Source organism: Danio rerio, chromosome 19 (genome assembly GCF_052040795.2).
Source record: "Danio rerio strain M-AB ecotype USA chromosome 19, GRCz13ab, whole genome shotgun sequence".
Taxonomy (NCBI): domain Eukaryota; kingdom Metazoa; phylum Chordata; class Actinopteri; order Cypriniformes; family Danionidae; genus Danio; species Danio rerio.
Window position 1 is genome coordinate 35,240,558 of NC_141039.2, and position 72,089 is coordinate 35,312,646.

Consider the following 72,089-nt stretch of genomic DNA (forward strand, 5'->3'; position numbering starts at 1 on the left):
AGTGGTGGTTCTAGTTTAAATGACACCCTGGGCGAACCACCCTATACACCCCCACCTCTCTTGAATTGTTAGATTTGTTATTCAATAAATATAACAATTTATTTATATTTATTCTAAATAAATACAATTAATATTAATATACAATTATTATTCTAAATAAATAACAGAAATCAGTCCTAAACATTACTGGAAAACAACAACTGGAGTGATATGCCAACATCACTTAAGAAACCTTTTGCATGAAAATTAATTATGACAATTCTAAAGAATACAAAAAATGTTTTATAGAATTATCTGTGGTCTTAGACCAGATCATGGCTGAGAAATCATGTTATGAAGTCTTACCTCCCTGAATCATTATCCCTCCTTTCTGCTTTAAAGGCATGCTTAGTGAAAGTAACATCATCATCATCATCATCATCATATTATATAAACTTTAAACGACTTTCAAAACTCGCTGCGTGCCGACACTTCTGCACAAAAGGCTGTTACTCCGGTTTCACGGCGCATGAGCGGTGCCTATTATGTCGGCGTGCATGCAAACAACCAACCGGGATTCACACAGGAGTGCGTGAGGCGCGCGGGAATGGTTTTCCGCGCGCATGCGTCAGTTTGCTTTCACCAGCATTGAACCAGAGGGGGAGAGCTACGTCAGTAACACCAACAATAATTTAGTGACTGCATTTTATTTATTAATTTATGTATTTATTTATTTATCTAAATATTGGGAATTTATAAGTTCATTTAAATCAATAATGTCAACCGCAAAATTATACTGGGGTGGCCACAGGGGTGGCCAGAGTTTACCGAGGGGTGGCCGTGGCCACCCCTGGCCACCCCTTGGAGGCGCCCCTGCGCCAGCGTGTCTATTTATTCTGCAGCGATGCCTGATTTGTAAAGGAATCATTCGTTTTATTCGGATCTTTTTCATGACTCAGTTCTGAAGACTGTGAGCCGAATCATGACTGCAATGAATGAACTGATAGTGTACACGCGAAATAAGGGAACCCCGCTATCATTGATACAACATAACAGGAAAACCATCTTTTTCTCTCGAACAAGTTCATTAAATAGAACCGCTCGAAAGAGTCGATACTCAAAAATGAGTCAGATTTCTCATCACTCCTGTCTTGCGCTTCATAATCTTCTTTCGTCACGCGCTCAAAGGAAGTGACGTACATAGCCAGAAGCGTGACGAAGGCTCGCTTAAAAATACAACAAGGAAGTGGACGTTCACTGTCAAGGCTAAAATAACATTCAGAGAGGAGATATTTAATAACCCAACGGTGTCTTATCACTGAATAAGTACCGGGAGGGTATAGTCATCTCGGACTTACCCGACAACCCCGTGAGTTTCTGTTTGAATAACCGTGGAGCTCGAGTCCAGCAATGAACACGGACGTTGAATTTCACATCAGGCAGAATTATCCGTGGAACAAGCTGCCAGCAAATGTCAAACAGGTACAGTAACACGCACACATACACACAGCACACATGTCTTTAGCACAGACAATCAACATCTCACATGACCCAGCACTGACAAAACTGCCAAACAATGCACTGCATCAGCTTGATTTAAAGAGATTCTGCCATTCATATAATTCATTTAATTATTCATCCGCACACACACACACACACACACACACACACACACACACACACACACACACACACACACACACACACACACACACACACCATCATCATCATCATCATCATCATCATCATCATCATCATCGTTATCATTTCCCTTTCTGTCATTAGATTATTCTGCATGATACCAGTGTGTGTGTTGCAGATCAATCGATACAAGAAAGGTTTACTTTTACAGTTGAAACACCTCTTTTTAATTAATTAATTATTGCATAAGCTGTGTGTGTATCAGATGTAAAAATTCTGAGCATACAGTAACACAGTAACAGTCACATAGTGATAAGAGATCTTTTTTTGTTAAACATAATGTACCAAACATTTTTGAGTTGATTTAAATGACAACTCTATTTTGCATATCGTTTTGAGCAGTGTCAGAGTTTATTTCTTACATACTAAATGTATTTTGAAGCATGATTCTTTTTGCAGTGGGCAAACTATGTAATTTTTCTATAGGGCATGGGACGATAACCGTTTTCAAGGTATACCGTGGAAAAATCAACCATTTGGAAAAATCAAGGTTTTAAAACAAATAAAACTTTTCTGCTGTACCGTTCTTAAGGTATAAGTAAGAGTTTATTTAGGATAAAAGCATCTCAGGCAGAAAAGATATCCAAAGATGCAAGTTAAATTGTAAAAAGAAAGCAATAAAAAAATGTGTTTTTGAAAACAGCAGAGGTCAATATTCATTTGGATTATTTAGCCTGACATGTTTACTGCTCCAAAATATCTTAAAAGTTTCTTAAACTAAAATATCTTGTATTAAAAAGGGAAAAAAGTTTTAGTTTTTACCCAGACATTTAAAAAGAATACATTAAGTGCAGTAATAACAATGCCATGAAACTGTGAAAACGTGATATTTACATCCAAGGTTATTATACCGTCAGAGTATTACACCGGCCCATGCCTGTAAGTTATAAATATACATTTTTTTTCTTACATATTATTATTTTTTTCTTTTTTGGTAACTAAAGGGAAGAATTTAAAAAAAGAGAAAAAAAGGAAAGGAAGGGGTAAAAATAAAAAAATAAGGAAAAGATAAAAATGGAACCAAGAGTAATAAAAGTGTACAGAAAATGTACTTACAACCAACTGAATGCAGTCATTCAACAACCACAATCAAATGTTCAAATACATTGTCAATGTTAAAAGTAGTTATTTGCTTTTCAAGGTTTCTATAATTGGTCAGTTTAGAATGATAAGGTTCTATCTGACATTTTTGTCAAAATTGAGTTATTGACATATTCTTATTAAATGACATCTTATTTACATTATAGGATGTTTTTTATGAGTTGTTTACATTTTAAGACTTTATTTAAAAACAAATGTTACACACGTACTGTTTGCTATATGGAATGCAAAAACTTTGAAGCTCAATATCTAAAAATCCTTCAGAACGCAGATACAACCTTATAATTCCAAGGTGACGAATTTTTTTTAATTTAATGTTTTACTAATATGTTAATGATTTTTTCATGTATCAAAATGACATGTTTTAAACATTAAACATCCACTACTGTATGAAACAGAAAAATAATAATAATGCAAAATAAACATCCTTCAAGAGTTAAATGAAAACAAGTGACACATTTTCACAAAGTAAGAAAAGCATTTTTTGTATTGCGTTTATTCAATTTCTGTACCCGAATGCTGTTAGGCTCCCCAGAAAACCAAATAGATCTATTAAAACTCATCTTGTGAAACTATTTATATCGCAGAAAAAAAAAATATCACAATATCAGATTTTTTTAATATCCAGCTATGCAGCTCTAATGTAAACGATTTTGACTTGCCAGATGATTTTTCTTTCACATTTATTTAATATTCACATTCTCATAAATAGTACCAGTCATTATTATTGTATATATTTGCCAATCATACATATGTAAGATGTTGAGATCACATGCTTTTGCATGTTTTTTTTATATCTGTATAAAAGCATTTTGCAGTCTTTTAATTGTCTTCTTCATTAACAGAGTCTTGGAAACTCACAGCGTGAATATGACAAGCAGGTCCTTTTGTACAGTATCCGAAACCAGCTACGCTTCCGCAATAACCTAGGTAAGCTTTCGATGAACTTAGAAAATTAATTCTCTTCCAGATCTCATTTTCACTTTCTGGCACTGCGCCAAGCCATTCGTGTTCCCCATTGTGTTTCCCATTGTAGCTTTTGTTAGCTGATGTAATTATGCTGAAATAATGACCAGTGTTTGCCTTCTTTAGTAACCTGCTGTCTTCTCTAACAGTCAGGCATGTGAAGAAGGACGAGCGCAAGTATTATGAGGAGCTGTTGAAGTACAGCCGAGAGCATCTGATGCTCTATCCCTACCACCTGTCTGACATCATGGTCAAGGGTCTGCGGGTCACCCCCTTCTCCTACTACATCAGCATCATGGAGGTTTGTGCAAGTATTCTAATATTTGGATCAGGGCTGCGCAATATAGAGTTTCAGCATCGATATAGCAATGTGCGCACCTGCAATAGTCACATTGAAAGATATGCAATGCTGAGTTTGATTAATAATTGAACATGAGCCACAGAATTGTATTTAATTATTGTAATACTGTATTACTAGATCATATGGAAAATATATATTATTTATGCAAAAAACATTCTTAGAATTTATGTCTTGTTTTTGGTTAAAATATCTACATTTCAAATGATTATTTTACTTACCCCACTGGCAGATAATTTTAAAAGCTCTTAATTTCTTTTCAAGTTGAAAACAAGATAGTATTTTTGCTTGATCTAAGAATTGTTCAATATTTGGACTAGAAACAAGACAAAACAAAGTAAGAAAAACCTTTATTTTATTGTGCTTATTCAATTTCCATACCTGAATACTTAGGGCTGGGCGAATATTCAAAAAGTAATCGATATAGACATTCAGGACCTGTAATCTGTCTAATTTTTCCAGATTTTTTTTTATTACTTTCCTTACTGCATGTGGAGTCACGTGACCCCGCTCTATTAGGCGTTGATTTATACTGCTGCGGCCACTTTGCAGCCACATCTGATCTCTGGTCAAGTAGAATGATGGACCCATTCTAGAGCCTTACTTTACACTACATTGACGATAATGGGAAGCTGCGCCAGAGATGCCTTGAGATGGCATACTTTCCACTACATTAAAATGTATTATTTACATTAAAATATTCATTTACAAAAGATGCATTGTTTAAAATAATAAAATCTATAAAAATTATATCTAAAATAATATCTAAAATGCTTAAATCAAGTAATGCACCTTTCATTTAAAAATCTCTTGTAGTAACATGTGAGCAAATTTACTGTACAAAACCTGTCAGTGAACTATGAGGGCAAAAAAATCAAATAAATAAATAAAATAATTGTTTATTATTCACAGTCGAGTTAAAGTAATCGAGATTTTGATTTTAGGTCAAATTGCCTAGCCCTATGAATACTGTTAGGCTCCCCAGAAAACGGTCAAATAGAACTATTCAAACTGTCTTGTGAAACTGAATTTGCAATATTTATTTTTTTTTCAATATCTTTTAGTCTTAATTTGGTTAGAGTTTTCCTTTCCCTTTTTGTTTCGTAATTACTTTTGTCTACTTTTAGTTTTTTGTAGGTCATGAAATTTCTTTATATCATGCAATTGTAAATGGTCTATTCCAGACATTAAAAGCAAGACAATTTCTTATATTTTTGATTCAGTCATGGAATATTGTTGACTCTTGTTTGTTGCTTTAAATTTTTGTTTGCATTTATTAATTTTGTTAAATACTACATTGTTTTTTTTATCATATTGGTTCACACAATTTTATTCCATTCCCATTCATTAAATGCAGTCACCAAACTGTACCTATTATTAAAGGTGCAGTAGGTGATTTGCCTAAATGCTAACTGGTTAGCATAGTCTTTCAAATACGATCCCTCCCCTGTTGTCCAAAGCCACGTTTCCTGGAATAATAAGGGTTGCACATTAAAGATCACAGAGACCCACAAGATCATGTCATTCGCCAGTTAAAAAAACTTTATAGTATATTATACTACTACAATTCTGAACGAAAAACTGAATTATATCTTGCACATTATTAGTTATGTAGTTAGAAAGCAAAGTAGCATGGTAAACAATATTGGGAGCACGTCACAGGTTGTCATTGTTCGAAAATGAAACAATGTGAATATAAAACCAACTTCACCTCAGTAAAGCAGACTAGGCAGAATAGCACTATTTACTGATGTTTTGTTGTTAAACTAACATTATCAATGCTGTACAAGGTCCTTTATGAAGCTGAAAATAGTCACATCAACAGAAGATTTCAGTGGCTGAACAACACTTCTGTGCATATAAACCATTTGTAATAACTACATCTATATCAGCTTTGCATGACTAAAATAGTTTTAAAAATAACATGACCTGACTAAAAAGAAATACTTCAGCCATGATGGCATCCTTCCTCCAACATGCAAAACTAACTCAAATATTGATTCAGGATGTTAAAAAGTTTTCATTGAGCATTTGTTTTTAGCACTATCACTTTTGTTTTTCTACATTTGCTGACAGACAGTTTGGGCTACTTATCAGAATTATGGGAATTATTAGCCCGACAATATTTAATTTGATGAACATTTTTTAGTCTTATGCCTTACCCGGAATGTAAAAATACATAAAAATACATTTAGATCACTTACTTTAACCAATACTATTGGAATGTAAAGAGACTTTCAACCAGCACAACTAAAAATGTTTCTGAAGACAATCACCTACTGCACCTTTAACTAATGCAAACAAGAGTTTTGACTACAAAATGAACACTTCAAACACTGGTTGCTCTTGTCCTCATGAAACGGACATTGCTGCAGACGTTTAAGTATGAGGATGTATTTTCAACTGAAGTGGAATATTAAGTAGGGGGTGGGGTTTTATTTTTGTGCTGCTCCTCTCATCTTTCACTCTAATGGTCACTTTCAAACTAATGATTAAAGGAGTGTGGCTGTGGCTAAGCATATTTTACTCATCCCATCAAACTGACATCATCAGAGAGCGACTAATTTTTCACTTGAAGACTAACAATGTGCACTAGCAAAATAAACACTGTACATTTTGATTTCATGCATACTTTAATATAATTCCAGTTGTTAGAGCAAAAAAATAATAACTTGACTTTTAGTTGATCATTTGGAAAAGTGGCAGAAGGTAGATTTTTCTGATGAATCATCTGTTGAACTGCATCCCAAACATCACAAATACTGCAGAAGACCTATTGGAACTGGCATAACCTCAAGATTCTTATATAAATCAGTCAAGTTTGGTGAAGGAAAAATCATGGTTTGGGGTTGCATTCAGTATGGAGGCATAAGAGAGATCTGCAGAGTGGATGGCAACATCAACAGCCTGAGGTTTCAAGACATTTGTGTGCTTCAGGATTGGCCAGCCCGGTTACCAGTCATTATTGAGCATGTCTGGGGTAAGATAAAGGAGGAGGCATTGAAGATGAATCCAAAGAATCTTGATGAACTCTGGGAGTCCTGCAAGAACGCTTTCTTTGTCATTCCAGATTTATTAATAAGTTATTAGAGTCATTGCAGAGATGTGCGGATGCAGTCATCCAAGTTCATGGGAGTCAGACACAATATTAATTATTTTTTTACTGCACCATGACTTTATATTCTATACTGTACATTATTTCTGTTAAGTGACAAGACTTTTGTCTAAACAAAGTCAGACCTCACTGTCTTAATTAAATAATTAAAAATTAAGGCACGACCATATTTTATTTAGGTAAAATAAGCATATCTAGAGGCCTTTAATATAAGCCACTTCTGATACCAAATGATCAACTAGAAGTCAAGTTATTATTTGATTTTCCTAAAACTAGGTCTTTTCGTAGAGTACAGACGAAAGATAAAAACAGAAGTACCGTCTGCACATTTCTGGATTTGCCCTCAGATATTCATGCAAACTCTTTACCAGTGCTGGTCCTTATTTTAAACTTTGAAACTCTCAAGTGACATTGAATGTAAATGCATGTAAACCTTTTATAACAGACAAATGGAAAAGAAAATTACAATTGCATTGCTGCACTGCTTAATTTTAGGCCCCGTCTTTATAAAATGTACTTAATTTAATTTTGTTAAACAGCTCTTCCAAATTATTTTGCCTACAGTCACCACTGATGCTGTGAAAACATTTGCAACATATGGTAGACACGGGGCTGGGATCCAAGCGTTTAGTGCTTTGCTGATCTTCGCTTGCTATTGTTTTTCTTCCTCTAGTGATAGATGTGATATAGAGAAGTAAAGGTTTGCTCTTTTATTGCCACTGTTGTTAATGCTCATGTGCGTTCTGACAGATGCTTCAGACAGGTATGTTTGCTAGTTGGGTAATGCTTTTTTTGAGCTTATGAGGATTAATGTATGATTCATGCAGTGTGTCAGCTTACCATATTTTATGAAGTAAAACAATAATGTTTGCTTTCTATCTGTGTGACTTTTGGTGTCACTTAAACAAAATCATATACCGGCATACCTACAAAGTTTTATCAAATCCATTCTTATGTTCTGAGAGCATTTAATGAATTTTTGAGAACTTTCTAAAAACAAAAAAGTAAAGGATTTAATGTCATTCTTTCAAATGTTGATGAGAACCAGGCTTTCAATCTCGAAAAAAGGAAAAAATCAATGTATTTACACTCTATTTTAAGTTTTCTGAAGATCTAAAGTCAATTATGAGCCCTCTTGTGAATTATTTTTCTTTTTAAATATTTGCCAAATGATGTTTAAAAAGCAAGGAATTTTTCACAGTATTTCCTATAATATTTCTTTCTCTTGAAAAATTCTTATTTGTTTTGTTTCTGCTAGAATAAAAGCAGATTAAATTTATTTTTAAGACCATTTTAGGGTTTTATATATTAATAGCCCCCTTAATAATATAATGGTATTAGCCCAATTAAGCAATATTTGTTTTAGTTTGTTTCACTACAGAAAAAAACCCTGTTATACAATGACTTGCCTAATTAAGTCTTTAAATTGCAATTTAACCTGAATGCGGCTATCTTGACAAATATCTAGCAAAATATTAAGTACTGTCATCTTAACAAAGATAAAAGAAATCAATTAAAAATTTGTTATAAAACTAATATGTTTTGAAAATCCCATTCGCGTCTATGGGATTTTATGGAAAATGTTCTGTTGTAAACCTTACTTTTTGTTTTCAATGGAGGGAAGAAAGCCATTTGTGTTTTGAAGGGCAGGAGGAAGAGTAAACGACAACAGAATCATAACTCTCAGTTAAACTATTGTTTTGTTCTTCATTGACTTCATTTAATTTGAAGTACCTGACCCAATCTCCTTTCCCCTGCATTCAGGACATCATGAACTGTGAGAAGAGTTATGATTCCCTGCCCAACTTCACTGCTGCTGACTGTAAGTCGTTCTCTCTCTCTCTCTCTCTCTCTCTCTATTTCTGTGTCTGAGCTGGAAATCATTATTTGTTACCGTTGCTGACTGTTCATGCACAATAATGGGGCCACAAGCCACTAGAGACGGCTGAACATTGCCCACTCAGAATCAAGTGGAGCAAAATTATTCTGAGTAATGATGGAAATAAGTATTTAAACCTTTGGTTATTTGCTCTAAATGTGTAAGATGTTTATATCAATTCAGATTGATTATTGATTCAGACTCTTTATACTGTAAAGATGCCTTATTAACCACAAAAAATGTCTTTAATGGTGCTCAGAGCAGAGGTAGCATAAATGCATATACACAGAAATTCTGATTAGCAAAATTGGATGATTATAAAAACAAAAATTAATTTCAGGTTTCATTTGTTAAGATTGTAGGATTTAGGTATCACACATTTTGATAATCTACAGGGTTTGTACACATTTTTACTACTAAAATTCCAGGACTTTTCCAGGACTTTTTCGAAACTTACAGGTAAATATTTATGACTTAATCATGGTTCAATGCTAAAGATTTTTTTCTATTGGCCCAATTGGGTTAGAGTTAGTGCAAGTTGACCTATAGTAAGTTTCTTATAGTCAGTTAAATGTCTGTTGAAGGAGCAGTATCAACAAATATTAAGCAGACAGTCTACTAATACTCAAATGAACCATCAAAGTAAAGTGTTACCTTTTTATAAGTGTGTAATGAGCAAAATTCAAAGTGTTATGCAAACAAAAGAGCGGTATGGAAAATGTGCAGGTATTTCATTGCAAACTGTGCAAAACATTACTTCATTTATTTTTTTGTCGTCCCTTTTTTTTTTTGTCTACATCCAAGATTTTACAAACGGACATCTTTTTTTAGCCTCATAATTTGATGATATCACCTCTTCGCTGTATTGGTTGTTACCAGGTAATGAAAAAAAATAACGTGCTCAAAACATCAAATCAGATAAGAGAAACGGAAAAGCAATATGGTGTTTACAATGTCACAGAGAAGGTAGCATTCAAAGGCTTAAAAGCACAAACTGTTTCTCAATTCTAAGACAACTGACCAGTAGTCGCAGGAAAATTTACCTTTATTGACAAGCCAGCACTGGACCGATCAGGCAAGTAATGATCCTGTCTACTGTCTCTGAGTCCTTATTGTTGAGCCCTGCATAATGTTTCATGTAATGTCTATGTACATGTGGTAAATAAGAAAAAATGTATATATTTATATGATTTATATGATGTATATGATGTATATATTTATATGATTTTTATGTCTTTATTGTTAATATTATTATTTAAGACACAAAAGTGTGAGACACTTTACACCATTTAAAGAGCTGACCACCAGAAAGTTATCTTGTATAGATGCACGATGTGCAGTGTAGTTATCATCGTGAAACAAAAATACGTACAGTATTATATTGAATACTTTTTACTTAAGTACATATTTCAGGCCGTACTTCTTTACTTTTACTTGAGTACAAAAGTGTAGCCAGTACTTTTACCAGAATCATTTTAAACATGAGTATCTGTATTTGAGTAAAGGATGTGTGTACTTTTGCCATCTCTGGTATTTACTATAAATCACTCTAGTATATTTTCATATGGGTGTCTGTCAACTGAACCATACATCTGGTTGCAGATATTGCAGTTGTTGCCTCACTTGTTTCACATTCTGATTCCAATGCCTAATTACTAATTTATTAAAATAACTATAATTAAATATTCTTAAGAATAAAATATTATGTTTTTTAAAAGAGTGTACTTGCATTTTGATGACATTATATTGTCATTCTGGCATTACATAATGGGTGGCATAAAATTACAATAATATCATTTAACGCAATATATTTTGGTGAAAAATAACAAAAATGGATATTGTGACAGGCCTAGATTGAATTAAAAAAAAAAATCCTATAATTACTTTATTACTCAATCTGCGTAATCAAAGTAGTAAATATCCAGTAAGATCTTTTAAACTGGATGTTAAATGTAGTTTAGTAGCTCATCAATCCTAGTATTAAACTCTGAAATCAATAGTGCAAGTCTAAAATACTGTGTAAACAGCCAGTCACTGAAATAAAATGTGTTTAGACTTTGGACTGTGGTATTTCCTACGGCTAACTGGATTATGCATTTATGCATATGAGTTTTGCTATCCCCACTGAGGAGCAGTATAAAACACCAGACCGCAAAATTAACCACATATTATTTTGTGGAACAGGAAAGCAGGGAATTAGAAAGTACCATTACATGCCCCTTACATTTACCCATATCTAGACTTATTATACTGGGGTATCCTATGGGAATTAATGTCACCACTTATGTGAATTGCAGGTGCATATTAAAGTGAATTGCTTGGAAGGCATTACTGTGCTCTCCAAAGCATCCGAGTACAAAACAAGCGGCGTAATAGCTCCACTCTAAACTATGTTATGAAACAGATAATTGTAATTGGCCCACTATAGATGCTTAGAGATCTCAGAGAACATGGTCTTTGGTTGGGTTGACAGAAGGTAGTCAGCAGAAGGCTTTGCATGCTCTAATCTCTTTGTCTGAAGAGAGACCGCTCTCCTGCCCTTCACAGCTCACTCCACAGCCACTGGCTTCATGCCTGGCATGTCACGGTCAGGCCTGGCTTTCTCTAATGACCTCAGACCTGTGTGCCTTTTACATGGTGAGGGACAGGCTGCCGAAAACCATAGGAAGGCAAAATCTGGGGCAGAGAGGAATATGCCAAAGTCACTGATGTTTCTCCTCCCAGCACTAAAGGGCATCCATAATGTCCTCGCTGTTCTATGCACAAGTGATCAACACTTAATAGTGTCGTAAAGCAGCTCTGAAATGTTTTGGTGGTCCTCAAACTGCAATCCTGAACATGAGTTTGCCTGATGTCAAAAACAAAGGTCTTGTGAAGTTCATATGATGATTATGTTTCATTTTAATGGTAAGATTTATTAGATGTGGAATGTTTTCCAACATGGAGAACAAGACAGAAATGGTCTGTAAACCAGGATCACAAATGAACTCTTCCATTAATATTCATTTATTCATTCATTCATTTAGTCATTCATTTTCTTTTCGGCTTAGTCCTTTTATTAATCAGGGGTTGCCACAGTGGAATGAACCGCCAAATTATGAACACCCATACACTCGTGCATTCAAACACATTCACTACGCCCAATTTAGCTTTTTCAATTCTATACCACAAGTCTTAGGACTGTGGGGGAAACCGGAGCACCCGGGGGAAACCCAAACAAACACAGGGAGAACATGCAAACTCCACACAGAAATGGTAACTGACCCAACCGGGGCTCGAACCAGCGACCTTTTTGCTGTGAGGCGATCACGCTATCCACTGCGCTACCATGACGCCGTTCCATTAATAATTATATATATCATAATAATCTGTAAATCTTTTATGTTTAATATTTGAACGTAACAAATTACTTGTTTCCTAGTGTTAAGTTGTGGCTGGAATGGCATCTGCTCTGTAAAACATGCAAAATAGTTGTCGGTTCATTCCAATGTGGTAACTGAGGATACATGACGTGACTTCATGTATTTACACAGTTGCATGTAAATAACCTAATTTTCATATTATGTAAAGTATAAGGTTAAGAACAAGAATGTATTAATGTTGGAATGCAATGGGATAATGGAAAACATACTTGTAGATTGTTGCTTTTAATGTTGTAATACCGATTATTTATTTTGATGAATAAAATGCATAAAGAAATGTTTTTGTTTTTGGGGAAGCAGAGTGCCATATTCTCACTATACAGACAAAACAAGCAAAGAAGCTTATTTATGATTGAATAATTGCTTGTATGCATTAGTAAATTAAGACTTCACATTGGTTCAGCAGAGCGAAAAACAAAACTGTGAATGATTATGTAAAGCGGGCGAATTACTGAAGTTACATGACTTCAGTGGAGCGCGAGTTATGCACTCTTGCACACATACCTATTATAAACACGCAAGATGTCTGTAGTGTGAAACATATAATTTTGTATCTGTGCTTTGTTAATAATGTGCATAATTCTAGTACTTAATGTTACAAAAACACAAAAATAAAATACATTTAATCTTTTTTTTTTATTTAAATTTATTGATAATTTATTTATCTAACCACAATTGTATCTGGATTTTATCAATACTTTTCCTGTAATCTCCTCCAAAAGCTCCTGCAATTTTTCCCCAGAACAGAAGATATTAGTATTTGCCGCTAAAGTACAAATTTTAAGAGGTTTGTCACCCTACATATATTATTTATATGCAATAAAAATAATTTGGGACCCGGAAATGACCCCTTTGGCACTCCACAAGCAGTATTCAAACACTCTGATTTATATTCCCTATTTGTACAAGTCTGTTGTTTGTTTCACTTTTCATCCAATCAAGAACATCCCCTCTGATACCATACTTTTGCAATAATTAATGATTGGTGATCAGTTCTATCAGAAGCTTTTTTAAATGCACCCACTACATATTTCATCATTATAGTTATGTCTTCAATAATTATTAATATAATATTTAGATAAAACATACAATATTTTTCTTAACATACCTAATATACAGCATTTGAACACTCATACATACTTATCATTGATATTTATTAACATGCAATTTTAGAGAATTTAAATACCATCAGGAATGTTTCATATGCTTACCAGTATCAGTTTCATCAACTGGTAAATGTGCACTTTAGCATTATATTAATTCTGCAGGACATTAATTAATGAATGTCCAGACCTGGTGTTAATAAGGTCATAGATAATTGCAGATTAGGTGTCCATACATGAAGTATTTATTAGTTAGCACACATTAGCACAGCTATTGATCTCTCTGTTGACCTTTCAGGTCTGAGGCTGCTTGGGATTGGCAGGAACCAGTACATTGACCTAATGAACCAGTGCAGATCTTCCAAAGTAAGTCTCTCCTGGCTTTACACTGTAGATCAATTAGGATCTCATAGCTAATTTCTATGGATACTCTCCTAGGATTTCAACATGGTGTTCATTAGATATCTGGATGGCTTCATGTGTCTCTTTGAAGATGAAAGATCTGATCCATAGAGAGCCATGCTTTGTACACTCAGCGTAACCTCACACTGTTGCCTAAGCAGCATCTGTCTTTGCCTAGAAATTTTTCCGGAGGAAATCCGCTCGGGATCTCCTGCCGGCAAAACCTGTGGAGATCACGGTAGAGCCCTGGTGGGTGGTGCAGACTGGGTACATCACTGAAGATGACATCAGGGTAAGGCAGAATAATTGATCAATGTCTTATTACTGACAAAGAAAAGTATATTACTTAAAAAATTGAGAATGGAACTTAGTTATTCATGTAATATTTCTGTTATGATGCAACCTATTTTCTAGGTAACACCAGTAACTTTTATTTTGAATTATACAAAGCAAAACATCATGAAACACACAGCTGCATTTTCCATCTGCATGTTATAGTCGAAAGATGTAATCTCTCGTAGTCATTGATTTCAGAAGGTTTTGTAACTGGAGTGGAATGTCTTTAGAGTTTAGTGCTTTTGTCCTGGGTTGATTTCAGATCTGTTCTGTGGCTGAGAAGACAGCCATTGATAAGATGATAGATTCTGGACCCCAGCTGGCTGGATCAATGGAGTACAATGTGGTTCTGAGTAAGTGTCAATATGACAGTTCCAGACTTATAGATGAACAACCGATGAACAATCTTAGATGAACAACCACTTGAAATGATGATAATAATGCCAGGTCATGTTTTATGCTTTAATAATAAATTAATCAATGCACACATTTATTTTTATGCTATATGCGGTGCAAAATCAACAAAATGTTGCAAGTTTGTGATATTGCGTAATTTGCCATTTCACTTCAAAATAGTTTTAAATAAATTAAAATACTGTAAATGTAAATGATTCCTAAAGTCATTAAGCTTGAGATACTGTAAGCATTACAACCTCTTTATTCATCTAACATACTATATATAATGTAGTATATATGATATTCAGATGTTTAAGTTTTTTTATTTATTTAATCACTGTCAAATGTTTTGAGGTGATACTTTATTAAGTTTTTATTGGCATTAAAAGATAAATAAAATGAATTAATAAAAATGGCAGAATTCTGGAGAGATTTACCAATAATATTGTATAATTAGTGATGTAATATGTAGTTATATAGCGCATTTTATTGTGTATGGCCATACACCCAAAGCGCTTTACAACAGCAACCTTGTGAAGTGCTTTGGATGTATGGCCATACACAATAAACTTGCTATATACATACACATTACATTACAGTAGTTAATAATAATAATGCATAAATACATACATAAAGTTTTTTTTTATATTTTAATGTATTAAATATCATGTAATAATAATTAATTTTCTTATAGGAAATTTACGTTCCCTTTCTCTAATTATATATTGGATAATTATGTTTTTAACATAAAATGTAAGTAAATATAATATTTTCTTTTTATTTAAAATGTAACCCAAACTACCATTGTTACTAAGTTTAGATCCAGTCCATACTGGTCAGTGCAGCGCTGTCCATTGGCCTGTGCAGATTATTGGTTTCCAAGCGCAGCAGATAATGGCAGCACACTCAAAAAGTGTGGGTAATTTTGAAGTCACACCAGTACGACCTCTACCAAAATGTAGCCACACGTGCAGGAAAAGTGGTTGCAAAATACCACCATTTAGTCCCTGTGTGAAGCTCTGTGTTCTTATGGATGTTATTCTGAACAAGACGTTTCTACAGTATATGTTTATTTTCTCACGTTTTTGCAGGTTTGTACAACCGTGGCTATATATATCTAGATGTGCCCATATCAGATGACAGCTGTATATCAGGTATGAACCACAGTCGATTTGTAAGCTCTCTGGTGAGTTCATAATAAAGATCAGTAGCCTTTGGTTTGACAATTTTAAAGAGATTTTGCTCTGATTTGCATTGTATGTAATAGTGGATTGGAGAATCATTGAACAAACAAGGACATTGGGAATCGAAAATCCACAAATCCAGAAAACATTCAGGGTACACAACCAGTGTTCAAATTATAAATGTAGTCAACATTTAAAGTGGCTCAAAACCTTTCACCCAGGGCTTAATATTAACACTCGCCAACCCAAAATGCGGGTGGATTTCTGCTGTGGAGGGTAAGACAGCTGCTCCCACTAGCCACTTTGTCTGGTTGGAAATAATTTATAAATTGTAGTTTTCTTAAAAGCAACGTTCTCAAATAAAGATGGGTCAATATGTGTGCAAATGTGATCTTAGAATCGAGAAGCAGCAGGACTGGCAAAAATAATTGTGTATTATTTGTAGAAATACCGAATGGGAGGATGATAACTTGCGCACACAGGCTTCCTTCCGCAAAGCAACCGTGCCTGGAAACTCAACTGCTGGCGCGTTGCTATTTTGAGGAACTAAAATAATCTGTTCAATAGACCAGCTTAGAGAAGGTCTAAAGTCCAGCGCAGAGCGTGTTAGTTGTGCGCCTCGCTTAAACATTGCCTAATACACAGGGTGTACAGCAAATGCAAATAACTTTACAAATGAAAAATAATTAAAAGATTAAAATATTAAAAAAGATATTATTTTCTAGCCTACATAAATATAAAAACCACAGCCTCCATGCCATCTTCATCTCTGGAAGCTTTTTTAGTTTATTCATGACAATTTGCTTTTGTATAATGTCATTATTAGTAGTATTATTATTTATTATATGCTTTTTTATATTTGTTTTATTAAAACAAGCTTAGATTTGCCCACCTGTCAGGTTTTAGACCATATGGAGCACAGCATGTGTATTTGGATGTAACTCAGTTTTTTGACCACATTTCGTTATTATTCATTTATTCATTTGCTGGAAATCAGAAATGAATTTAGAAATAGGATTGAAACTAGTCTTTGCGCTTAATTAACGAAATTAATTATGTATAGGCAAATGGATGACTGTGCGTACAACATGTTTTCCTATCCACGAGAGTGAAAGTGAAAGTAAACATTAATGAGGAGGCTCATCTCTCATTCTCGCCTGTAGATGCTCTGTTTAACTGTTTATTCTCTAGTGAAGCATTCAGTTTTTCCACTTACAAAGTCCGCTATGTAAATAGCAAATGCGCTATGGTGTGACACAACTGATTCTTAAAGGGAATGGGAGACGAGACTCTGATTGGTTTATTCTCAAAACACACCTATAACTCATTAAGAGAATAAGCTCAACCCTGTTAGACCATGCGTCCCGGCGCAAAGTGGATTTTTTCTTCCTTAAAATAGCAAAAGTGGATTCAGACATGCCCTTAATGCTTTTGCGCCATGCGCTTTGGACTTTGCACATGGAACGTCAAAATAGAGCCCATGGACTTTTTTTTACCAGAAGAAAAAATATTTTAGGAAATACTGTGGAAAAATTCCTTGCTCTGTTAAAAATCACTTAGGAAATATTTAAAAAAGCAAATACAAATTCACATGAGGGCTAATAAATTTGACTTCAACTGTAGAATTTCGGTGTTTTTAGGGGTAATAAGTGTATTCTTACTTGCAATAACCTCTGATTGGCTAATTCAGCAGATGTGGGATTCTCAAAGACAAACTATAATTAAAATGAAACAAACAGTGACAAGTTTGCAACCCTGCACCAATAAATGGATGAACATAAAATATTGGACTGATTATTTTACACGTTGTCTTGTTTTGTTGAGAGCACAAGTGTCTATTCAAATACAGTATAAACTATTTTTTTAATGATGTAACTTTACTTTTAGGCTATGTAGATACAAACACCTAGGCTACAAAAAATGGTTAATCAGTGCTATAGATCTGTAATTTTCTGACCGCTGACTGAATATTTTCATGCTTAGACTGCTGGGTGTGATCATGCATTCAAAATGGTTTGATCCGCTATAGGGATGGTCAAATGTATAGGTATATTATCTATAAATTATTAATGTTATTCTTTAGGATACAGATTAGAGCCAAGTATTTGTTACTATCTAAAGGGCTGACCCCCCAAATATTTTGAATGTGTTTTTACATATAAACATCATTATCTGTAACTTGCACACTTTACACAAGCTCTTCTTGGGTGTGATTTTTCAGTGCCGCCGCTTGAGGGGTTTGTCATGAACCGAGTCCAGGGTGATTATTTCGAAACGCTGCTCTACAAAATCTTCGTTTCCATTGATGAGCAGACTAATGTGTCAGAGGTACATATTACATTTTCCCTTTGAAGTGCACTTGCAGTCTCTTTTCTTTTTCAAGGATTCTGCTTGTCTCGAAGCCTCTCATAGCACTTTTGTATTTGTCATTTCAGCTGGCTAATGTACTGGAGATTGACTTGGGCCTGGTGAAGGTACGTGTCGTGCAGAGATGAAAATGGAGGGCCATTTACATGGAATGTTTGATATGAAATGATGCCTTTATAGCTGGCTAGGAGGGCGGTGAATCCCAGGATGCATCGGTGCTGGTATTACCGTCGCTGCAAAGACAATTTTCCAAATCCGTTGGCCTTTTGATGGCTTGTGAAATGAGTCCTTTTTTGAATGTACGATGCAGACTGCGGAGAACCATTGTGTTCATACGTTCCCTTTGTAGCTGTTTAGCCCCATTTCAGTATCTGGCAGAGTAGAAAACAAGCTTATTCATGAGATCCGTCAAGAAAACCCATAACTCTTTATTAGAAGAGCCAACACTGAAGGGACTCAAAGGACACAATCTTTACCAATTAATTTATTTTTACTGGGGAAAGGCAGTATTCGTTTTCATTATCTCTCTGACATTTTGCTAAGACAAATAGGACGAAACGTTTACTGCAATCATCCTATTAGCGAAAACCAATTTATTTAGTAAATGATGATAACGGAGTACATTTGAATTGATCCATTGCAGCCAATGTCTATATGTGGTGGACAATTTGATAAAGACATTGTAGAAGCTTGAATATTGGATTGGAATTGAAGCTTCTTCTTTTTGATGGATAACTTGTTCAGAAATTCAGTGGGAATAAGTATGTAAGAATGGGGTTTTATGAATATAATACATGATTGTAGTACGGGTGATGCTGGGCCTTAAACCAAGTTTGTGTATGATATTTACAGTCACTGGCCACTTTATTAGGTACACCTGTCCAATTGTTCGTTAACGCAAATTTCTAATCAGTCAATCACATGGGAGCAACTCAATGCATTTAGGCATGTAGACATGGTCAAGACGATCTTCTGCAGTTCAAACTGAGCATCAGAATTGGAAAGAAAGGTGATTTAAGTGATTTTGAACATGGCATGGTTGTTGGTGCCAGACGAGCTGGTCGGAGTATTTCAGAAAATGCTGATCTACTGGGATTTAGTGTACAGTACAGTACAGTCATGCTCAACCATCTGTAGGGTTTACAGAGAATAGTCTGTAAAAGAAAAAAAATATCCAGTGAGCGCCAGTTCTGCAGGTGCAAATACCTTGTTGGTGTTAGAGGTCAGAGGAAAATGTCCAGACTGGTTTGAGCTGATGGAAAGGCAACAGTAACTCAAATAACCCCTTGTTACAACTATGGTATGCAGAAAAGCATCCCTGAACACACAATATGTCGAACCTTCAGTTGGATGAGCCACAACAGCAGCAGAAGACTGGAACTGGAAACTGAGGCTACAAATCGCACAGGCTCACCCAAATTGGACAATAGAAGACTGGAAAAAACGTTGCCTGGTCTTATGAGTCAATTTCTACATGAGTCAACAACATGAAAGCATGGATCCATACTGCCTTGTATCAAATCAGCCTGGTGATGGTAATGTAATAGTGCGAGAGATATTTTCTTAACAAACTTTGGGCCTGTTAGTAATAATTGAGGATTGTGTCAATGCCACAGCCTACCCGAGTATTGTTGCTGACCATGTCCATCCCTTCATAACCACAGTGTACCCATCTTCTAGTCTACTTCCAGCAGTATAACATGCCATAATGCCATAAAGCATGAATCATCTCAGACTGGTTTCTTGAACATGACAATGAGTTCACTGTACTCAAATGGCCTCCGCAGTCACCAGATCACAATCTAATAGAGCACCTTTGTGATGTGGTGGAACAGGAGATTGGCATCATGGATGTGCAGCCGACAAATCTGCAGCAACTGCATGATGGTATCATGTCAATATGGACCAAAATCTTGAATTAATATTTCCTGTTGCTTGTTGAATCTTTGCCAAGAAGGATTAAGGCAGTTCTGAAGGCAATAGGGCTTCCAACCCGGTACTAGTAAGGTGTACCTAATAAAGTGGCCTGTGAGTGTATATATCAATATACTGCAGATAGCTTTTTATTCATTATCTTAAGGACATTTTTAGCAAAGTGACACCGATAAATCTATTAGTGCTAAAAGTCTTATTTAATTTATGTATTCTTTGGTTTGTTGTTTTTTAATAGTGTGCTTATTGATAAAATGTTCTTGCCAGGAAAATAGCCTTTGTTGCTGACACGGCATTAAAATAAAAATTCATCATCATTATAATATATCATTAATATTTATATTATTCCTCACATGGTTATATAATTTGATTCTGCTCATTCTACACAATGAAAACTTGCACATAACATAAACAAAAAATGTCAATGTTTTTTCTTTGCTTTGTCTGTTTTGTAGGTTTATTAAATCTATACAATTATAACAAGGAAAAAATGCAGTCAAGTATAACGAAAAAAGTAGTCTATTTAGTTTAAAACAGTTTGAAAAAGTATGAACAGACAGACAGACAGACAGACAGACAGACAGACAGACAGACAGACAGACAGACAGACAGATAGATAGATAGACAGATAGACAGATAGACAGATAGATAGATAGATAGATAGATAGATAGATAGATAGATAGATAGATAAAATGGTGTTCTATATCTTATCCTTAATGTTTAGTTAGCATTTCTAGTATGTTAAAGCATTGTTAATCATTATTAGCATGACATGCAAGAATTACGGTGTGCTAGCATGAGTCAAACGAGCCAATTCCCACTTCTCTACGATGTTCTGATGCTAAGATATAGCTGCTGTTATGTGGTTGTTAGGTTAGTCTGTTTTGTTGCTATGGAGTTGATTGACAGCTTAAACTGATAATATATATCCCCCCATGTCTCTATAACACTGCAGCACGAAGATATCAATCTGGGCCTTTATAATGACAGTCTATGGGGCAGTTGCTAGGGTGTGGCTAAAAAGTTAAAAGGCCATCAGTGATTGGCTGCTGGCTAGACTGAGTTCCTTGGAGGAGATACAGACAGAATTTTTTTCTCAGAAGAATAATAATAAGTTTAAATAGGATTTCAATAGGTTGGCTATCACAAGCCAGCCTAAATAGGGTGTGAATAATGCATTATTAAGTGTTAAGCTGTGATTAATAAATGCTGTTTAAATGGTGTTCATAATTAGTCAATGTTAGTAAATACGTTAACTAATGAAACCTTATTGTAAAGTGTGACCGTTCATTGTTTATTTTAGTAATTAAATTAACCATTCTTTTTAAGCTTTACCAAAAAACATAACATATAGATATTCTTATTCTCATCATAATTTCAATCACACTGAGGGAATGCAGTGCGAGCCGAAATCCTGACCTACTTTCTCCAGTACCATTCAATCTTCCTCAAGAGCCGACAGAGTTTTATCTTTATATGTGACAGTACGGCAATTTTCTTTTCTGTTCCACTTCGCCTAGACCCACATGGAGAATAACCTCTGGAAAAAAAGAAGGGAATATGTATTCATAACCTTAGCGACTGAGTCAGATGCAACAGATTTCACATTTGTTGTTGTCGTGAGGTGAAAAGGCCAAATGGAAATGGTGTTTTGGCAAGATGCTGCTGTGATAATGTTTATTATCATAAAGCTGTTTCCGATACCATTATGGATTATTCATGAAGATGTCTGGAGGCTTTCCAAATGCAATTCAGAGACTAGTCGATGAAATTAATGGTGTGGCATGTTATTATAGTTGTCAATAATCACAGCTATTTTAAAAATAATTTTCACCAAAAATGTTTCTCTGTTGTCTTCCAGAATGCAGTGTCCATGTATTGTCGCCTGGGGTTTGCTATCAAAAAGGGTCAGGTGATCAGCCCAGACCAGCTGCACCCCTCATGGAAGAGTGCGCCTTCGGTCAACAGACTCAAGTACGAAATCACACACCTGACACTGATAAATAGGCTCTTAAAACTCTTGAGAAATCTTTGAGAAATCAGCAAAACTGTGGGAAACTCAAACTCAGGCAGACGAGCCGTTCTCATGTACTGAGCTTTTAAATGGTTGGTCTGAGTGGACACTGACATGGTGTTTTTGGTGCACTATACAAATAGGCTTGGCAATAATTGTTAATTTTCTAATTAATTCATTTAAGTGAGTACAAATGAAGATTGAATGAATTAAATATAGATTTTTAAAATGATTAGAATCGCTATGAAAAAAGAGACCATTTGAAAATCTACTGTCATATTTTTAAATTTATTAAATCAAATTTAATTTTATTTTTATTTAACTCCTTATGACACTTTGTTTTACTCTTAATTTTTTCATTTAATTTAATTTATTTTTTAAAAGAATTATTTATTTTGTTTTAATTTAAATCAAAGTTAATTCATTTTTATTTTTAACTACTTATGGCATTTTTGGTTTACTCTTAATTATTTTATTTTTAATTTAATAACATATTTATTAAATTAATTTTTTTTATTTAAATTTAAAATTTAAATTTAATTTAATCTAATTTAATTTAATGCATCTTTATTTATTTTTTTTACTACTTATGCCAGTTTTTGTTTTACTCTTAATATATTTAATTTTATTTTTAATATTTCTTATTTCTTATTTTCTTAACTTTTTTATTTAATTAAATTTATTCCATTTTAATTTTTTAAACTAATGACATTTTTCGTTTTACTATTAATATATTTTATTTTAGTTTTATTTTATTTTTAATTGAATTGCATTTTTAAATCTTAATTTTTTTAATTTAATTTAATTTATTTTATTTCATTTTTATTTTATTTTGAACTACTTATGACATTTCTTATGAATGTAAATGAAAAACAAAAACAACAATTTTTTTAGACACACTACTAGTGACCCCTATTAAAAAAGGGTCTCTTAATTACAATATTTTTATTTTAAATTTAAAAGAAACATGGTTGGTCTTAGTGGACACTGACCTGGTGTTTTTCTGTGCAAATAGGGCGGGCAAAAAAATAATACTTTTCTGATGAATTCTTTGAAGTGAGAAATAAATAGAATGGTTAGAATCGCTTTTAATACAAACAGCTTTGAAAAAAAAAAGACTTTTCTGAAAATGTACTGAAAACTTACTCTATAGTTATTTGAGTAAAACTAATTTTCATTTTACTCTTTATTTTATTTTATTTTGTTTTAATTTTTAAAATTATTTTTATTTGAAATTCAGAAGAAATGTTATGAGATCTTTTATAGAATAAAACAAAAATTTATATTGTACTCACATCCTTATCTAATAAATTCAGAGAAACCGAGATGGTCACTTTTTCTATATTTCCATATATTTCTATATTTTCATTTTTTTGTATTGCTTTAATTTTTTCCATATTGCTATTGATGATTTTATTCATTTATATGAATAATTATTTGGTGTCCAATTTTGATATCCAGATCAAATTATATTTGTAGAAGTGATTTTAAATACATAGAAAGCATGTTTATTCAAGTAGAAAGTTTAATTTAAGGATCTAATGTGAAATAAAATACATTTTTATTTACTAATTGCACGTTGGCAAAAATGTTGCACTATAATTTTATAGCTCAGACATTTTTAGCTCCTGGCAAGTATTCTTTTGCACCATGCAATGTGTATGAGGATTTTTTCTAAAACCTAAATATGGCAGTATGGATGAGGATGGCTTTAAAATGCTGTGGTAAAACAAAAACACCATAGTGCGAACATAGCTCCAGTCTGTTGTTTATAGTGTTTTATAACTGAGAGTCTATCATTTCTCCAGGGGCACTATGGACCCTCAGAAGATGTTGCTGTCGTGGGAGGGTGGCAGTCCAGTGATGGAGGCAGGTTCCTCGGCCACTGATACAGACACCACCAGCCTGGAGGATCAGGGTGAGAGATGGGCTCACTGAATGATAAACAATGTAAACAGCGGCGGTGCATTATTAAACATTAGTCAGGCTCCGGTCACTACATAAATCATCATAATGAGGATTCAATTGAGTGTGTGATTGTTTTTTCCCCCTGTGCCCTAGACACAGCCAGCGTGAGCAGTTTGAGTATCCCAGCGGCTCCGACTAAGAGGATCGCCTTTCTGTTCGACTCCACCCTCACTGCCTTCCTCATGATGGGCAATCTCTCCCCGGTTAGTGTTTCATTCGCTCATTTAAGGATTTCTTTTTAAAAGCAGGATGTAAGCTGGAACATTTAACTTCCGCTGAAGATTTATCCTAAAATTTTAAATTAAATTTAGGCATCACAACAGCACAAAAACGCTAAAGTAAATAGATTTTCATGTTTCAAGGACCCTTAAAAAGTCTTAAATGCCTGAGTATAAAAATAAGGCCTTAATAAGTCTTAAAATGTCTTAACTCTACATTTCAGAAGTCTTAAAAGGCAAATCAAACCGACACCCCAAATAAGATTTTGTTATCGTTTTGAAATCTATTTAAATCTCCTCATATATCATCAAGCAGAACCACATAGGTGGAACCAAAGTCCATTTATAGTCTTTGTCTTTGTCAGAACCCAATAGAATACTAATGGTTGACATTGTTGCCTCACTGCAAGATGGATGCTGGTTCGAGTCCTGGCAGGGCCAGTTGGCATTTCTGTGTGGAGTTTGCATGTTCTCCCCGGATTCCTCAGGGAGCTCTGGTTTTCCTCACAATCCAAAGACATGTGCTATAGGTGAATTAAATAAACTAAATTGTCCATAGTGTATGAGTGTGTGGGTGGGTGTTTCCTAGTACCAGGTTGCGGCTGGTAAACATATGCCGGAATAGATGGTGGTTCATTGCGCTTAGGTGACCTCTGAAATAGACACTAATCTGAAGAAAAAAGAAGGAAGATCAAACTAAATCATAAAATGAGTATCTATAAAATAATAATGAAAAATTATACATACAAAATATTGTTATATTTAATTGAATAATAGTCATAAGTTATTGACATTATAAAAAATTATGTTTTGTTAGTGTTTTTAATGTAGTTTGGTGAAACAGATTGTTTTGTATTATTAATGTTATTATTATTATCATTATTATTTCGAAGTTTTTCACACTTTATATATGCATAATTAAGTGTTAAGGGTGGTCATTAGTTGTGTTACTATAAAATTGGTCTTAAATTTCATTCTGTGGTTAATTAAAAAGGTCTTTAAGTCTTAAATAAAACTCTTAGAAACCTGCAGATACCCTGAAGGAAATTAAGCATCACAAAACAAAAATAAATGTTCTAAATGCTACAACTGTTTGTAGGAATTATGAAAATTAATTATTAAATATTATTGAACTAAAATGTATTATTTTAATTGTTGCAAATGAAGCACAACATTACAAAAAATTGGAATTCTACAAATAAATTTAGGAATCACAACACTAAATATATATATAATTCAAATACTATGAATACAGGTGTCAGAAAATTTATCAAACAGGTTTAAATGCCACACAATATATAAATACATCACAAAAATCTAATTAAATGTTTTTAAGAGTCTCATCATCATCATCTTACAGACACACACAAACACAAACAAAAACTCAATTAATTTCTAATGTTATAAGTAAATATTAACATTCATTCATTTTCCTTCGGCTTAGTCCCTTTATGCATCAGGGGTCGCTTCAGTGGATGCCTTTCCAGTTGCAACCAAGTAATGGGAAACACCCATACACACTCATTCACACAATTTAGCTTACCGAATTCACCTATAGCACATGTCTTTGGACTCTGGGGGAAACCGAAGCACCCGGAGGCAACCAACGCAAACACAGTTAGAACATGCAAACTCCACATAGAAATGCCAAAAAAACTAAGCCACCGTGTCACTCTGAATATTAACATTTTATACCAGGGGTGGCCAACCCTATTCCTGGAGAGCCATCTTCCTGCAGATTTCAGTTGCAGCCCATATCAAACACACCTGCCTGTAATTATCACGTGGTGTTCAGGTCCTAATTAATTGGTTCAGGTGTGTTTGATATGGGTAGCAACTGGAATCTGCAGGAAGGTGGCTCTCCAGGAACAGGGTTGGCCATCACTGTTTTATACCATTAAGAAAAAACTAAAAATCAAAATGCAAATCATTGAAAAATGCAAAGTTTATAAAAATGGATATTTATTTTGAAAAATGTGGTAAATATTACATTTATTGCATTATTACATGGTTTAAATTGACTTTAAATGATCATTGCATAATAACAAAGGCATTATGAAAACAACAATTGGTAAGTCAATTAATTATTCAATATTGGCAATGATATAATACAATATACTGATTTAATGAGCATAAACTAAAGAAAAATAAAACCCACAATGTTTTAAATCTGACTGCACTATAGCAACAAGAGCAGAACAGGGTGTTTAGCGTAGTGAATGATCGTCTGCTCTGAGAACGAAAGCACTGAAATTCAATTTCGTGCACATAACAATTTTAGTACCGCGTTGAGTCACCAGCATTAAATCTGATTCCTGAAGTAAAATCAGTTTTCTGGTTTATACTCAAGGCTTTTCCGAGATTGTCTTAAATGTGATCAAAGATATATTTAAATATATGATATGTGATCTAAAAATGCCAGCATGTCTTGTGGTTCTTTTGATGTCAGAACTTGAAGAGTCACGCCGTGACCATGTTTGAGGTGGGCAAGCTGTCTGATGAGACCCTGGACAGTTTCCTCATGGAGCTGGAGAAGGTAATACCCCTATTACAGGACACAAAAGAGACTGAGGGACACACAGTGGACAGACAATCTTGTATTGAAATAGAAAGGGGCCACTGCCAGGGGCTGATTATACAACACACACACACACATTTTTCACTCTGCCACTGCTCTCATCTCTCATACACACAAAAGCATAAAGGCTGTTGCATTTCTTATCATGCGGCAAGATGCTGCTGGTGAATACAGTATAAACATAAAGTAATAGTTATCGTCTACTTCTCTAATTGATTGGTTCCATTATGAATCGCTAGCACATTTCTAGCACAGAAATCCAATCAATGGATGGAGTCAGGTTCAAATTTCTTCTTTTATTTATTTGACATTAATTAAAGGTTCTTCCTTGTGGTGGGCCTTTATCAGCGTTAGCGTGCTGCGTTAATGCGAGGCAATAAAAAAATATCATCGTTAATCTTTTCTCAAAGTTAGGTTGGGAGCTGGGTTTACGTTACGCAAGCTATGATAACTTTCACCTTGATATTTTAGCGCGAATGTATACCTGGCCAAAGTGCACTGTAGGTGGCAAGTCTTCGAACCTGTGTGTATTCCTACTGTGAAATTACCGAATCAAACGTGACGCGCTAACATGGATGCATGGATGAATCTGATTAATGTTTTCTCCACATCTAACTATCAGACACCTGTAGAGTTTATGCATTTGAGTAAAACATATACAAATAAAATGGACCGGGTGCTTTTTAAAGTGAATGACTATGAATGAAAGTCAAACCGATGAGCCATCTAACAAAAAAATTGCCCTTCTGAATCAAATAAGCAGGATGCCCTTCTGGATCTTTCACTTACTTTCAAGACACTACTGACTACGCTTACATGGACATCGGTAGTCTAGTTATTTGCCTTAATAGACAATAATTTAATTAAGGTGTTTACTTGAAGTGGAAGAGTTTCTTGTAATTTTGGGTGACTTTTTAACTGCAGTTTCACATTCACTCATAAAAATTACATTCATGCCCCTGTGACACACTGGGGTATTAGAGGCAAATAAGGGGTAAAGATTGGTGAGAGTGTTATGGAATTTAATAACGCACGCCAAATGGAAAGAAAAAAACTTCAGCATTTTGCGATGTGTGTGCGGTCCTTCACTGCAGGTGTTGATCTTGTGTTAAAAGTCCTACATGACGGTAATAGTTTAATCATGGTCTTTACTTCAATAATGCCACTAATATCTGCAAACTCCATATGTCTTAATTCCATTTCTATTCAGTTTAGTTTTGACTTAAGTCGGATTAAGGTAATTAAAAATTGCTGTTTTGAGCTTATGTAGGCCTACAGTTCAAAATGAATGTTTAACTGTGAAAACAGTTAGTAAACACAAGTACATCTTACTGAACATAATTTATTTTCATCACCAATTATCACAGTAGAACAGTTTTTTAAGCAGTTTGTGATGCTTTTTGGAAAAAAATATTTTCTAATGCGGCACCTGGCTTGAGAGACCTGTTCTCTAAGACTTACTTTTAGTCATTATTTGGGTAGCACACATATTCTGAATGCCTTCGGCAGAATTCAAATGAGCCATTTTAATCTAGATTAATTCCAAGTTTACAGTGAGATTAATCTAGATTAAAAAAATGTATCTATGTCCACCTATAGTTTTTACATAGAGGATTTGGGGAATCTCCTTTTATAACTCTGTATAAAAATACTGCAAACTATTTCTTCGATTTCATTGTAGAATAAAATGACTATAAACAGATTAAATCAATCTACGGAAGTCCTAAGAGGCCATACATTCAAATCTTTTTATTTCCTTTGTGTTCTCTGTCTGTCTATATAAAGGATATCCTTTAAATAGTCCAAATAATGGAGCTCATTGACTGTTTGAAATAAAAATACAGCCCTAAGTACCTAAGTATTTGTACATGTAAAGTTGAAGTCAGAATTATTAGCCCCCCTTTAATTTATTATTTTTTTCTTTTTTAAATATTTCCCAAATTATGTTTAAAGGAGCAAGGAAATTTTTACAGTATGTCTGATAATATATTTTTTTCTTCTGGAAAAAGTCTTTTTTGTTTTATTTCGGCTAAAATAAAAGCAGTTTTAAATTTTTTAAACACCATTTTAAGAACAAAATTATTAGCACCTTTAAGCTATATATATCATTTTTGATAGTCTACAGAACAAACTATCATTATACAATAACTTGCCTAATTACCCTAAACTGTGTGGTTGACCTAATTAACCTAGTTAAGTCTTTAAATGTCACTTTAAGCTGTATAGAAGTGTCTTGAAAAATATCTAGTCAAATATTATTTACTGTCATCATAGCAAAGATAAAATAAATCCGTTATTACAAATGTGTTGAAAAAATATTGTTGCTCAAGACGAGATTTATTTTTATAAACTCATTTTGAGAAAACTGCCTTTAAAAATATGTGTTGTAATTGGAATTTCAGACACAAATTGAGAAAGTGCCAATAAAAACCCCCCACAAAAATGCATTGTGGATTTTTTTCGTAAAATAAAATATTGTTTTTATAAAAATTATATACAATAATTGGCAAGTGCATGAAAAAACTGTTTTTGCTAGCCTTTAAAATCTCTCAGACTTTTGCTTTTTTTCTCTTTTTTGTGCACATATTCTCACTTACAGGCCTAATGACTGTCTGTGTGTGCCAGAGTTGATGATGATGACTATGATGATGATGCTTTTATGTTATAAGGTGGAGAGCACCGCTGAAGGAGAAGCTCAGAGATATTTTGACCACGCTCTGACCCTCAGGAACACAATACTCTTTCTGCGCTACAACAAAGATCTCACGCCTGACCAGGGCCCTGATGTACCAAATATAGGTATGTGTTAGTATCTGAGGGCATTTTATTTGTGTTAAAAATCATAATATTGCTGACATTGGTTATTTGTTATTATTAGTCACTTTTATGACGTAGTTTTAATTGAAACAAACATGTCATTTAAAAATGCTTTAATTTTATTTATTAACTGTATCACATACAGTTGAAGTCAGAAATATCAGAAGTATCATCTTGCAAATATTTTTCTTCTTTTTCAAATATTTCACAAATTTTGTAAGTGTAACAGAGCAAGGAATTTTTAACAGTATTTCAGTATTTAAATGTGGAAGTGCGCTCGTTTTTGCATTTTTTTTATTGTTTTAGAACTTCCGATTTGGTTTCCAATGGGAGAAATCACTAGGAATAATAAATGGCAGAAAACTGTTAAACTACTTGCTCTACAAACACACATGTTCATGACTATACAGAAAAAGTACAAGAATATAATAGGAAAATATCAGTTTGCAACATCAAGCAGTTGAAATAGCTGTTTTTAACGTCTAAAAATGAATGGAAGTGAACGAGACCGGAAGTCTCAAGCCAAAGAGATTCAAATGACTGCGCCCGCTCATACGTGAAGAATAAGGTCAATACAATGATTTGTCTAATTACCCTGATTTACCTAATTAACCCAATTAACCTGGTTAAACTTTTAAATTATATTTTAAGCTGAATACTAATATCTTGAAAAATATCTAGTACAATATTATGTACTGTCATCATGGCAAAGATCAGAAAAATCAGTTATTATAAATTAGAAATTAGTTATTAAAACTACTATGTTTAGAAATCTGTATATTTAACTGTACATAAACACTGGTGATTATACTAAAAATAATATTTATTTATTATTTACATTTAGTAAAAACAATGCAATGTGTAAAACATTAATTTCAGATTTTTTTTAATATTATATTATCACTGACATTATGTAATTACAGTTTTCCCTTCAAATTTTAGGTAATTTTATTTTTAATCTAAAAGAAATGAAAATCTGAAATTTCTCCTTTGGAAATAGCTAAATGAGTACCTTATTTGTTATTTATTTTATTTAAAGTAACAAATACATGGTTTTTAAGTTTAACGTAAAAGAAACAAAAAATGTATTCTTCCTTTTGTAAATTTATTAAAGAACAGTGTGTAAAACACGCGTTTCTGCATTTTCTTTCATGTAACTTTGCACGATTAAGTTTTTTTTTTTTTTTTCAGAATTTCATTTAGAATTTCCTCACTGTATGTTTTATTTTTAAATGTCAGCAAGCATTTCATTGAAATTCTAATGCGATGAATGATGCATACATCCAATTACGAATTCTTGGCATGTCAGCTAACACGCTTCACTATCCATGTCCTTATTTTTTAAACAGTATCACTTGCACACTCTTTACTGAATTAAATTTAATTTCAATTATGGACCGGTACAAGTATCCACATGTTCACCCGTCCTCTTTGGCACTGCTGTGTGTGATCAGGCCTGCCACTGGACCTCCTCCGCTGTGAAAGCCTGCTGGGATTGGATCCCGCCACCTGCAGCCGCGTGTTGAACAAGAACTACAAACTGCTAGTTTCTATGGCTCCACTCAGCAACGAGATCCGGCCAATCAGCAGCTGCACACCTCAGGTATCCACAGTTCACCCACGAGACTGTATTCAGACCCACAGAGAGTGATGTGCGACTGCTGAGACTTACGGGACTGTGTGCTCACTCTGTGCTTGTCCTCTTGAGAGTATGATTCAAGCTAAATAGGTCTTTCTTTGCCTTTGGGGTTCTTTATAAAAGATGCACCGTGTATAAATTGGCTAGCAACTACATTTATGCATTTCCATAATGTTTTTTTGAATGTTTGAAAGCACAAATAAGGTCAGCGTTTATCCTAGGGGTTAGTTAAAGTATACATCACTTCACAGGAGAGAAGCAATGGTGGCCACACAAGTCTTCACATTGTTTTACATACGTTGTTCAGTAACGTGGACACCTCCAAATGGTGTTGAAAGAGTCACATGCTGTATTTATAAGATATAATTCACCTCAAAAATGTAATTTCTGTCTTCATGTAATTTGTTTGCGCCCCAAAAATCACACGTGATGTGAGCTGACCGTCAGCTGTTACCACAGGGAGGGAGGGCGGACGTGCGCGCGCCTCTGAATGAAGTTTACTTTAGTGAACAGAACCTGCATAAGCTGTGAATACCAGGTAATAAAGTTGTAAATAACATTCAGTTTGTGGCACAGAGTGATCGTTTGGGAGCCGCGCGGGATGTGAACCGCTCTTAGCAGTGAAAATGAAACCGAAAGCGCACACAGTGTTGCCAGCACACAGTGTTGACAGATGTAGCTGACTGATTCCAGCCCAAAAAGTATCCAAAACCCGCCGAAATGCAAAAATACCCACCCAGTCTCCTGTATACACGAAAATCACATCAGTGACAGATTTTAAGCATATGTCTCAAAGATAATAATTCAACATCAGAATTATCATCAGCATTAATGACCAGGACAAATCTAAAGTCTGTTCAAGTCCAACATTCCTAGTCTATACAAAATTTAGCATTTTAACCAACAGTACCGCTACATAAAGCCTATTGCTGTTTTACCACATGTTTGAGAAAAACAATAATATTAGTCCACTCATATTAACCTTTATTTTACATCTACAGAATCGTTAGAAAATTGTGATCTTTATTTTTGGCAAAGAAATTGCGATTATTTAGCCAGAATCGTGCAGCTTTAGAAAAAAAAGTTCACCTCGAAATTGAAATTCTGTCATCTTTTACTCGCTCTTCAATTGTTCCAATTTTTCCAGTTTTTTTCTAATGCTTAATCAAAGACTATAGAATACACAAGACATATCACCGTATAGTTTTAAATGGGAAAAAGTGTAACGGTGTATAGATTTTTTGCAATCACGTGGATCTGGTAGCGCTCGAAATTCAGATGAAGGGCAGGAAGTAAAAAACCTAATGGGAGACATTAGGGAAGTCTATATTTTGGCGAATTATACCATATTTCAAGATTTAAATAGAAAATAACCACATGTTATATGTTAGGGACGATCTTTATATGATGAAGAGGGCCGAGTTTTCTACTGAGCTAAAATATATTTGCTTGTCATCAAGGCGGTAGATACTGTATAAGCTATTGTGCTGCATAAAAAATCCCATAGAAATACTATAGTTTGGAAGCATACTATAGATAATTACTTGAATTAAACTGCCGTAGTAATTATATTGTCAACAAATTACATTGTTAAAAAAATTTATGAATAAATGTTTATTACATGCCACATTTTCTTCTGTTTTTCAGCCAGTTTCTTGAACTTTTTCCTCCAAAGTCTATAAAAGCTATAAAAGCATTTCTTATTATGGGCAATTTTACCAATTGTTGATAACTTAAAACAGAAATATTTTGACGTTGTGATAGCGATTCCTATGTAGAAGTATCACTTCCTGCCCTCCATTTGAATTTCGCGCGTCATCAATGATGTCAAAATGAAGCCCCGCCTTCTAGTAAAGGAGCCAATAATGATCACTATAGATTGACAATTCTTTGGGGGAGGGGCTCGGACAAGATGTGAGTTTTGTGTGATTCCAACATTTAGAAAAACTTAAAGACAGAGTTGTTGTTTAAATTTTATAGTTGATTCCTAACATGAAATTTAATCGTAAGCTTGGCAAGCAATTTTGGAGAATTAGATTTTTCCCTAATCAAGCAGAATGCCCGAGAGGCATTTCAAAGATGACAGCCAAGTGAAATGACTTGCCTTTAGGCACTTCAGTTTAACATATAGCAAGATATACTGAGGAATGTCAGTAAAAGGAAGCCATTGACATCCAGTAGTAGAAACAAGAAATATTTTGGAAGTCAATGGCATGCTTCAGAATATGTTATTTTGTGTTTAACAGAAGAAATAATTTAATAAATGTTTAGAATCACTTAAGTGTGAGTAGATGTTGAGGAAATTGTCATTTTTAGTAAAAATATTTATTTGAAAAGTAAATACTACCTCATGTATCAGTCATATTTGCCTCCAAATTTTGCCATAAAATTCAGAGGGTGTTTAATCTTCTGGGTTTTTGCCTTTGTGATAAACATTCTGAGAGGTGTTTTGGCAATTCAGAGCCACCATAAAGATGCACGCCAGGATCCAGAACCTGGCATAAGATTTAAAGTTACTTAATCTTGCAGCACAAAGCACTTTATGGCAAACAAAGTACGGAATACAAAGAAGCAGACTATAAAACAGATTGTGGACAACAGGAGGAATTGTGCATGGAAAGCATTGTCAATGCACTGTGATGCACGAGATATCAAAATGAACCGAATCGATGGCATGATAATTGTAACTGAACTGAACCAGTAAGACCAGTGTAGGTTCACACCTTTACTATAAAGACGATGAAGTAGTTTTATGACGTTTCTTTCAGCACATTGGTCCAGCCATTCCTGAAGTCAGCTCCATCTGGTTCAAACTGTACCTGTACTCGGTCACTGGCCAAGGCCCTCCTTCACTGCTGCTGTCCAAGGGCTCCAGGCTCCGGAAGCTGCCAGACATCTTCCAGGTTGGCGTCAGCATTCAAATACTGATTTTATAATACTTTGTTTTTTGCACTTTATTGCACATTAGAATTGTACCTTTTTTAATCATTTAAATTTAATTTAATAAAATCTTTGACAAATATGATTACAGCTATATATTTAAATACGCATTTGACCCAGAGAGAGTATGGAAGTAAATCCTGATCAATTTTCAAATGCAATTGCAAATCCCGCATTACCGTTGCAATTCCGCAAATGCGCAGTGACTACCACATTTCAAATGAAGGAGCAAAGTCTACTTGCAGATGCATTTCCCATGTCTTACGAGCAATGGGCCTCACATAACTGAATAGCAAAATTAATTGCTTCATTTGCTTTTTCTTTTTCTCCGTGTTGTGCATGTAACCGGCCAAAACTCTAATGTGATCGCATATCATTTCGCATTTGAATTTCCGATGTCTACACTTAAATCTGTCAATCAAATGACAGAGGAGGGGCTATTTTATTGGGTGTGTTTGTATTTTGAAGTGACATCACTCCCAGTCGACTTTGAAAAAAGGAGTTAATTGGTGAAATTGTGGAGCAAATTTGACACTTGTGCAGCAGGTTGATGACAGCTCATCCAATGCAGATTTCCTTTTACTTCGAATTTGTTTAATTTCGGACACGTTAAATGAGTTTGTGGCCTTAATCGAACAGCACAATCAGTGTTGTGGTTGTTGCTTACCTAATTGAAGTTACCACCAAGGTTTTTATGAAGAAGAGGGCTAAAGGACCAGGACGTCCTTTGTTAGAAATACCACTAGAAATGATACCACTCGGCTGCCTGGAGTATCTGAACGAACCATTCGAAGAAGACTGGAGCAGCAGTGATAACTGCGGTCACGACATCCGGTTCCGAGGAGGACGGTCACACTGTCTGTGCTTCAAATTGGAGTGTGCGCCTACTCTGTGTTGCGCGGTAGATTACAGATGAGTGTTGCGATTTGAAAATTTACTGGGATGTACTTCCATAAGAGGTGAGTTGTCACTAGCAACAGCTTTTGATCTTTAATTTTTTCAATCGGACAGTATTGTTATTTCTGTTAAAAAATCTAATAAATACTGGGATTATGTTGTATAGTTTGAATTTAAAGTTACACAAAGCTTCAAATAAGTGCTGTAGCAGTTACATAACTATGCCAATAGGTGGCGATGAGCAGCTGTAAAAAAATTATTGTTACTGAACCTTCATTCAGAAGATTCATTCAAAAGCACTGATTCATTTAGTAATGAAACAAGTGAGTCGTTGAATACTAGTTCATTTAAATTGAGCTTTTAAAAAATATTCAAATAGTTATTTAATATTAGATACATTTTATATACATTTTTAAAAGAAAAAAAATAGTCAGAACGTCTTGTTATTTTATTGTTTTTTTCATAATTATGGGAATGTTGCTCTTCCTCTGTATTTACAAAAAAATAAAAAATAAAAATGATTCCAAGTTTAATAAAATCTGATTTAATACAAATCTCATTACCTGCCAAATTCCTTAAAATATTTAAGCACATTCTGTTCATTGTAAATAAATGAATTGGAAGAATTTGTTTAATTTATTTGACCGAAAATTTTATAAAACCTCAATGCAGTTAGTAAAATCGTTGTAATTCTAAAGCACACATTAATACATTATTTTGGATGACCATATTCTACATCCTAAGTTTAAGGAGAATATCAATGAAAACCCAAAGTCAATATGGGCTATTCTAAAGAATTACCATGTTTATTTTACATGAATCAAATTTTAACACGAAACAATGCTTTTATAATTATTTTGCATGTTACTCAGGCCTATGATCGACTGCTTATAACATCATGGGGTCATGATCCCGGAGTTGTCCCATCATCCAATGTGCTAACAATGCTAAATGATGCCCTCACCCACTCTGCTGTGCTCATTCAGGTAACAGAGGAGACTCTGAATCCCCTTAAGTTCAGAATCAAACATAATATTTTACTTAAACATACCAAAACAGCAACATTTCTCATTCTGTTCAGGGTCATGGCATGCATGGACATGGTGAGACTGTCCATGTCCCCTTCCCATTTGACGAGGAAGACCTTAAAGGAGGTAAAATCTGTTTATACATATAGGCTCAGTTTCACAAATAGGACAAGGTTTTTGTTAAATTAGGGTATACAGTATAAGCAGCTTAAATAGTGAGTCAATTGTCATTTTTTTGTGGTTACCTATCCCTTTAATGGACTAAACAAGTGATGAAGATTTCCACATCAATAAGGTCATATGGACCTTACCTTTTCAAAATTGTGTATTTCTATGTAATTGTAGATGTCTTGATGTCACTCTGATCAGTCCAGCCATTCTTATTTTTTGTGATATGGTTATTCAGGATGATCAGGATGAATGTATAATGTGCTTTCAAAATGCAGTCAATAAGAAACAACTTTTAGGAATATTGTGACATGGGTCCAAATCAGACCTGTTCATTTTATGGCATTAGACAGTAATAAAGGTAGACTAATTACCTCAGATTAACGACTTAACAAATCCAGAAACAGATCCTGTCTTAGTGATGATCATTACATCACATATCCACCTCACATTCAACCGGTCTTTAGGGCACTTGTTCAGCCTAACAAAGGCGGGAATTCTCTCACTGAACAAAAAAATATAAAGGAAGGAATAAATAAATAAAAATAAACTAACTAAGGTGAAGCAATCAAACAAACAACCCTGTGGCATTTATATGAAGTTGATATTGTGATGCTGGTCTATAAAATAATTTTTGGGTAAAATTGATTCTTATTTAAACTTTAGAGCTTTTATAAATGCTTATTGAATCGTTTAAAAAAATTCTTTGTTTTAAACAATCTAGTCTAATGTGGCCCCTTGGAAAAATGAATTGCCTACCTCTGGTCCAAATGGACTACAAAAGTGGATCACAAATATTAACAACAAATAAATGAACTAATCAGTTAATAAATAACTAAATGAATAAATGTTTGAAGAGGAAAGGGATAATAATTAATAAAATTGATAGAGGGGAAAAGAAGGAAACTAGATACCATCTTTTTGGTTTTAATATTGGTGACTAAATAGTCAAAAACTTAAACAATCTCAACATCTGGAAAAGCACACATATATATATATATATATATATATATATATATATATACACACACACACACACACACACACACACATATATATATATATATATATACTGTTAAAAAATACTGTTAATACTGTTAAAATTTCTTTGTTCTGTTAAACATAATTTGGGAAATAATTGAAAAGGACTCAAAATTTAACCAGAGAGCAAATAACTTCATATGCCTTTCAGATACACCTCTAAAAGTACAATCATACAGTAAAGACATGTCATTTGATCAAACAAAAACAAACACTAGAACACACAAAAAAATATTCTCTATGATCCCTAAAAAACTAATTGACAAACTAAACCATTTTTGTCTCTCCTGAAGGAAAGCGATCTCTAAAAGGACGCCATGTATTTTAAAAAGCTCTGTAAAAGCCCAGCCATTCTAACAGTCCGCTCTGATTTGTGTCCCCTCTCCCAGAGTTCTCCTATTCCAATATGTGTGCGCACAAAGCCCTTAAGATCTTGCGGGACAAAGTGGATCTGGAGCACCAGTGTGGCTACATCACCATGCTGAACCACAACAACAGACATCGCAGACGAGCCAGTGATGCTGACGGTGCGACCGAGAGCCTCTTCTCAATCCACACCGTCCATTTAACCAAGGCCTGATAAAAACAGGCTTCCACGCTAAGGCTTAGCCACTGATAAGTGCTGCAATTAGATTAGAGTGAGAGCAACCAGTTCAAAATCTCAGCAGCAGTGTTTTCTCTTATTCAATGAATGTTTTAATTGCAGGCCGCATGTTTGATTGCATCACTAATGAGAGTGGAACCTGAACGCTACCTTGAGATTCACTGGCTTTGTTTTGCTCGCAGGAGACGCTGAGCTTTGCGGAGTGCTGGATGCCAATGGAAGCAATGAATCTTTCGAGTTGGTGACGGAGGAGAATAATGGAGATGGCGGTAAGAAGCAGGGAACAGAAGGTAGGTCTCTGGCTGAATCTGCAGATTTCTTTGAAAGAAACAAGAGGAGTGGATTTAAACTAGGGCTGTCAATCGATTACATTTCCAAATGTAATTACATATACAGTGTTGCAATTAATTAACTGCATATTATATTCAGCTGAGAAATTACCCACAAGAGTAAAATTTAAAGTTGTTATTGTGATAAATGTGAGCAAACGTAGACATTTTACTTTCCTTTTAGAAAGAAAAATGTTAATTCAACTGAGAGTTGTTTTTAATTTATTGGTATATCAGTATTTACAGACCATTTATTGCTGCTCCATAACATAGGGGCTGTGTCAGAATTCGCCTACTACTCAGTAGGTACAGCATTTGAATTTGAATTTACTACTCGACCGCTAGAGAAGCACGTTCTGTACAGTATGAATGTGAGTAGTATGAATGGAACTCTACATCCATACTACATCCGCCATTTTGTCATGATCACGTAACCAACTTGTGTCAGTTGCATCGCTTCACTCCCATTCATGATTCTCTTGCAGTGCATCATGGGATAGCATAGTATCCATCGAATACACACTTCAGAATATCGCCAGAAGTTGTAGGTCATCCGGATACTTCTCGCACACTGTTTTTAGAACTCTATAAATTCGGACATATCCCAACAAACACATTTATATTGTAGCGATGTCTGTACAACGTTACACTTACGTGCTCAATTCGTTTTTTACAATGTAGAATTGTAAGATGTGAGAAGGCTGTAGCAACATTGTCGTGTGAATTTCAGCAACCATGAGACGGTTGTTCTAACTACATGTATAAATGCTTTTTTCCTGGCAGACTATCAATACTGCCTAGAATACAGGATAAGCAGTAACAATTTTCCTGTATTGCTTAATATTAAATATTGTTCATTCTTTTTTCTTTTTTAATTTAACAACAGTATGTGTAAGCTTTGAAGTGTAAAAATGCCACACAAATGAATATAATCAATTGTTTTTGTTATATATTTCACATTTAATACATACAGTACACATCTTATTATAAGAAAACAGTATAAAATGAAGTTATAGATTATATTAGATTATGTTAAGATTATATAAAATAGTTAACTTTATATAATTAAACTCAAAGGGTAGCCTAAATGAAAATGTCAATTGAGAAGGTAAACAAACCAGAAAAGTAAACAAGAAAGTATTCAAACATAAATAAATGAATACATAAATAATTAAATAAATAAATAAATAAATAAATAAATAAATATATATATATACATGCATACATACATACATACATACATACATACATACATACATACATACATACATGCATGCATGCATACATACATACATACATACATACATACATACATACATACATACATACATACATACATACATATATTAAAATGCAGAAGCTCTGGACTGGAGAATACAGCAGATAGAGGAGCACAGCCGAAAACCAGGGGCCTCATGTATAAAAAAACTTTGCGTATGCCAGCTTTCACGCTCGCATTTCTATTTACTAATATATAGTATATATATATGCGTGTGTGTTTGTGTGTGTGTGTGTAGGTATATGTATATATATATATGTATATGTATATGTGTGTGTGTGTGTATGTATATATAAATATGTGTATGTATGTATATATTTTGTGCAATATAACATAATGTTCGTCACCAATCTGCTGTATGAACTGTAAGAGACTTACACAGGTATTACAAATTATTACACTTCATATTTCCAAAAATCTAGTTAATCAAATTAACATGTTAAATTGACAGCCCTAATTTAAAAGCTGAGTTCTGAGGGCTAGTAAGTAATTTCATTTAAATATTTATTCTTAATTTCATTGTATTTTTTACTGTCTCAGCATCGTCCACTGAGGATGAGTGGGTTCCTCTGGAGCTCTGCTTCGGGATGCCTCTCTTCAGCTCTGAGTTAAACCGCAAAGTGTGTCAGAGGATCGTCTCCCACAAACTCTGCAGCAAAGACAGGTGACTACCAGAACAAATGGCTCATTTTTACTGCGCATAAGAGTGTTTTAAAATTACTGTGTTTGCAGACATGCTCTGGCATACAGAGCTATAAAGGGCACCAGAGCTCATAGTGTCTCAATTTTCTGGAGAAAAATATTTGAATTCTGCACATTACTTTCTAAACCCAGTCCTGTCCATTATCTGTACAGTACTAATAAGAGTGGCAAAAAGAGCTAGTATGTTACATTACTAGTACATTTACTAGTATGTTACTAAAACAAATGCTGTATCTGTTAATATTATTATTATTTTATTTTATTTTACTAACAATGTAACTTTACAAAGATCAATCAACACTAATAAATTATTTTTTTTTAACATAAGCAATGTTTTTTCTTCCATAATGATACCTTGGATGTATTCATTAAGAAATATTAGGCATATTTAAATGTTTGTTTCAACAACCTTCAATAGATGTAAATATTTACAGATTAAATAAATATTAGACCCATAGTATGTATACTCACTACTTCAGATTTACTTGCTCTCCAGAATTTTGCATTATATATGTAAATAACAAATTGTTATACCATCATACAAAGGCAAACAATCACTTCAAAATCAAAACTTTGCTTTAAGCACTGTTAGACTGTTTGGGACTCATAGTTACTCTTTTGTTGCTTCTATTGTTCTTCTCATTTGTAAGTCACTTTAAAAAAAAGAAAGTCTGATAATTTATTAAATGTCTAAAATAATACGTTTTATACTTTGTTTCCTTTGCAGTCTTCAAGAGTTGCTACATTCCAGTCGAAAACTAGCATTAAAAGTTCTCAGTTTTGTTCAGTCATTCCAGGTAAATCCTCATTGATTTTATACTGTTACAAATATAACATGTTTCAACAGTGGAAAAGCCACCATTACGTCTCACTTTTCAGAATAAAATGACTGTTAAGCATATTTTACTGGACTACACTATTTTTTATGCAAATAGACAAGGGTTTTAACTGAATAACAATAACAAATTAACAAATGTATTCATTTGGAATGTCTTTAATAGCATTTTAACTTTGTTTATTTTTGGGGTGAACTATCCCTAAATTACAAATTTTTCACGGTTTATTCAACTTGTTTGAATTCAACTTGACACAAGCTGTTTGAGTTTCTTTCTTCTGATGAGCTTAAAAGGAGAAATTTTAAATTATTATAGGAAACTGGTAGCCATTGACTTCCATAGTATCTTTTTTCCTACTATGTTTGCCAATGGCTACTGCTTTCTAACATTCTTTAAAATATTATTATTTTATTTTCATCAGAGGAAAGAAATTTTTTGGTGATCTAGTTTTTTGAAAATTGAATAAATACACACACTAGCAGTGCCAGTGTCTTACATCAAAGATGTCATTCAGTTGTACAGTATTACACACACACACACAGAAAACCTGGCACACTTAAAATAGCAAGAACCAAATGAAACCCTATAATGTGTAAGAAATTTCTATGGTCTGTGCTGAAATATTTCATCAGCTACAAATTGCTCTTTTAGAGTGCAATCTCTATAAAAATGTGCAGAAGGAATTGGAGACGCCTAGTATTTTTTCACTGTCAGGTGTTCTTTGTACGTGTTATGAGTTTCCTATTTTTCACCGTCTCTCGCAGGACGGAAAACAGCCTGCGGACCCTGACAGCGGGGTCTCGGGTCCCCTGAGTCAGCCTCCGGCAGAGTCTGGCGTCCCCCTCCCCGCAATCAACCTGCTCTTCAAGGACGGAGAGCTGAAAGAATGGAGCGGGCGAGCGCCGCCCTCACTACACATCTCTGCCCCACAGAGAGATCAGCCCACATAAAATACCACCCTCCAAATAACCCAGATCTACAGCAAACTCCACTCACGTACGTCATCATGAGTTACCATGTGGCACTCATTCACACACACAAACACACACACACAGCAATCAAGTGCTGTTACATCTGGATGCGAGCGTCCAGAGATTCCTGAGTAACTCTAAAAACCCTGATGGGTTCAATCACACGTCCCATTCACCCAATTGCAAAATTACTTTTAACGTGTATATAGACTTTGCTTCGAAAAACATAGGACCAATCTTGGGTTGGATGAAATCACCTTACTCGTATCGTCATGTTTTGTGACCCGATGCATGATATCACTGCACAAAATCTCAAAAAAACAAACAAACAAACAAAGAAAAACTACTTGACTGAATCAGCAGGGTTTGAAAACATGAGGTTTACTTTTTGCACAGAGCCTGTGGACGACATTCAGGTTTATTTTGATTTTGGAAATCAAGATTATGGTTTATTTGGTCAGCAGAAGAGCATTATTTCTGCTTCAACTGAGACCAAAGACCAACTTTTTATGTTTTATGTTGATTTTTTTATTATTATTTTACTTTTTTTTGGATGCCTTATTTGGTTATTTGTAGACTACTGTATGCATTTATTCCACTAGGCCAGTTTGAAAACATTCCCAAACTATTTAGTCAGTCACACAAACCTTCAAGTAGTGACAATAACATCATCAATGATCCATCAGTACGTAGGTGTGTTGAATATCAGTATAAGTTTAGCGTTTATTGTGCGATTATGCAGTAACACAGCATTAAAATCCCCTTCAGTGGCCTGACCTTTTCCCTGAAGGTGCTGCCAGTGTTTCCCCAATCAAACCTAATAGTGGTGTATGATGATGAAGACCGATTAGAGATCTTGGTGCTGCATGATGAGTGTGTAGATTCGTTGTGTGTATTGTGCGCCGTTTTCTCCTCATCTCTTTATTTCCCCTGTCCATTCCTTCCTGAAAAGATACGATCCAAAAGTACTCCGGCCCTGTACCTGATCCTGTCACAGTGTTAGGGAGAAAAAAAATAAATAAATAAACCGATAGTTTTAAAAAGTCACCCTGCATTTTAGGAAACTCTCTGTTGTAGTGTACTTGATGGGACTGTGAACATGCTCTTGTAATTAAATGGGTTCAGAAGTTACATTTCCCCTCTCACGCCATCCCATTCTCCAAAAACAAAATATATGTCATAACAAATGAATATGTAAAAAGTATATGAGAGTACTAATAAATATGTTACAAAAACACCCATTACAAGTGTTAGCATGCTGTTTCTCATTTCCAAAGCTGTTTTCTGTAGCTTGTTGATGGCTCGGCTACAGGCAGGCCGGCTCCCCGGTGACTGTAATTATTATAGCAACACAAATTCAGGGTTTCACCAGGGGGCAGCGAGGCCCTGAAATGGGGCATGTCATCATAGGAATAGCACACACACACACACACACACACACACAAAAACATTTGATGATGCCTGTCAACAGTTTGTGTTCGTCGTCTTTATTTTCCATGCCTCAGTATGCGCAGGGCCAGTGAACGTACTGGTTTGCCTTTTGTCATTAGTTTTATAATTAATCTTCTTGTCGCTTAATAATTGAATTTGGTTTTATCTGGAGACTTGCTCTTTAAAACTAGGTCGCTAACTGAAGTCGGAAACTTTCAATATTTCAAGAAATGTGTGTACAGGAGGAAATTTGACTCTGCGGGTGGCTAGCCCATCCATTTTTATTGTAGTCGTGCTGCAGCTTATGAAACTTTTACACTGAGAAATACAGACTTGTACGAAAGGAGAATTACTTCTATGCAGCCTTTCATGTTGCTAAGTGGTGCATGTAAAAATCTGAACTGAATGTTAATATGTATAAGTCATAACACATTTCATTCATTCATTTATTTTGAGTTAGTTGCTTATTTATCAGGGGTTGGCACAGCGGAATGAACCGCCAACTTATTTAGCATATGTTTTACGTGGAATTTTATGAACGGGATCATGGTTAATGTACTTTTTTTTCTTGTGGATTTAGCTATAAACATGATCAACAGATGGGTTCAATAGAGCTCACAACAGGTGCCCTAGTCAGTTACATCAGTCAAAAGCACAATAATTTCCCATGGAGAAACAGTTTTTACTTTCAGGCTGTTGGATTTAGGTAAATATCCACTTTTTGTTTTCTAAATCAAAGTATTGTAGGCTGTTACTACTGTAGTAAAAGGAACCACCGTGAACAATTCAGCGCAACTCTCTGAATGAATCAAATTGTAAATCACACTCTAAATATATTCTTTTGTAAATGATTTGAATGTCAAACATAAATACCTGCAAATGGCAAAATATTGCTGGGAAAATAAATCTGATGACCAGGTCTAGCACAAGGTCTCTAAGGTCTAACACAAAATGTACTTTATACAGTAATAACCTTAATGAATTATTACACGTTGTCTGTGTATTTGTTGTTTATTTGGTTATTTGATACTGTACGTAGTTCCAGTTAATCCTCAAATTGCGAGTGAGCAATGATCCTCCGTGATGTTTAGCTAACCAGCTTCACACTGTTGCTTATTTTCAGCGATGTCTCTTTAAGTGAGCGAGCCGAGCTGAGCGTGTGTAAGTGTGACTCTGCCTGGCTTTCTTCAGCTCTGCCTGTTAGTTCGCATAATATCTGATGGACCTGAACAATGCGCAGCAGGTGCCTTTCAAAACAACACAATTTTGACAAAACAATTCGCTTCACGCTACTGTAGGACGCGAGTAACTCTGTTCTGAGACCGCAACATTTTTATTCACATTATGCCATAAGAGCCGTGAAGAACTTTCTGTTTGGAAACATCAGTGGGCTGCCTGCTAACTAAACTAACTGCGCGAAGGAGCAACAACAACAACACTGGATGTAAGCTCGCACTTAATAACACGTAGCTCTTATGTAAAGTGCTTTGTTTTGGTCTTTAATTGTGATGCTCGCGGATCTGGCAAACGCAGCGTTGGTAAGCAGACGGAGAAATCCACTTCCAGATGTCCATCATCATCTCTCTGTGCTAGTAACAGGTGGAGCTCATTTCACTCCATCTGTCCGCTGCTGAAGTGGCATTTATGGGCAACCAGGTTGACAAACTGTCACACCTAAGTTACGCTGAAGTTCCTACGACCGACCCAAACGGACTGGACACGGAAGAAGACGGCCCGCGGATCGGCGTCTCATACATTTTCGCCACCGACGACGACGAGCTGGACGACGGTCACCATCAACATGTCGATGCATCGCAGCAGACGGAAGAAGAAAAGCACTATAGCGAGCTGGACTGCGCGGTTTACCACAGAGACGAATGCGTTTACGAGAAGAGCGGCAGCACTGCGGAACTGGAGACGTTCAGTCCGGAGAATTTACTGAACAAATGCAAGCCCGGCGACTTGCTGGAGTTCGTGTCCGCCGGGCAGTTCCCGCACTGGGCTGTGTATGTCGGGGACTTCCAGGTGGTGCACCTGCATCGGGCGGAGGTCAAGAACAGTTTTCTGACCGATGCTAGCCAGGGCAGGAGGGGCAGGGTCGTGAACGAACTGTACAAATTCAAAGCCCTCTGTCCCGACATGGTTGTGCAGAACGCGATGGAGCAGGTGGGCGCAAAGGACCGAGAGTTAAGTTGGAGAAATTCGGAGTGTTTCGCCGCTTGGTGCAAATTCGGGAAACGGGAGTTCAAGATGGGAGGGGAGATACGGATAGGAAAGCAGCCGTACAGATTAAAACTGTGCTTGCCCGACAAACGCTTTCATGTACTGGAGTTTCAGAGTTTGGAGGATTTGATCATGGAAAAGAGGAGAAACGATCAGATCGGCAAAACAGCCGTTATACAGGAGTTGGCGCATCATTTGAGCAATAGCGGAAGTGAGACGACCGTTCATTGACATGCAACAGGTAGTGGAGAGAGAAATTTAACCCGAGAACAACAAATGCGTGAGTCTCACGAAGCCAGTCCAGAACAGTTCACTGCAAAGAAATGTATGAAAACTGTTGTGTTCTTATGATACAGATTCTTAATTTGTCAGTACTGAGTACCAGACAGTGACATTCACTACCAGCTCATCATATCAGTGCATTGGTCCCAATGTTCTGTCATGTCAAGGATTTACTGAGCTAGCAGAAGGGTTTCATTTTCATTAAAAAGAAAAACATTAAGGCAAATACTTGTCTTCGAAATTTTGTAATTAATTGTAACCAAATAGACAACATTATAACACAAGATCTTGCTTTATTGGTTAAGATACTTTGGACTTATGGAAGTGCCATCTCCATTTTCTCCATGAGAAAGTAGCCTAGATATTTTTTTAATGACTGATAAACCTTAAAACACAGAATTGCTGTGACCTATTAAGGTTGATAATCGATGCATTTGTTTTTGTTGAACTAATTTGAGTCACATTAATTCTTCTTTTCCTAAACAGTAGTGTTTAATAGGCAGGTTTGTGCTGAAAAAATGCAAAATTCTACCAATCAGAATGCAGCAGAAATCTATCTCTGTCAAAAGAGATTTGTAGCTCCGCCCACACCATATGCACATTTTGATATACTTTGTTTCAAATCAAACTTTCATGTCCTAGCTGCTTAGTTTAGTTTAGTGCAGGGCTCATAAAGCATTAGCAGACAGTATTTTTCATGGGACAAAAAAATAGGAAATTACCTCCTAGAATCAACACTGCTGAAGTGAACAACACGATGTTTTCTGCAAGACATTTCCTCTTCAAATTCTCATTGTTCTAAAGCAAAATCTATTTTATTGGGATTTTTAATGTAATGCAATAAAATGACACATAATTAATTTTAATAGAATAAAATTAATTAATTAATTGAAAATTAATGTGAAGCTAAATGATGAAAATGAGAATTGGGAGAAATTTTCACCGTAAACTGATCTCTCAATTGCATTCAATATCTGTCTAGTTTGTATGAATTCATACAATTTCTAGTATGAAAATGAACACTAAACACAACATCACTGTACAAATTTATACAAATTAGCCATTCATTTGTCAAAATGTCATAAAATATTGTGAATAGATTAATTAATTAATTGGAGAGTTGAGTTGAAAATATCCTAATGGTCCTAAATATATGCTGCATTTACTTTAAGCAAAAAATCCCGTAATTTTAGGGCTTTGTGAGACTCATCTATTTGTTGATAGCTAAAATGATATATTATGACTAATTAAATTTGAAGTCTAAATAATTTCACCTTTAAATATTATAAGTTGGATGGTATTGTGATTCAGATAGGTCGGCTCTGGAATTGTAAGCTGTTCTCTATAATGTACTGTTTGAAAACTCTGAGAGTTGAAAAATAGCCATAAATCATCATCATCTGTGGACTTTGCTTTCTAAAAGTTTTGGCACATATGAAATAGCAGCAAGTAAACAGTGATTAAATCCACCTGTTTATCCTCTCTCTCAGTTATTCCTGCTTTTAATTTTACACAATCCTCTGAGAATGTACAGTATTTGACCTCACAGGCCCTTAGTGAGGTCAGTATGGCGCATTTCTTAAAGCAATACTTGACTCAAAAATGAAAATGAGCTGTTTGTTTGCTTATTGTCAGGCCATCCAAAAATGTAGATGACCATTTTTTTAAATCAGTGGAATATTAAAGGAGATTTTTAGCTGAAAATTTGGTTTTTGGTTATTCATAAAATGCAAGTCGTGGTACTGCATGCATCAGGAAGCATGAAAGGCTGTGGATTAAAGGTAACACTTTAGTGAATAATCTTGCACTCACTGTCACTTCATAACACCCCAGTGTTTCATCAGAAGTCATGACTCGCAAGTAATTTTAATTAGCCTCTTCATGTTTGTTTTGGGTAGCATGGTGGCTCGGTGGTTAGCACTGTCGCTTTACAGCAAGAAGGTCACTGGTTCGAGTCCCTGCTGATCCAGTTGAAATTTCTGAGTTAAGTTTGCATGTTCTCCCCGTATTGGCGTGGGTTTCCTGTTGGGATGCACTGTTGTTCCCCACACTCGAAAGACATACGCAATAAGTAAAGGGCATCTGCTTTGTAAAACATGCTGGAATAGTTGGGAGTTCATTCCACTGTGGTGACCCCTGATAAGTAAGGGACTAAACCGAAGGAAAATGAATGAATGAATGAATGTTTGTTTTCACTTTCAAAGTGTCTGTAATCATTGACCTCTATTTTATGAACCACCAGGAACCAGTTTCAGCTACAAAAAATCTATAATGTTCTACTGAAAAAAAAAGTAAGTGACATCTTGAATGTCTGGAAGATGAGTCAATTAAGTTCAATCATCATTTTTCCTTTTAGTAAATGAACATTCATTCCAAATGTAAATAAAATAAGCAGTTTCTGTAGTTTTTTTGTTTATTTAAGCTTTTGAATTGCTCTATGGGATCTTGATATTTTTATTTTGAAAAGTTTGAAAAATTGACTATTATTGACCATTTTAATAGTTTCAAGTGATATATTGTTTGGCTTGGTGTTGTAAATTACGTTAAAAAACCTGGTAATAAACTGCCAATACATTATATGTTATGTTACAAACTTAATTCTATATATTATATAATAGATTGCTCAAACTACTAAAATGTCAAAAGTCCCTTTGATTATAAGTCAAATTTCAACATCAAAACACCTGTGCATCACAAATTACAGAAACCGTAAATAACCAGATATTTTGTTGTGTTTTTTCTCATTTGATCTTAGTAGAGGGGACTTCTTTTTCCATTTTAGTTTTAAGTTGTTGCTAATTTGTATAAAACCATAAGATCTGCTTATTCGCCAGTTCTTCATGGGTTCAATAGAGCTCACAACAGGTGTCTTAACAGTCAGATTATATATATAAAACATGGATAAAATACTGTTTATCTTTCCAGACTGCTGAATTTATAGGTGAACATCTATGCTTTAATTTCTGTATCATTAAGTATTGTATGCTGCTACTATTTTAGTGTAAAGAACTACTATAAACAATTCGGTGCAACTCTCTGAATGAGTCAAAATGTAAATCATGTCAGACTAATTTCATACTCTGAATAGATTCCTTAGTAAATTATTTAAATGACACGCATAAATAACTACATATGGAAAAATATTGCTGTAAAAATATATTTGAGGATGACCACATAAGATTTAGCACGAAATGTACTTCATATAGTAAGCTAAAGTATTTATGTTCTTACACAAGTTGTCTCTGTGTTTGTTGTTTGTTTGGTGTATTTATACTGCATGTAGTTCCAGTTGGTCCTCAAAGTAAGCAATGATCCTCCTTCATGTTTATCTAACTATCTAATTATTAACATCATAACATTCGTACGGTAAATTACTGGATATTTTAAAGTGTTTTTTCCCTTTGATCTTAGCAAAGAGGACTTTTTTTTCCATTTTTGTTTTAAGTTGTCACTAATTTGTATAAAATCGTAAGATCTGCTTATTCACCAGTTTTTGGTATGTTTAAGGGCAGTTAGGAGGACTTCATTTTTTATCAGTACCTTTTTGATCAAGCATACAAATTCATGAAAAGAAACCACAAATTTGCCAAAAAAAAAAAATATATATATATACTCTGTGTTTACTGCAAGATTGTGTCAATCTTTATAAACAATCAGTACTTTTACATCAGGAATGTAAACGGATTATTGGTGTCCATGTAAACCAGGGGTGTCCAAACTTGGTCATGGAGGGTCAGTGTCCTGCTGAGTTTAGCTGTAACTTGCTTCAACACACCTGCCTGAAGTTTCTATTTATCTATTAAGAGCTTGATTAGCTAGTTTATGTTTGTTTGATTAGGGTTGGAGCTGAACTCTCCAGGACACCGGCTTTCCTGGACTGAGCTTGGACACCCCTGGTTTACATGGACTACAATAATCAGATTTTAATGCAGTTATGACAATAGTCTGATTAAGAGTCTACCATGTAAACAGCAATTTTTGATGACCTTACTAAAGTCAGAATCAGACTAGACGGAAATCAAGTTAAGACGTGGAGTATGCCGATTTTAGTTGCATTATTGAAGTGCAGTACAGACATGTAAACACTGCAATCAAATTATCACTGTAGTGTAGAATTTTGCTTGTATTTTGCAACAGGATAGCTTATACACACACAGCTGTTCAACACTATTCTCTGCACCTACCGATTAAGTGAAGGATCACAGACACGTGCATTACAAAATGCGAAGGTTTTTATTTCCCATACAGCGTGTGGTATTAAATTCCATCAGGGCCGGAGTGGGAAAAGTTCAGCCCTGGAGTTTCAAGCCTCAGACCGGCCCACCTCAGTTCACGACTGACTATATTGAAATAAGGTCATTTCCAATTCAGTTTCTATTTAAACTATCACGTCTTTTTTGAGAAAACAGCTGCTTTAGAACTTCAAATGTTCAACAACCCTAACAGTATTTTATGTCTTAACAATAAAAATGAAAAAAAAAATTACTCAGACGAGGATCAAACCTGAATTGGTGGTATCGAAACCTAACATGCTAACCACTCGACCACAACAGTTACTTGATAATCAACCTGCAGGCTGCATGTTGATCACGAGGCTGCGAGAAAATAGATAAAAAGAGCAGAGCTGTGGTAAAATATTGAATAAGAAGACTGTGGTCAAGTAAATAAATACATTAATTTAAAAAGTGTGACTGCTGTAAGCAACAGATTCTGGAGCTAGGGACACCGGCCCTCGCGGCCAAAAAACAGACCGGCCCACCGGGAATTCTCTCGGTCCTCCCGATTAGCCAATCCGGGCCTGAATTCCATTAAAACTTCCAGCAGTTCCTTGCATCCAATATCTCGTTTGTCACGGGGCATGCATAAAATATTCCTGAATGAAAGTGAAAGTGCCAAACTGCAGTTAAAGTCAACAAATTAAGAATAAAACACCCGAAATTACGTGAAACTCCTGAGGAAATGTCGATAGCGTGTTGACGATCGAATTATGTGCTATAACATGTAAAACGGGATTCAATTGAATTTAATTCATGTTTATTTTTTATAGCGCTTTTACGATGTAGATTGCGTCAAAGCAGCTTCACATAGAAGATTATAGTGAATTGAAACAGTGTCAGTCCAGTTTTCAGAGTTTAAGTTCAGTTTAGCTCAGTACAGTGTGGTTTAATATTCAATACTCAGAGTCTAAACACTGAGGAGCAAATCCATCGATGCCCAGCTCTACGGGTCCCGAACCCTGCAAGCCAGTGGCGACAGCAGCGAGGAAAAAACTTCACCAATTGGCGAAATTGAAGAATTAAAAAAACCTCTAGAGAAACCAGGCTCAGTTGGGCATGACCATTTCTCTTCTGGCCAAACGTCTTGTGCAAAGCTAGGGTTGGGGTTCATGAAAGGAATATTCAAAAAGGAACTCATGTAAACACCCTAATCATATTATTGTCTTAATTAGATTAAGGCAATTGATTTAATTACTGATGTCTATGTAAACGTAGCCAGTGGCAGCTTCATATTGAAGCATTAAAAGAAGCTACACCAGCTTGTTTTACAAATCTGATAGAAATCATTTGATGTAGTGTTTTAATATTCATCCTGAGCCTCTTCAATACCTTGCAAACTCTCCACGACTTTCATTTGCGAGGCTGCCAAAGTTGGCTTACCCTCTAATTGTCCTCCCACTTGAGAACTTTAATACAATTCCCTCCGTGTGTGCGAATTGAATTTAATGGCGCACGGCTGTAGAAAAGGAGCTGAAAGCAACAGTTTGGATTAAATAAATACAGCAAAGGCCAAGGCGTAAAATACCACGTAGGGTATAATTTACACCTCTGCTTCGAGAACGCTTTAATAAGAGCCCTAACAAATGCCAGCCATTAAAAGCAGCTCTGTTTAATCATAAGATGCTGATCAGGCCTCAAGCTGGACTTTAACCTCACGAGAAAACATCAGGTGATCGAACCTGAGGTAAAAAAACACAATGTCACGGAAACCGGCGGTGACTTATCTCTGCAAACAGGAGCCATGTCTTCGAGATATGCCGCAGATGACGTGTTTTGTTGCAGGAGGAAAGGGTGTTTTATGGGTTTGTGCCCAATCGCGCTGCTCCAGGGCTACTCTGAGTAAACAGGGATGCTGGGAAACAGGGAAGTAATTACAACTGCCATACTGTGAGTGAGTAATGGCTGCCCACAAAGGCAACAAGACAGTCTTTGTAAATCACTGGAAAGCCAACACTATTGCCAGCTTGAGACAACAGTCCCCTAATGAGCACTTAGCGGGTGATGTTTTGAATGTGATCTGACTGAAAGTGCAGGTTCATCTGCGGAGAGTAAGCAGTTGTTGTTTTGCGCTAGAGCTGTTTTTGGGTTGTGCAGAAAACAAGAATAGAGCAAGTGTTGGAAATTCCAGAGGGAGTCCATGGCAACATCCCGGGATTGCCAACAACTTTGACCTCCTGATTGAACAGCTCTGTTGGTTCAGATTATGCAACTGTGACACTAGGCCGTACATACTGGGGAGGAATTTTCATTACAGTTCACATGAACTGGATACTGCAACCATTTTTTTTTGTATTGTGATGCAGTTTCTAGAGAAATGGATTATTAAATGAGAAAACATGGGTGTGCCTTGTTTTTTTTTTTCTACTGCGAGCTGAATGGATGTAGTTAAGTAGACATTTTATTCAGAATGATTGGGAAAAGGGTTTGGGGAGACTTTTTACAACCTTAACAGACACCTCCTCACCATTTTGGTCTGTCGTCAACTGCTTGTTGACAGTTACAGCAGCGGGAAGTGTGCTAGCCATGCCTCATACAAGATATATATGTAATCTGACAATTTAAATAAAAAAAATAAAAAAAACATTTTCAGATAGTAAACAATACTACCACAAAACTAGCAATGTGAGCTAACAAAATCGTACGGTTTGATTGGATTTCATTGGGACTTTTTTTAAAAAAGGTTTAGTCATCAAATCCAGTGCTGTTTTCAAGCAAATCTAATAATTCTAATTTTTATTAATTTGAAAATACAGATATCCATCAAATTGCATTATATTTATCATAAAATCTAATAAAAATGTGTTTAAAATGAAAAACAAATTATAATTCTTACTATTAACCACTTATAACCTGTCAATTATTAAGATATTAACTGTGTTTTAGTATTTATAAATTATGATCTTATTCTACATTCCTAATCCTAGCTAATAACCCAACTAAATACCCTATACCCTCTATAGGTACCCTATTTTAGAGAGTGCATATGGAAAGTTGATCAAAAAAGTTACTTTCATCAAATTAAGGTGTATTTAGTCGTAGTCAGAATTATTAGCCCCCCTGAATTATTAGCCCCATTTATTTTTCTGCCCAATTTCTGTTTAATGGATAAAAGATTTTTTCAACCCATTTCTAAACATATTAGTTTTATTAACTAATTTCTAATAACTGATTTATTTTATCTTTGCCATGATGAAAGTAAATAATATTTGACTAGATACTTTTTAAGACACTTCTATACAGCTTAAAGTGACATTTAAAGGCTTAACTAGGTTAATTAGGCAGGATAGGGTAATTAGGCAAGTTTTGTTCTGTAGACTATCGGGAAAAATTGCTTAAAGGGGCTGATAATTTTGACCTTAAAATGTTTTTTTTAAAAATAAAAAACTGCTTTTATAAAAAAACAGGACTTTCTCCAGGAGAAAATACTGTGAAAGTGACCTTGCTCTGTTAAACATAATTTGGGAAATATAAAAAAAATTCTAAGGGGGCGGATAATTCTTTAACTGTATATTGCGACTGCATCAGTAAATAATAGTAATTAAGCTAAAAAAACTTAGCAAGATTAAAAAGTAATATTAAAATGCCTCATTTTAGGTCCAGAATTTGTCCCATACATGTGCTCTGTTTGTGCCATCAATCCGGTTCTTCTTGTCTTGTTTCTTTCTTTGAATATGCGGGATTTGACCGCGAGTAACATAAGACAGTCCTGTGATGTTGTTTTGAACAAAGTTTGGATAACAACTTATCTGAACTATATTACAAGCTCAAAAAACTTTGGTCTTGCTTCCATCTTTATTACACAACTTCTTCCTTCCCGGAAGTGACGTCAGTATATACTATTAAAAATCAAAATAAATTAGTACAATATTTTAAAGTTTTGCTTTTTTACATTATTATTAAAGCAAACAATTATTTTTCAAGAGTCCAACATTTAGCTGTGCAAGAAAACGTCTGATATAAGCAAAGTCATATTTTGCTACAGAATTTTTTTGTTTTTAAATAGAGAATTGACAAGTAACGGTCAATGTAAATCCTTGACGTTATTCTTAAAAGAAAACATGACCAATAAAAAAAGTGTGAAGCACTTTTATAATAGAGTTTTTTTTATTATTCAAATAGACAAATTCTGACTGTGGAAAGTTGATGTGCTGGCCAGTTTTTTATTTGCTTAATAAATTACACTAGGCTACAGTTTTTAATTTAAAACTTATTTTTCTAATGACATAGGATGTAACAAATTTCTATTTTTAAATAAATATTTGTCATATTTCTTTATTCTAATTATTTAAGAAATGTTTTTGGTATACATCAAATGTTATGATGACCATCCAACAAGCTAATTCGGCTAAAAATAGTGCTTAAATGTCACCTAAATTCAGTATTTAATTTTTTTTTTTTACTAAACATAAGCATTGATTACCAAATTTCATCTTTTTAAAAATCTTTTTTTTTTAAACGTCTAATTAAGTTCAAATTATAAGTAAGTAAGTATAACTAAGTTCAAATTATAATTTTTTTTAATTGTCGAGCACTATTCATCCATTCTCTGTGTGTCTTTAACAGTGTTTAAAGAAAATTACTTTTCCTAAGTAATGTGTTATATTATTTTCATCTTGTCTGCACCTACGTAAGGCTATAATATATTACTTTTAATGGTTACTTTTCCCAATACTTCTCTTTAACCACTGCTTGGTTTCTGGCTGTTCATTACTTTACATTAACCCGATTGAGGTGAACTTGTGAAGCTCATTTGTCAACGCTTAAATATCGCTTATCAACTTAATCAAACTTTCTAATTTAACCACAGCAAAACCTTTTCCTTGCTTCTCATTATCTCATTATCATAGACTCTTCACACCTGAGTCATTATGTAAATCCACTTTACGCTGTAATGTCTGAAGCGTTCAATAGACTTTCATCATAATATTCCATTAATATCATAAATGTAGTCACAGCTACAGCTTGTAAATTACCATGCAGGTTAAGAGCGTGTCTTTAAATGATACACCTTTGATATCCTCAGGGCTTTACTAAATGCCTTTTGAGCCGCATTTAAATTCTGTGAATAGTTTAGCGTGGAAGATTAACCATCTTTTAAAAAGAGCTGTGACTTCTCCTTCACCTATTTGGTATTTGGTGCTAACTAGCAGGAAGGAAGTTACATCATATCATTTAGTTTTCACACTTCTTTCATGCACCTTCCTGTTGCAAGCACAAAGCAGCTGCAGTGTGTAGAAATGTATTTTCTTTAGCATTAATTACCACCTAATGCATAAGGTTCAGTGGTCTACACCCATTTTACCTCTTTTACGAGATGTAAGATAAACCTTTGGTGTCTCCAGAATGTGTCTGTAAAGTTTCAGCTCAAAATACCCATCAGATAATTTCTTATAGACTCCAGAATCTGTTGATTTTGCTGTCTTGAGTACAGTGGAGCCTGTGGCTTTAAATCCAAGGAAACTGCTTTTACCCACCCACCGTTATGACGTGCGTGTCTGCTTTTCATTCGTTACGTAAGATAAACAGCCATCAGTGATAGTGACAGACACAGATGAAATACAGCTCATTAGTCAAAAATACCAAATAAGTTTATTCCATGTATTTGTGATGGAGTTTATTCAAGCCTTTCTGAAATGATGAGTCATACACAAATGCTGTTTACATATATACGAGTGTTTTATGTGGCTGTGGTGATTATAGCGGTTAAGAATAATAAAACAATTTTACTGTCTTTATTACAAACAGGCCCTGCTTTTTAAAAAAAATGTTTAAGCTTATAAACTTATAAAAATCAGAGAGAGTTGGAACAAATATTTTAATCCCAGTTTATTTGCAAAAATAAAAAGTTTTGAAGACTTGTGTACATGTTATCATAGAAACAAGGCACATGTCAATCTATTGGTGTGGGGAAAACTACGTTTTGGTGTGCCTCAACATCACTGGGATTTGGATACTATTTTAACATCAGAAAATTTTAAAAAAGAGACTTGTTGCATTTATATCACTCCAATATGACAGTGGACACACTATATATATTTAAATATATATATATATATATATATAGAGTTAATTTTCATCATATGTGCCTTTTAAAGTTTTTGGGCTTACCATGCACTGTTAGACATTTCTGTAAATTACACAGTTATTTACTGTATTTCACCCAGTGTAATACTGCAAATTCCTTTTACGGTAAATAACTGTATTTACCGTTGCATTATGGGAATTTAGTGTGACGTCGAACAACATATACAGCGATGTACTGTATTTGTAAAAATTCGTGTATTATACTGTATTTTCCACAACTGCTTCAACGCCACCTTGCGGCGATTCGACTACTCTGCACCACATTTTGCCTGAGGACCCTGGAGCAATTCTGGAGGACAATTTATTAGTGTGCCTGAAGAACATACTGGATTTAACAAACTTTACTCTGGTAAGCTGAGGCAGTGTTTCATTTTACAGAATGTTTTGTGGACGAGAATAGAACAAAGTAAAGTATAAAGTTGGCTATTATTATTTTCTCTGGCTTGGCGTTATTTCGCCCATTTGAGAAATATATCATTAAGATGTTACCTTTATTTAATTTATTACATTAACACTACTATTATTTTAAATAAGACTGTTTATGACTATTAGCCATTGTTCTCGTCATATCTTTTTATTTATTTACATAGGAACCGGTGTTGCAGCGGGTTTTGGTTTAGGAGGGAACCAGAGGTATGCAGACAGTTTTGGAGGACACTTAGCACGAGACAACGGTCCGGCAGAGAGTGTTTTCCCCCAGAAGAATATGAATGAAAGACCATCAAATAATCCAGGTAAAAGCGCGTCTGTCTGTGCTGACAACACTCGACATTGATTTGAGCACCTCTATTAGCATTTGTTTGCTCGGCGACATTGGCTGAAGCGATCTTAAAATGGTAATGTTAACTGTTAGCTAAACTGAGCTAAGTTTATACTGAATTGGACTCAAACTCATTTTAACGTGCAACGTTTAACATGTATTGATTTATACTATATATATTAGATGTTGTGAACTTATTTTTCTCTGGTTTAGAGTAACTTATAACGTTAGCTTGAGAAAATAACATCGCGACGTAACCTATAAGAACGTTAACGTAAATCTGTACAATATGCATAGAGGTAAAGTTGGTTTTATATTCACACATTCGTTCATTTAGAAGACTCTATACTGTTTACCATGTTACTTTGAATATCGATCAGAATTAGCAAGCCAGTATGACTTGAAATCAACATTAACACTGTTTATTTGACCGTGAGCATGTTGTACTTTGATAGTCATTAGCTGCTAAAATGATTTCGCTATTTAGAGTTTGCAAATAATACTTTTATGAAATTAAATTATTAAGGGGGAAGTCTGAATCTGCTAATATAAAACCAACTTTACCTCTATGCATTTTGCTAATAACCACCTTTTTGCTATTTATTGTTTGCTAATTATTTTTTTATCACAACTCTTGACATTTGGTTTAACATAATTGTTACCATTATATTTTTTTTCTGTTTAGATATGGCACTGGCACAGCAGCAGATTTTGTCTGAAGAAACAAACAGCATTTCGGAGGAACATCTTGATCAGCACAGCCTTATGCTTAAAAAATAAGCAAGACCAGTAAGCAACCAAGGTAAACAAATAAAAAAAAAGTTGTGTGGAGGTTGTGGATTGTAGCATGGTATTCTTATCTGTATATTTGGCTTTTTTATGGTCTCAATATAGAATACTGGGAGCCTGCCTGTGCAAACTGGACCTCATACAACAGTAAGTACTGTACATCTATTTGTTTCTCAATATATTAACGTTACTTTTAATACAAAATGTGTCACATGTTTAGTTGCTAGCTAAATAAAAAAATTGTTTTCCCTTTTTTATTAAACCATTTAGTAGGTTTTTTTTCATCTTTGTTTATAATATTTTTGAGCAGATTGAGGTCTGTCATGGGTCAGACATTTCAAAATACAATAATTAGTATTGGGATACATGCATTTGTCTATGTATTAAATGTCTTTTTCCCCATTTCATGTTGCCTAAATATTTTGTAATAAATAAAATAATAAAATTTTTTGTATAAATAATTCCAGAGGATGAAACAAAATGCACAGCAACAACCAGAGTGAGCCAGAAGATAGCAGGAGAAGTACTGAAGAGAATGACAACCATGAACAACAGTGAGTTATCCTTCTTTCACCAGCTAACTGAGAACTTGGATTAGGTGAGACACTCTCAATAGTTTTATCAGTATTCAGTCAGTTTTAGTTTATTAGGAATACATAAAACAAATAGTCTAATCTGTCCTGCAGTGAATCAACCCATCACAAATGCTACAATGTTTTTGTAAAACCTTGTTAGGGAAAAAAATAAACAGGACATTCTGGTTAGTTATCTTTTAAACATGTTAGTGAGCGGGTTATGAGCAGGAGCCAGTTGCTCAGTACCAGCTGAAAACTACCCCAACCTAGCTGCCATGCTTCAAAATAATTAACCAGTATATGATTTATTTTTTTTAAACAAGCTTCTTCTATGCTTATGTTAGTCTGTTTGTCCTTATCCAGAGTTCTTCATAATCCTGGACTGGGCCAAATCCTGACCAGATGCTGTGGTGGTCATGGAGGAGTGAATCCTAAAAGACACACGTGTCCGCATTGATCCAATGGGCCAGCCTGACCACCCGCTGGTGAACTTTCAAGCCTCTGGTGCCTAGACTGCGGCCTTGCACAAGTTTGGCTAGAGGAGAACTGGTCGTGCCCAACTGAGCCTGGTTTCACTCAAGGGATTTTATTCTACACTTTCGTCAGTTGGTGAAGTTTGTTCCATGCCACTGTCGCCACTGGATCACTTGGCTACGATTGGTGGATCGGTGGATTTGCTCTTCAGTGTTTGGACTTTCAGCAGTGACATTTACTGCTTCAATTCTGAAAACTGGACTGAAGCAGCTTCAATTTACAAGAACTTCTATGTTAAGCTGCTTTGACATCATTGATCTACATTGTAAAAGTGCAATAGAAATAAAGATGAATTGCATTTGAACATGTGAATTCAGACCTTGTTGAGCATTTGACACCAGAACTAGTAATATTTTAAAGTTGGGTTGTTTCTGAGTCGGCTAATAGTTACAAATATTTATTTTTCCAACAATATGCAATTCAGAAGTTTAAATTTTTATTGTACATGTATGTTCTAGTGCTTTGTGTGATTTATTTATTTTTAATGTGTTGATTTTATTGCTTAATGTAATTTTCACACATATTCCTTAAATGTTTTAAGCATTATTAATGTTTTAAAGAATGGAATATTTTGTAATTGTGTCTGGTTTAATGTCAGTAGTACTTAGTACAATTGGGTTTTTTTTCTCTCAACAATATGCAGGTCAGACACTTAAATTAGTTTTGTACATGTATGTTAATGTGCTTTGTCATTTTCAATGTTTTTTTTTTCTTAAAATAAAATATTTTGAATGATTGAAATGTAATGTTTTTACACATTTTTAAGCTTGTTTTAAGCATCTCCAATGTTTTAAATAAAGAGTGTTTATTTTGTTAATATTTTGTAATTGTGTCTTTTTTAGGTCTATAGTATTAAAATAATATTAATAAAATTATATTATAAAATATTTAGGACAAAATTAAAAGGTTTACAGTAGCTAACTGTTAACTTAGGTTTTTACAGTAGTTAACCATTTTCAGACACTACGGTAACATGCTGTAAACGGATTTACAGTTGTATACTGTAAATCTAAAATACAGTAACTTACTGGCAACAGTGTTGCCAGTAAGTTACTGTAAAAACCCTTTGAAATGTCTAACAGTGTGTGGCAAATGTTGGTAAAATTTTCAACAATTCACACCATTTACTATTAGTTTATTACCTGACTATTATTAAGATATTAATAATTTGTTAGCGATTAAAAAGTATGATCTTATTTTACATCCCCAATCCTACTTAATATCCAAGCCCAACTACTACTTACTACTATTAATAAGCAGCTAATTAGTAGTTTATTGAGCTAAAGGTTTTAGTAAATGGTTTGTTAAATAGCGTGAATTGTACATTAAAATAAAGTGTGACCCAGTTTCTAATTTAGGTCTAATGCTGAAAGAAACTTCTAATAAATCAATTAACTTCCAATTAGAACTTGAAGGTTTTATCCTTCAAAACATTGTGAAACAATCATTGACAAAAAAAGCAGCTTTTAAGACTGAACAAAAGTCCATTGTTGTAACAATGTGGTGACCTGTTCAACAAAATTAAATTAAATGCTGATTTTAAAAAATTCTAATAACCTTTCTCTATAGTTCAGATGATCATTTAAAAAGGTACTCAAAATTTAGTCACCCTCAAGTGGTTTCAGACCTTGAGAAGAGAATTTTAAGAATGTTGGTTTGGTAGCCATTACAAAAAAAAAAAGATTACTATGGGAGTTAATGGTTACCGGTTTCTGGCATTGTGCAAAGTACCCTCTGTGTTCAACAGAGCACAGAAGAGGTTTGGAACAATTAGCAGATGAGTAAAAACAGACAGAATTGTAATCTTTAGGTCAACTATCCCTTTAGTTATAGCTAGAAATATGGTGTGTAAACATTATTGCAGTACCCATTAATATTGCTGTTCAATGGCTTAGAGAGAAAGCAGCAACTTTAAAGGTCCTGTGAAATTCAAATAATTTTTTTTGATATTATAGTTTCAGGCTGTTAGTCTTTGGGATATCTATAAGCTAGTGTGCTCCAAAACAGTGATAAATTTCACATTGAGAAAATATAAAACTGATATAAACATTCAAAGCTTGCAATTTGTCACTTCCGGCGCGATGGATCAACTCTTTTTTTTTGGATGATCTCATGTTACAGTTTCTTATCAAATCTTGACCAATCAAATGCTCTCTAGTATCTGACATACCCCACCTTCTTCAAGACGCTTCTCATTTGCTTTTCATTTGATGCGCTTGAGTTCAATCAAATCGTTTTTATCACTGGCAGAGCTGATAAAAACAACACGCTATTGGCTGACGAGCTACTATATGTCTCACCATCTCTTCATGTTTCAGTTGAAATTACATCAAACATCGAAGAAAAAATGCACATTTCAAAGCACTTCACAAGAACAGTAATGCTGTAGTTTCTCTCTAGTGTTGAGAATGGCATGTGTCTGCACTGTAAATGTTTATATGTATATACATTCTTAAAAAAAAGAAGCTCTATAAAGCTTATCAGCCAATCACGACTAAGGGGAGATTTGTGCAAGTTTTTTCTGGAACCACTGACTGATCCTTTCATTTTATTTTCCGTTTGGAAGGCAATGATCCAATATTCCTCCACATTGATCTTTGAGGCTTTGTGAAGTGCAGATTATAAAACATATTCCTATAAAATAAATATCATATTCCTCTTATATATATATAAAAAAAAACTATTACAATGTCTTGACAGAATATTCACTTCACTAATGCAGTCTCTTTCCTCGCTCAGAAACACTTTTATGAACCAAAAATAAATATTCAAGAACGGTACAAGCTTATTTTATCTATTACACAACTTAATTTCTGTTAATTCTTTCCTAAACCCTCCTGAAACTTCTTTTACCCATTCCTTAGATTTGTTCTTTCAGATTAGACATGAGTGTCCACTCATACCAAATATTTTCGAATGAATTTTGCAGCAATTCCAAAAACGCAAACCTTTTTTCCTCAAGCCATCTTTTATCCCTTTTATTGTGTGCTTTGAGTCATTGTCCTGACGGAAAATCAATCATCACCCTTGACACAGATCTCTGGCTAAGAAAAACAGGTTCTTCAAGGATCCAATGCTGGTCCGCAGCATGATATTGTGAGGAGTATTTGCTTCCCCCCCCAAATATAACGCTTCACTCTAAGGCCAAAGAGCTCAATTTTAGTCTCGTCAGTGAACATATTTTTGCTTCAAAAGGTTTCACACGTTTTTTAACTCCAGGCTCGATTTAATGTCGAGCTCAGAAGTGTCTTGCTTCTAGAGACTCTCAGAGAGTCATGAACTGTGAAGTGCTGCAGTGTGTGTTGATATCTAAGCTGTTTCTGCTATTTCTGCAGCTCTTCTGGTGTTGTAACCTGCCTCTTGCTCATTTCTCTGAGAGCTGCCCTTGTCCTCAATTTTGATGGCAGAGTCTGATTGTTGTATCAGGCTCCCATGGTCAAAGTTTGATGGTTTTCTCCCTCCTCATGATTGTATATCGCATGTTGGGCTGCACAATAGGCATTGGACGATAACCGTTTTCAAGGTATACTGTGGTTTGGAAAAGACAAGGTTTTAAAACTGGCAAAATTTTCTGCTATATCGTTCCTATGATATATGTACGATTTTTTAATTGACTTTTTTTTTTTAGGACAACAGTATCTTCAGCAAGATATCAAATATGCCGTTTTAAATTGTAATGAAATCAGTGTTTTTGAAGATGAAGACAGTCAATGTTCCAATTAAATTATTAAGCCTGACATGTTTACTGCTCCAAAATATTATAAATGTTTCTCAAAAAAAAAATATTGTGTTCAAGGGGGGGAAAATTTACGTTTTTTACCCAGACATATAAAAAACACAAATATTTTTGAGCAGTAACCACAGTGTTGAAAGAGAAAAAGGTAGGTAGTGGCATATAAAACACCAAATATGTTCAATTTTACAGCAATACTATCCTGAATCAATCTTTTAAAAAAGTTTTTGAATGAATCCCCTGAGTTAAAGATTGGATGATTCATTCAAAAAGAATCACTTGCCTAATTTCTGAATGAATCTGACATTTTGAGCAAATAATTTGAATGAATGACTAAATAGTTTTAGTGTCATTTTAACTTTTAATTTTCATGAAAGACCTAAACCAGCCAAGCATAAAACCAGAACACAAAAACACCAAGTATTTTATATTAAAGAGGAAAGTATATATTTATATAAAATATTTTAGTGTTCTTGAAAGTAACTCAAGGGCAAACTTTTACGAATGCTTTCTATGCCATAAAAGAGTCTGAATGAAACCTCTGTGAGATCTAGAAGCAAGTGTCCTTGAGATGTATAAAGACTTAATTTATTGTAGATATATACCAGCCATTCAGCCTTTATATAACTCTTATTACAGCTCAACAGTTACATTCTGTTTGCAACAGTCATTTATCAATACCTAATAATCTTCTAAGTGAAATCTGTGAGGTTAATAGTACATTGTGCACAATACTAAAGAAACATTTCAATTATTACAGTTTACAGTTCATTTTAACAACTTATAGTTATTTATTTCATAATAAATTAATTCAAATAATCAAACTATATTCTAAGTGGGTTTAAATAAACGAATCACTTTTTGGTGTAGGAATAAAAACAGCCAATGCAAATTTATGTTTTTATTTTTAGCCTATATGACTGCACTGTAAAAAAAAGTGTTTAATTTAAAAAAGTGAGTAAAGTAGTTGCATTACAATTATTATGTAAATGAACAGTTTTCACAATTATATATACAGTTGAAATCAGAATTATTAGCCCCTCTGAAATATTAGCTATTTGATTAGATATTTTTCAAGACACTTCTATACAGCTTAAAGTGACATTTAAAGGCTTAACTAGGTTAATTAAGTTAACTAGGCAGGTTAGGGTAATCAGGCAAGTTATTGTATAAAGATGGTTTGTTCTGTAGACTATTGGAAAAAAAATAGCTTAAAGGGGCTAATAATTTTGACCATAAAATAGTGTTTAAAAAATGAATAAACTGCTTTTATTCTTGCCAAAATAAATCAGACATACTGTGAAAATGTCCTTGCTCTGTTAAACATAGTTTGGGAAATATTTAAAAAAGGAAGAAAAAAAAAATCAAAGGGGCTAATAATTCTGACTTGAGTTTACTCACTTTAAACTCAACTGGTTTCTTTTAAGGTAACAGGTTTGCCCACTTATTTAAAGTTACTAATCTCTTTTTTCAGTGTGTGTTCAAAGAGTTTTGTTTACAATGTTACTTTTAGACAGCATAAAAAAATGTGAAAAAAAAAACACTATTTCCTGACCAAACATCATAGAAAACAAGGGTCATAGAATAGCCTGCTAATTATTAATACTATTTTTAAGGCTGCATTCTTATCAAATCTAATATGGGTCAAAATATACAGCCTTTAACCGAGCACACTAAAGTGAATTTCTAAGAAGTGCATTCTGAAAGTAGGCTACTTCTCAGTTTAAAACTATCTTTGCTTATCAAAAGAGCTGTCACAGATTACTATGAAGACACACAATCAAAGCAGTTAGCTAACCTCAAAGCTGTCAGATTAGAAAATTTTGATATGAAGAGTTGAAAACCCCTAAATGCTGTCCTCTAAATGCTAACCCACTTCTGAGCTGTTTAGATCACTTTTTCATGCAGCAACAGAAGTTGGCAAAAATGCAAGATGGACAGGGTGATCAGGAAAGAAACGCCTTTGTGAAGTTTAATTTCGCATCACGTGCTTATGATGATTCACCAATAAGACGACTCCTAAGTCACTATAAAGCTGCGGTCACACTAGAGTTTTAGCTTGCGAAATTCTGTAGTACGGCTCTGCGAAAAGGGGTGGGAATAAACAAGATAATTAAACATTTAAAAAAAGCAAGCGATTACCTATGAAGGTAAGATACCTGAGCTCAAACTCCCCTCTCGCCCCGCAATGGGAGGGAGCCCCGGGCTCGAGGATCTTATGAGCTCAGGGCTCTCTCCCAGGACAGCATGCCAAACAAGCTTTAAAATCAATTATCAGCTAAGAGTGAACTCTTGAAATATTAGCAAAACAATAGAATGGGAGATTTTAGGCATTCTGAGAGAAGTCTCTCTTTCCTAAAATGTTGACCCTATGCTCCTCCTATACAACATACAGTATGTGTAAAAGCAAAAATAGTTCCAGACTATATTGCTCTATTAATTTAATGCTTATTTTATCTGTTTTTTAATTACCACTTGTTCTTCCACATGAAAGATCCACGTCCTGAAGCAGTTTTGTCAGTCTGTAGTCAAATTAACTTTACCCAGAGTCTGTGTTCTGCTTTGAACATCCTAGAGAGGGTAGAGCCTGTTTGATTATTTATCTTATTTCTCCAGAAGAAAAACCTATTTGATCGCCGAACATAAAAGCTATCATAGAAGAACATGGAAACCACTGCTGGACTCATGAAATATTGTTTTTTTGCCAGTCTCAGAAAACCACATCAATCCATTTTTCATAAAGACAGATTGAATTCATTCCTTCTCCTGCGTCGCAGAGCTTCGATGTGTTCTTGAAAGCTTTTAAAAGGTTTTAGAGTTTGTCCTTCAGAACTGCCGTTTAGCGGCGTAATGACACTGAATATTTAGAGATTGAATTACTTCTCAGCTGTCGATAATTAATAAAAGGCCTGGAGCATAATAAAGTGACACAAAAATAGCAAACACACCTATCAATCATCCGGACTCCGCGAGGGAAGTTTTCATTTTGGATGTGGAATATAATGAACTTGCAGAGATCACTCTTATAGCTTGAGTATCTGCTGGCTCAATCAAACCAATGAAAATTCTAGGGCTTGCAAGGCCTCATTGTGATGCCGGGCAGCATCATAACACCGGGTGCACAATACAAAGTCACCGCATGTGGTGCTGATCGACGCAGCGCCTGATTCTAATTTCATTAATGCTGATTTTTTTCACGTTTATGAGACGAGCATTACATGTCTAAAAATAAAGGACATTAGCATATCAATCGTATCAGACGCCTTTGGCTGCAGTGCGATCGAATGCATTAAATATTTCAGTTTAGAACTGCGATGATGTGAGGAGATAATGTCATTTAGATATGACATCTCATTTAGATATTTATTACAGTTTTGTTTTGCTGTGTCCTATTTAATCATTTATAATGCATGGATAAGGGACATTAGGAATAAGAAGTAAAGCAAAGGATTTATTTTTAATGAAACAAATAGTTTTATTCTGCAAGGAACCATTAAATTGATCAAGTAATAATTCAGTGAAAGATTCTGTTTCAAATAAATGCCAAATCAGCATATCAGCTGAAATCTCAAGTAGTACAGGTTGATTAATAAATTACAAAAAAATAAAATAATATTGTCATGGTCCTGCATTGTCTTGTCTGTCCTGTCAGTGTTTAATGTTTCCCTGTTTGTTCTGTGCTTGTTTACATTGCTGTACCTTAATTTGTGTGGGCCATGTGCACCTCTTAGCTGCGTCCCAAATCGCATACTTATGCACTATTCTACGCCATTTTGTAGTATAAATAGTGCAAGTAGTGTCTTCACACTGAAAACTCAAAAAATAATAAGTGCACTTTAATAACACGGATGATGCACTCATTCAGCAGCTAAAATAAAGTGTGTAACGATGGACACTTCACGCACTCAACGACCGCAGGTTTGCTTACGTAGCGGAAGGCACATGTTCGGACGCACATGTTGAATAACTTTATTTATTTTGGATGGTGAAAGCAAAATTCTCCTACGAGAGTGATTATAGCGCCTACCGATGGTAAATGTGGTTAAACTCACGGCAGGTATTATTTAATAATATGGTTGTTTATTTCACTGATTTGGCAACCGTCAAACGTCATCAGGGAAACGGTTTGAATTTCCGCTTAGTAAAAAAACATTAGTGTGCCATTTGGGACGACACTACATACGTATACTATCCTGTTGAGTGTGTAAGTGCATAAGTACATAGTGCATGAGTGCATAGTGTATATTGTGCCAATTGGGACGCAGCTCTTGTCTTTCCTTCTTGTTTTCAGTTATCCCGCCCTCTTGATTAGACCTTGTTATTCTGATTGTTTTCACCTGTCTCTTGTGTGCTTTGTTCTATATATTGTGCTGTGTGTTCACATTTCTTTTCTGGGTCATTCCATGTGAGCTTGTCTTGTATCACAGCTTTGTATCCTTACTGTCGTTTCGTCTTGCCTGTTCTAATTCCCTTGTCTACTTATTGGTTGTTTATAGCTACAACTTTGTTTTGTTTGTTCCTAGTGTTTAATTATTTTTGTCTTCTAATCTTTATCTTGCTTTTATCATTTGAACCATTTTTTTTCTGTCCATCCCAGTCTTAGTAGTTGATTATTAGTTGTTTTTTTATTGTTTAATTTCTCTCTTTAAGACTTTAGAAGTCACTAGCCCCTTTCACACATACAGACCTTTCCGGAAAATTACCGGCAATTTTCCGGAAAGGTTGTATGTGTGAACAGGCCCTTTTTGAAAATACCGGTAAATTCGTTCTGGCTATTTTCCGGAAAGAGAAGTTGTAACATTACCGGTAATTTGCCGGAATGCTGCGCTGTGTGAATGCAGAAGGAAGATTGCCGTAATAAGCGCGTGCACGTCTAGAACGTGCTGACGTGAGACACCTGCTTTAGCCAATCACAACAGTCAGACGCATTCACGTGCGCGCGGTTTATGAGAATAAAAGCCTTTGAATATTTTTTCCAGACACCTTTAGCTGCTAGATGTTAGTCAGATAATGTTTCTATGTTCCTTTATAATGCTTTGTAAATAATTATCGATAAAATGTTTATGATAATCCGTTGTTTGTTTACCTTCAAGCTTTGCGTGTGCCCGTGAGCGCCCATAGCGCCAGCACACACACATATCAAAGTGTTTCCCTATGTTTTCATTAGAGTTGTACTCAATACTGATCCATCCGAAGAGTTTGTAATGTAGTCAAATGTTTACAAACACAAGCGCAGCCGTTTAGAGGTCATTTCTGGTTAATGATGTCAGAATTTACCGGCATTTTGCGATGGATGTGTGAATGCTCTTTTCCGGAAAATTTCCGTAACGTCCTCGCCTGTGTGAACAGCGCTTTTTTGAATATACCGGTAAAGTCGTTCCGGAAATTTTCCAGATATTTACCGGTATCACTGTGTGAAAGGGGCTTTTATTTCTCTTTTATCCGATTGCCCAAGTCAGTCTCGTTCTCTTCTACTAGAATTTATATTTGACTTCATGTTTTCTTTTAAATTTAGTAAGTTTTATTGTATATTATTGCTGCTTCTTTGCTGTCCTGTTTCGTGTCTTATAATTTTCCAGTCCTATCCCATGTCCTGACCTCCTGACGTGGCTTACCAGCCTGATCTCATGAGGAAACGTAAGTATTTAACGTTTTGTCAGTTTAGTGGCTAATATGTACGAATTCGTACGAGTTAAGTCGTATGAAAATGTACTTTTTTTAGTAGGAGGCATAGCACCCAACTCCACCCCTAACCCTAACCGTCATTGGGTGATGAACAACTAAATTTTACGAATTAGATTGTACGAATTCATAACAATTAGTCACTAAATCAAAAAGGTACAAATTGCTGTGAGATTGCGTTGGTCTTGCTCTAGGATCTAGCTCTTTTGACCACTGTTGCTCCTACTTTTGGCTGACTGTTCATTTTGGTGGCATTTTGTATCTACCACTGGCTTCCCTATGTGATTACCCCTACTGTTTGGACCTTGTCATCCCCTTGTCTACTTGCGCCTAAAGCTGCGATAACACTGGAGTTTTCTCCCCATAGGCTTCCGTTCATATGCACATGAATGCATCAGACTGGAAACGCAAGGTCATGCAACAAGTTTTGCATTCTGCTGAGTGGCAAAGATCAAGCTTGGTAAACTCTGACCTGCGAAATCGCATCACTTGGCTGTGTGAGACCAATCAAGGTTCAAAACACGACCTCTCTAGACAAAAATGTAAAATATGGACCAATCGCTCGCTTTTATTAAATGTCTAATCATCTTGCCCCTTTAATCAACTGCCCCTTTTTTGCAGCGTCGTACTACAGAATTTACCGGCTGATTGATAAATTACAAATAATATATTATAAAAGTAATACCATAGAATAGATAAATTAGTTAATAAATGCTGAGATCCCCCAAACACAATTTTGACATGTGGACCAACCGAGCAGTTTGGGTAGGTTTTATTATGTAGGGCTGGCAACCCTGCCAGGACTATGATTACCCAAGAACACAATCTCCTATTGGGATGGATTTGATTGACACTGACGAAGGCACACAGCCGAAATATAGTTTTTTTCATGTCTCCTGTGATTTATTTAATAAATTATTGAGTGCTGACCTTCTTTGCTACTTGTCATTTGAAGAAATTTGGTCACAGCAGCACGCATATCTGTTAGAGCGCTGGGATTTATATTTGATTGGATTTGATTAACAATAGAGCAGATTTTGTTATGCAGACCTGGCAACCCTGGTGAACAGTGTGATGCAACCTGACTAAAGAAAAAGGGTCCGTTTATATTCATTGATTTTGTCTTTACTAGATACAGCATGTCACAAATGACAATTCAGTAAATTAAAGCGTCAATCTGTTTCTGACTTTTTAACACACTGTCTACACCAGATGCAGCAGTGTTGCCAAGGCCATCATTTTACACTAAATTGGGCTTTAACACAGTCTACACAAGTAGGGATAAAAAAAGGTATAAAGATTTACTGTACCATCCTAGTTACAGATATTTTTTTTTTCTGTGAATCAACAGAGGCATATTCCATCCACGAATGAAACTGAAACTCGCAGCACATCAGTTTGAAAGGTTTATGCACAATAGTAAAAAAAAAAAAAAATCAATGTCTCTGTGGACAAAATGAGTGGGATTTTCCTTTCAGAACTGACTGTTGTGCTCTATTATAGACCTTGATTATACGAAGCTACTTTATAAGTTATTTGTCAGCTAGTCCTTCAGGAAGCCCACTGATGTGTTGATTTCGAACATCCCCAGCTATTACACATTACTTTCTGATCAATTGAGTGCTTCTGAACAACAGCCTAATGTATTTTCGAAAGAGCTTAAATGTGTTGGGAATAATCACCGCTTGCTTCTGTGTGTTGAGACAGGAATTGGTTATGCATTAATACATTTAAGAGAAGAGGGCGTCTCGAGGTCTGCATCATGCAGATAAGTGCTCTGGAGGACTAGCCTTATCTGTCATTATAGCGCTCTCACTTCTCCGGTCTGACTCATAAAAGCTCCTCCAACCCAAACCTCCATCATTCATAATAGTACACCTTTACTGCTAAGAGGACCCACCGGTGGCTGAGTTAAAAGTTTTATGTTAGAGAAGTAAATGACTTGAGAACGGTAATTGGTAGTAAATGTGCTCTGCTCAGCTCCAGACTGTGAATCTTAGTACATTTAAAGCTAGGACGACAAAGGCCACTAAGTGGGTTTTGAAACGCGACTATAAATGGGAAAAGCATCCTGTATGACACTTTATGCGTCATTCTGTATTCATAGAAATGGGTCAGTTTGATTGACCTGATCAAAACTAATCACAGCATCCATAAACAATGAGGGAAAAAATATGGATTTAATGCATGGAAGTAACAGAAGCCAGTTTTTTTTTTTAAGTGAAGTGAATCTTTTCAAAGTTCTCCAAAAAAGAAGTCCTAAATGTGAATTTTATGAGTTTTCAGCAAGTTGTTAGAGTGGCTGACTGTAGTATTGGTAACCTAGTTACCAACAGTACACAAGGCAGACATAATGGAGAAATGTTTGCAAATGTGTTTCCATCTCCCATTTTTTAATTAATGGAGTCATATACTGCATTAGTTTAATACGTTAAATTGTTCCCTGATATCTAAATAGTAATGGTTTTACTTCAGAAATGGTTTTATAAGCTCATTTATTACTCCATAAAATACCCATAAAATCAGAAAGTGCATGATTGACCATATAAGGTTCATGCTATGAATATTAATGAGCTATGCTCTGACGTGCCGCTCTTAAACACACACACACACAGAACATGATGCATGCTTAACATTAACAAATATAAACCCAATCAGAGTAACGTTAACCTATTTTGCTCACTGGACCTGTTGTGGATAAAGGCTAAATTATAAATAAACTTGACAAAAAAAAAGAGTGATATAGATGTACTGCGTTGCATTTTGAAGCTACAGTCAAAAAAACACAGCCAGGAATTAATATCAAGCTCTGCATGAACAGATGACAGTAAAGCAGAGTGATTTAATATGATTCAGCAGTCAACAGTACATTTTGCATCCTGAGGTAAGTTTGAACATACCTTGTGCTGTCGTTGTCCAGTAATGCACAGTAAACTTTTTGGGGCTTGCATTTTCAAAAAAAGGTCCACATTCATAGTGAAATATATGATTAAAATAACTAAGGGATGAAAACTATCACTGTTGTATCACTAGAAAAAAGTTTAGCTTATGGCTGCTTGTCATGTCCGGAGGAATGACCGAAAGTCAACATACATGCAAATGCAGAGGGCATGGCCTGTGAGTCTCGTAACAGTTTGTTTTGTCATTTCATTGGTCCGTTGTCCATTGGGGTTTTACACTCGTGGAGTTTACATGAAAATAAGGAAACAGTGCTGTCTGATGAGAACATTATGCCCATTTCCATATACTGATCTTTTAGTATTCTAATATATCTTGATATACCCAGATTTTCATTGTAGGGCACCTTTAACACCTTTTCCTGCTATAACCACCTCAAGCAGTTTTTGCAAACTTGTATTTGAAATTTGACTGATTATCATCACATATGCAAAATGTGCATTAACACAAGGTGAAAATAAACTTGTTGGTGTAATGCTGGGAGTTAAAT

At 34.9% G+C, this 72,089-nt stretch overlaps 2 protein-coding genes and 2 long non-coding RNA genes across 5 annotated transcripts; 3 read left to right on the forward strand and 1 right to left on the reverse strand.

The window, feature by feature from the left end:
* Positions 1 to 1,207: 1,207 nt before the first annotated feature.
* fam91a1 (family with sequence similarity 91 member A1) lies at positions 1,208 to 43,512 on the forward strand. The gene is given in 24 exon segments (NM_200441.1): positions 1,208 to 1,461; positions 3,627 to 3,711; positions 3,897 to 4,048; positions 8,985 to 9,042; positions 13,923 to 13,990; positions 14,205 to 14,318; positions 14,625 to 14,715; positions 15,850 to 15,912; positions 18,164 to 18,270; positions 18,378 to 18,416; positions 22,104 to 22,216; positions 24,065 to 24,174; positions 24,318 to 24,427; positions 26,892 to 26,978; positions 29,690 to 29,819; positions 31,292 to 31,440; positions 34,245 to 34,379; positions 36,186 to 36,299; positions 36,395 to 36,467; positions 37,940 to 38,077; positions 38,337 to 38,444; positions 40,303 to 40,426; positions 41,192 to 41,261; positions 42,065 to 43,512. Coding segments are annotated over 24 exon segments (2,496 nt in total). The 5' UTR covers positions 1,208 to 1,389; the 3' UTR covers positions 42,251 to 43,512.
* Positions 43,513 to 44,920: 1,408 nt separating this feature from the next.
* lratd2a (LRAT domain containing 2a) lies at positions 44,921 to 46,433 on the forward strand. The gene has a single exon (NM_001044880.3). The coding sequence runs from the start codon at positions 45,347 to 45,349 to the stop codon at positions 46,154 to 46,156; it is 810 nt and encodes a 269-aa protein (NP_001038345.2). The 5' UTR covers positions 44,921 to 45,346; the 3' UTR covers positions 46,157 to 46,433.
* Positions 46,434 to 49,520: 3,087 nt separating this feature from the next.
* Positions 49,521 to 53,039, reverse strand: LOC147832603 (uncharacterized). The gene is made up of 2 exons (XR_015517022.1): positions 50,110 to 53,039; positions 49,521 to 49,830 (listed from the first exon to the last, which is right to left on the reverse strand). It is a non-coding gene; the product is annotated as an uncharacterized LOC147832603 (long non-coding RNA).
* Positions 53,040 to 56,702: 3,663 nt separating this feature from the next.
* Positions 56,703 to 60,043, forward strand: LOC141379141 (uncharacterized). Of its 2 annotated transcripts, none has more exons than XR_015516993.1 (6): positions 56,703 to 56,917; positions 57,159 to 57,302; positions 58,014 to 58,130; positions 58,223 to 58,264; positions 58,585 to 58,715; positions 59,056 to 60,043. It is a non-coding gene; the product is annotated as an uncharacterized LOC141379141 (long non-coding RNA). The 2 variants fall into 2 exon arrangements; XR_015516992.1 differs by having other exon boundaries at positions 58,585 to 58,671.
* The last annotated feature ends 12,046 nt before the right edge of the window (positions 60,044 to 72,089 follow it).

What these genes read in the sequence shown, in the direction of transcription:
- lratd2a (NM_001044880.3), top strand. Translation starts at nt 45,347, where the DNA reads ATGGGCAACCAGGTTGACAAACTGTCACACCTAAGTTACGCTGAAGTT.